We start from the raw sequence: 72,089 nt of genomic DNA on the forward strand, positions 1-72,089 counted from the left end.
TAGAGCAGCCATTATGTGCTTAGCTGTAATACACATGTAGTGTTGGACACTGGAGCCTGTTTTTATCCTTTTTAGAGAAGCATTTTTCAGCTGGAGAGCTTGAATTAGAAGTGCTCGTTAATTTTCAGCTAGACTTTGCAGACTTCTACAATTCTGTATGCTCCTAGAGCCACCTACTTTTTTATTTGGATTATAAAGGGCTAAAAAGAGTTTAAGAATATTTCAAATTTGTTTGTTCAGTTTCTTCATGGGCTTGAGATAGGCAGCTCTGACTAAACAACTGGTGTGAAATCCTGGCCCTACTGAAGTTAATGGGACTTTTGGCATCAGTATTTCACCCTGCTGCCTCCAGATTTGTGATTAACAGGTCTGCCCTCTCTCTAATCTGGATAGCAAGATGTGTACACAGTCAGTATATAAATAAGCCATGATGTGTATGTATAGTTCAGAGCTGTGTAACGCCAAGATTGTTCACGCGTCATTCACTGTATAATTAAAAATATATTGGTGTTCATTACTTCATTTTGAAACTTGCACATGTACATTACTAGTCACACATTTGGATCTAAGATTGTTGAAAGATGGTTGGAAAATAAATAGTTACTTTCAAATCATGTCCTTATTTTGATCAGAGGTCTCTGCTGCAATTAAAGGTCAAGCACTTCAGGTGTCACAGCTTCCATACTTCAGACCAACTTTCCTACTTAAAAAAAGAACAAGGCTAAATGAAAGAATCAAGTGCTACCTCCACCGCCCCCCTCATCCTGAGCAAAAGTGGAACCGAAGGGTTCTTCCAGGGAACTCCTGCAGAGAACAAGGAAACAAGTTCAAAGAGATTTGTGTGACCTTTATGTTCAGGAAAATGAGTCAACTGACAACTTGAACTTGCAGATCTCAAATTAATGCTTAAACAAAATGTGGCCAATGTGTGGTCCAAATATTGCCTACTGTGTGTTACTACAATTATTCTATATTTATACTAGTGTAAAATTACAGTAAAAATGTACACTGTAGCTTTCACAACAATGAGATTGTACTGATTTAAATGAGGGGAGAGTTTGGTCAGTGGAGTTATTCCAATAATGCATGAATGTAACTGAGAGCAGAAGTTAAGCTCTGTTGTGTTGTGTTTTTAATGCACTAAGAACAAATCAGATGATGGAAAGAGCATTTCCATTCCATGTGCAGAGCTGATGATCATGCACAGGTTCAAGAGAAATGCCAATGTCAAGTTAGAAATAAAAGAGAGACCAATAACACCCAATGAAATTAAAGCACCAAATCAAAGGCATCAAACAGGGGACAGCTCCTGATCTTGACAAAAATCCAAGATAAAATTCTAATTAAGCAGTTAACGAGAGTCTGTTGCTAAATATGGGTGAACTAAAAGGTGCCACAAGACTGGAAAGATGGTTTCATCATGGCATTTCCCAAAAAAGGGTGATCTTCCTGAATGCACCAACTGGAGAGGAATCATACTGCTCTCAATCCCTGGCAAAGTATTGGCTACTGTTATGCTGAATAGAATGAAGAGGCAGTGGATGAAATATTATGAGAAGAACAGACTGGGTTCCATCCAGGTAGATCATGTTGTGAACAGATATTCACTCTTTGACAGATCATCAAAAAACTACTGCTTGGCAAACTACTGTAATCAATGGAGGAACTGGAACTGGCCAGCTGGACTGCCCAATGTGTTAGTGGCACATTTATCCATATAACTGTTCAATCCCTTCTTGAATCTTGGTAAATTCTTCACCTTATCAGCTTCCTGTGGCAGTGAGTTCCATAGTTGAATTACAAGTTTTGTGAAAAAGTATTTCCATTGATCAGTTTTGAATTTGCCACCTTTTAATTTAATTGAGTGTCCCCATTCCCCATTTTGCCTCAATCTTCCTGTTTCTGCACCCAACCAATTATGAACTGAAATTACTGATAATGTTGATATTTTGGGGGAGGTTATATTTTAATGCTCGTGAAAGTTAAGGAATATTGAGCTAGGCACAATACCTGAAAGCTTTGTGCAAGTTTACTCATTCAGTTCTGTGAATATGTTGTATTTCAGTCTTGGTCAGCAACACTTTTGAGATTCCAGTCTGACCGCTCACCTAACCACTGAACTAAAATTTGTCAAATTTCATGGGACAATTCTGATGTAGTCAAACATCTAGAAGGAACAAGACAGGATAGGCCTGACTCTCCACTGCCTTGTACTTATTGTTGTCATTTACACATGTAACAAGGAAATGCAATGTGGGTGCACTTTGTTGGGAGAAGGAAAGTAAGTTCCACCCTTTGCAGGGCTCCAGTAAAGACTGATTTACACTAGCAACTTATGTCAGTATAACTACATCGCTCAGTGGTGTGCAAAATCCACACCCGTGAACGATGCAGTTATACTGACCTAACTCCCAGTGTACACAATGCTATGTCATTGGGAGGGCTTTTCCTGTCCACATAATCCACCTTCCCAAGAGGCAATAGCTAACTATGCCAACAGGAGAAGCCCTCCTGTTGTGATAGGCAATGTCTTCACTGAAGTGCTACAGTGGAGCAACTGCATCACTGCAGCTGCAGCATTTTAAGTGTAGATGAGCTCTGAGTAACTTCTCCTGGGAGCAAGTGGGGAGCAGGGCAGGAACTGTGAATTAGTTCCTTCCCTGACTTGCTCCTGGATCAGCACAGCTACACAGAACCTGATGTCCAGGGCTTAGAGCTAAGCTTCAACTTAGTCCAATGTAATTAAATAAACAAAATCATTATCACTTGCTTATCTAAAGCACCCTTTCTCACCAAGATGGCAAGTAACTTACGTAATAAATAAATTACAAAGCACAAAAGTATTCAGAAAGTACCCTCACAAAATGATAAAAATGCAAATATGTTTTGTTTTTTTCTAAGCTGATGGCCAGACTTCTCAGTAAACTCTTTGTTAGTCCCTGGCATGGAGTATTTAGTGACTCAGATGCAGTGTTACTATAGTTAAAAGAAGCAAGTAAGTCTTTACTGTAAATCTAGGCCAGGTTGCATGGGCAGCCAGCTGTTAGATGAAGTTTACATTAATAAAATGTTTGTCTCTTACCCCGGGGCTTTCTGAGTAGCCTGTATAAAGAACTCCGGAAAAATGAAGAGTAGATTTGTTCCTACCAGGCAGGAAGGAAGTTGTCAGGCGGAAAAAGGATATGGACCTGTTTGCATGCAAGGGTCAGTATTTGCTTGCTAGATATTTCCTCTGTGTCCACACGACAAGAAAATCCTTAGTTTCCTGCACTGGACAAATAGCAGGAAAGGGTGTGAGAGTTATTGAATGACATTATCATCTTATAGCCTCATCAGTGAGGAAGGCTGCTTATCAAGACTGATAGCAGTGAACTGAATTTTTGTAGCTGACATGAGGTGCTGAAATTTTTAAGGGATTCTTCTTTAGACTTCTTTAGCTCTGTTTAGCTATTGTAGGATATCATTCTTCCTTTAGCTTCATGAATTTCTGCCAGCTTTTTTACTTGCATCTAACTGCACAATCAGGGTAGGGAAACTTCTAAAGCCTTGTTTGATTTTGTTCTGAACAGAGCTGTGGGAGATTAGAAGAACTAAAACCTGAATAAAATAGAGAGTTTTTTGGTCATAATTTATGTATATATAACCGATGAACTACAAATGTATCCGGTATCTATTCCATTCGCCTATGTGCATAGACAATATGAAGTACTGATCATCTGCCAGTGAATTAAACAATTTCTAACTATAAGTCTGATCCTGTAAACATTTCCTTCCAAATGAAGTGCTTAGTCCTTCAGTTAATTCCACAGAAATCAAAGAGACTACTCATGCTAATAAACATTATTCCAGGATCAGGCAGCGTGGTTAAATCCTCTATCAATGTTCTTTTAAATGTGCAAATGAATTTTTATTTACTGTGTTCACAACCTTTTTTGGTTTACTTTCTGTCAAGATTTCCTGCATGCAAGTTTAATAATGTGAATATTTACCAGAAGCAACATTTTGGGTTGAGTGTTTGGATATTCACCAAAAGCAATTTTCAGATCATATATTCAGTTGTAAAATTTGCTCTCTGCAGTTTCTGCTGTGGTAGTTTGCTATGCAAGTTATCAAAACAGGGTTCCAAAACAACAGTATGTTGCGAATGTGACTAACAAACACTGGACTCATTTAGAGCTGCAAATATTCATAAATTTGCTAATGAACTGCTGGTGAGGAATTATTCAATGAAGAAATTAATAAATCTTCTGGAAAAATCTCCCAATCATGTGCAAATGGAAAAAAAGGATGAAATATGTCAAGTAAATTATTTGTCATGAATTGTTAACTCAGCACTACAAAATTCAAAATTCAAATTTTACTTCTGACTTTATAATCACTCTATGTATGCAAATGGCAGGATTATGCATTTGATTTCAAGTTGCAAGTGTCATTTAAATAGCAGTATATCATACCTTGAGTAGGCTAATAATTAATTTGTGGCAGTTAATTAGGTCAACAGATATGTACAACTCTTTGTACAACTCAGGCCTAACTTTTTCTTGTGCTTTTGGAGAGTTATTCACATTTGTTGCATACTAAATGATTGATTTTGACTGAGGTTGGCTAGGCACATAAGCACTCTATAGTTGTTGGTTTTTAAAAAAATATATTTTGCATTAATCTACATAATAGCAAACATACATACTTCAGAAAGTTGCAGGCAGAGTTATTCATTTACAACAGATGGCACAAGGCAGGAACATGATGAATTGGTAGGTGGGACCTGAACTAGCAGGCACATAAATAAAGTGTCCTCCAAGCTACTTTGGGGATCTAGTTTGTTCAAAAAGAAGAATGAATGATGGGACAAAATATTTGCATATCTTCTTTTGTGCAGTGTAATCCCCCAACATGTGCTCTTTAACTGAAGAATGTTCCTACCTAATCATAATTTTGAATGTCTTCATTCTGGTAAGCTGTTTTTAGATGTATCTTCATCATCTCCAAAACCACTGAAACTATAACAAAGTTTTCTGTAGTTATTTTTATGTTTACTGATCTAATGTCCCTGTGCATTTTACAAAAGCTTGTAGTTACATATAAAGCCAATCACCTTCATATGCTTAGCAAAATCCCACATAGGCAGTTCAGGGCCGCCCAGAGGACTCAGGGAGCCTGGGGTCTTCGGCGGCGGGGGGCCCCAGCTTCGGCGGTAATTCGGGACCCGCCGCCGAAGTGCCCCGAAGACCTGCGGCGGGGACCCCCGCCGCCGAATTACCGCCGAAGCGGGACCTGGCACTTCGGCGGCGGGTCCTGCTTCAGCGGTAATTCAGCAGCAGGGGGTCCTTCTGCCCCGGAGTGGAAGGACCCCCCGCCACTGAAGACCCAGAGCGGAAGAAGCTCCGGGGGCCCAGGCTCCGTGAGAGTTTTCCAGGACCCCTGGAGCGAGTGAAGGACCCCGCTCCATGGGCCCCAAAAAACTCTTGTGGGGGGCCCTGCAGGGCCCAGGGCCTGGAGCAAATTGCCCCACTTGCCCCTCCCCCCGGGCGGCCCTGAGGCAGTTTTAAACATTGATGCCATTTAATGTGTGATGAGATTATTTTATACAATCAGAGGGGCAGTACACAGCAAATAGATTCATTGCAACATAAAACATCCTCATAACTTCAAAGCCATTACTATTCCAGAGCTTCAAGAGAGGTGCGATGTTAGCTACAGTGCTTACTTTGAAAATTTAACATGACTTTTTCATAAGAGCCTGGTAGAAAAAAAAATCCTCTGGCTATGGGAGAGATTCCCCTTGTATTGTTTTGAAATGTCACAGCCAATCAAAATTAATGTAATTTCTGCACTAACCCTTATTCTTTAGAAAAAGACATAAATCATGAGTTTTTCTATGTTCTGAGTCATCACAGGAGGTATGCAGACTGCCTCTTTCTGATTAAGTTGCGATCACAGTGATTCTACCAACTTTTCCCTGGGATTCAGGACAATGACTGAGTCACTGGGGGAAAACAGTATGAAAACCTCTCTGAAAGCAGAAAATGATTGCGTGTCCTGGTTTGGCATGCTGGAGAGAGTAGGGCTGGCAAAACAACTGAAGGGAGAGTAAAAAGCATTACAGAACATTTTTGGCAGGGCAAAAATATGTAAACAATTAAAGCTTGCCCTCTTGAAAAAATGTGAAGCACCTGCATTGCAAATTATCCTGGATTTGTAAGGGACAACTCCTTCCCCAAATCCAAGAGTCTAAGGCCTGGTCTACAATTGGGGAGGGATCGATCTAAGTTACGCAACTTCAGCTACGTGAATAATGTAGCTGAAGTCGACGTACTTAGACCTACTCACCGCGGTGTCTTCACTGCAGTGAGTCGACTTCTGCTGCTTCCCTGTCAACTCTGCCTGTGCCTCTCTCAGCAGTGGAGTACAGGAGTTGATGGGAGAGCACTCAGGGGTTGATTTATCGCATCTAGACTAGATGCGATAAATCGACCCCCGCTAGATCGATCGCTGCCCGCCGATCCAGTGAGTAGTGTAGACATACCCTAAATATTACATCCTGGAAGTTCTGATTGAGTGGAATGTCTTTAGTAGTTTTGTGGGCCTGTTGGCAGTATCACAAAATAATCCCTGTGTTTTGTTTAACAATTTGGAATGTTAAGGAATTGCTGTTCTGGAGAAGTTCAAAGCAGAATTAATATCCTCCATGAAGGAACACAGAGTTTTTTTCCTGTCAGCATTATGCTCATTGTTCAGGGAAATAAAATGTTTTGCCCTTTATAGACCCCACATGTGCCACAAAAAATGTAGTTCTTATATATTGTGTTTTCATCTATCAGTCTCCAAGCTCTTCACAAAGTAAGATCAGAATCTCATCTTATGGATAGGGAAACTGAGAAGCAAACTAACTTGTCCAAAGTCAGATAGCAGGTTACTGGGAGAGACAGGAATAGAACCTCTGTCTCCTCATCCATTGCCCTATCCAATGGACCACGCTACCTTCCATATAGACACCAACTATGGTACAGCTGGTATACTATTTCAGATTGGGGTTTATTTTTTTTTAAACTTGCACACCATCTGTCCTCTGAGTGAAAAACAAGTGAGCTATTTTAACATTCTCCCTACTGCTCTCTTTCCTTCCTTCCTTCCCTCCCCCAGTGGACCTGGGAAAAGAAGAACAGAATGATTTTTAAATATAATGGCTTATATGTATGCATATATATCTGGTTTATATAAAACCTAGGAAGCTGTCCCCAAAATTTCTAAGACCATGTTTTGTTAAAAAACCAACCTGTATTATTCTTTGCCTTTTCATGTAAAATACTGCCATCTTTCTAAATCTACCACAACACTTCTGATCCTTCCCGGGCGGGTAAAGTGTACTGAAGTGATTAGATGCTATCCTTATACTTATCTGCTTCTAAGATGGTGATTTATCACACAAGACTCAAACTACTGCATTATCAAGTACACCCTTTAAATGTCTCTTCTTCTATCTCTCTCTTTCTCACTAATCAGAAACAGGAGAGGCAATGTAGTGAGCACAGTGTATACTGTAACCCCCTTTATCAGTAAACATATTTACTATTTAGGTTCATAGGATGTGATTATAGAAATGGAAAAGAACTATTAGATTGAAAAAGTCCGTTCTCCTCCGAGAGCAGGATATACTGTATGCCCCAGATAGTGGATATATCAGATATTGAACCAAAATTGAACTTGATCTTAGCAAAATGTCTTGTGCCTAATTTGGATGTCACTTATGCTGATTTAGACTGGAGCAACTGTGAGCAGATTCAGGTCAGATTCATTGTTGCCTTATGGCTTCTCTATGCAGTACAGCCAAAAGACAAAGGGCAGGCAGAAGGGTGTCTACCCTATCAGACCCAATGAAAAGCAATAGCTCAGGGTAGAGTAGGGTGACCAGACAGCAAATGTGAAAAATCAGGACAGGGGGTGGGGGGTAATAGGAGTCTATATAAGAAAAAGACCCACAAATCAGGACTGTCTCTATAAAATCGGGACATCTGGTCATCCTAGGGTAGAGCTGGGTGAAATGTTTCAGCCAAAACTTTTGTTTTTCAGTGAAAGATGCAGATTTGGCAACACAAAAACATTTTGCAAATTTGCATCATTTTTGCCAAATTGTAAAAAAAAAAAATTAAAAAAAAAAGTTTCCAACTCTCCAAACTTTTCATTTTGACATTTTCTAAATGAAGTGTTTTGATTTTTTCCATTCAAAATTATTTTTTTAAAAAATTTCTTTTATTATTATTTAACAGTCAAAAATATTTAAAAAGAATCAAAATCAATTTTGTCAAAATGAAACATTTTGTTTAGCCCCCATTTTTTTTGATTTGCTGAAAACTTCAAAACATTTAAGTTTTCGTTTCAACCAGAAACAATTTTAGCCGTTATTTTTCAGAATCGCAGTCCAAGTGAAAAGCACGTTATTCACCCTGTTCCATTCAGGGGGCCTCTTTGCCACTCTTGTACAAATCTCAAATGCAGAAAGTGCTCTGGGGCTGGAGTGGGGGTTGACAGGAAGAACAGCCGGTGGAGCTGAGTGCTCTCCAAGTGGAGATGGAACCTATAAAGACCTGAAAACTCTCGGGATCTGCCTATCTGAGAGAGTCTTTCTGTGTGATACTATTCTGTTCAATGGTGGCACTCAAATTGGACTCCTCTTGGTACAATAAGAGAGAGGGAGCTGCCAAAGAGGGAACTCATTGTCTATGAGAGGCCTTCACCTTTGGAACCCACTCTCCACTTTGATTGAAAATAGTCCACATCTGTGACCTTTGAATTATGCTGCAAGTCTCATCTGTTTCTCCAGGCTGTGAGGGAGAAAGGAACATAAAAAGAGCTGCTGTATATGGATAAAGATAGCTATTGTTTGGGCTTGATGTATTTTCATTTGTTATCTCCTGATTTGAGGAACTTCTGGTTTTACTTTTGATTTATAATATTTTTAATTTTTGGTAAAACCACCTTCAGCTGAACATGCTTTTTGTGCATATTTATTGTTGAAATATATAAAAGAAATAAATACACCAGGCAGTTTGCCTTCTCTTCATTTGTAATTTAAGTTGATAGATCTAATATTGAAACAACAATAAAGCAGGACATTTAGGACAAAGTTTTCTTTTTGAAAAGATAATGTTGATTCCAAAGAATCTCTCACTAGTCTTGATTTGACTCAGTGTATTCATTGGTCAATATGGCTATGTCTAATCATGGCCCATATCTAAACGCATGAGGCATTGGTTATTTATCTGAAAAGGCATCTTTTTCAGCAGGTGGAGAGCTCCTCAAAGAAAATAAGAAGAATGTTCATGGGCACACACATGTTGAACCATTATTGACTGACAGGCCTGTTTAGATATATAACTGATAAAAGATTATCTCATGTACACTGTTAATGAGTGATTTTCAGACTGCTGAGCACCTGCAGCTCATGTTGATTTCATTTTGATCTGTGAGCGCTCACAGTTTCTGAAAATCAGGCCCATAGTGTACATTAGTGCTGTATGAGCTGAAATCTGACTTCAGAGTCAACATTCATTTTTAACATGTCTTCTAATAACCGGTTAAATCTTTTTTGTATATCTTTTTCTTAATATGAGTCCTGATCTTTTCCCCTTAGCATCATATAATTCAGTTTACTATCTCTTAGAGACTTTGTACCACTAGGGATGACTCTTCTAACATCTGATTACTAAGTTTGGCTCCTTAAGGGAAAAATGACCACATTTGCTCCACACTTTATAAGTTTCCCTCAAATCATGATGTTCTGTACCTCAAATATCTCTTAGTAAAAAGAGAAATTCTGCAAAGTAATGACAGGAATATAGCTGAAAGTCCCAGATAACACTATTACAGATAATAGTATTTCACTGGTTCTGTTTAGAAGACTGTTATAAGTTGTTAGATCTTATAGAAATACCTATTGTTAGTTGTGATGCAATTCTTCTTATCGGTGTGTATCATCGATATATTTTATTCTAACTCTCTAAATCTCTCTAATTAAATAATTTCTTACTCCCTTTTTATTATATCCATGCAAGGAAACAAAGCCATACATAGTATCAGGGCGTCAGGACATTACACTGATGTCCTTCAGATCAGCTCTCACTAAGTCTAAGGCTTCTATGAACAGCTTTTAAAAACATGTTTGTGATTTCATTCTCTCTTTTGCAAACACTCTTTAATGATTTTGAGCAATAGTGCCCATTGACATTTAAGTGAAGAACAGGATCTGTAATAATATAAGCTATTGTTATCGGATTTTTTCCATGGCAGGGACTCAAACAATTCCTTGTTCACAAACTTATGTCAGCATCTGTAACCAAAGCAAAAAGCTTCTGTCTGGCTTGGGTGCTGATCTCAGAAGAGATACTGCTTTGGCTGTAAATTACAATTTAGATGCTAAAAAAAAATCATTCATCTGCAAGGCTGGACTAAGGTAAATGGAGTCCTAGCACAGGAGACCTTCTTGTCAGGGTGGACTTTCCATTCCAGGCCTCTATATGGACTGTTTTCTCCCTCCCAGTTCTGAGTCTTTAATTTTCCTGCTAAGTACTGTCTCCTGCTACTCCGCATCACCACTCTGGTCCAGATTCCCTCTGGACATGGCTGCCAAAACTCTATGCTTTAAACTATTACACTTATCTTTAAGATCTTTTAAAATTAATATATGTATGGATCACTATGTCTTCTATTCTAAGATGATATCCAGAAATGCACTCTTTCATGCTTTCTTCATCTCCATCTAGTGGCAAACATATTGCAATTGAAAGCTGCCTCTGTCAGTCATAACTGAGTCAATCAGTCTGGTTTCCAGGAACATATATGAATATCAAGATACTGATACATCTTCTCTGATAAAAAAAAAGATACAAACCGCAAGGGCCAGTGCACCCAGAGCATGCCTCACTCCTGGGGAGGAGAGAGGATGTTTCCATAGCTGTGTTTCTCTGGGGATTTACTAAAGAAGGGTATTTAGTCATCTGTAAGGGTCCCGCAGGATTCTAAAAATGAAGGTTGCATCAGGGTTGTCCTGAATCAGTGGCTCCCCCATTATGCTCCGTTTCCAGATATCACCATCCACTTCGGGGGATTACACTGTTGGATTTCTCTAGAGGATTGGTTACAAATGCTTCTTCTGCTGCATTCCCTCTTCAGGAGGTTTTCCACTGCTTCGGTCTCTTTGCCTTCTGCCAAACACCCTTAGTAGTTCTGGCGCCCTAGCTAATTAAAAGGTGCTCAGATGTTACTAATGCTGTTTGCTGTGTATCCATTTCTTGATAGTCCACTGAATTAAAATGATGGCAGAAATAATAGAGATGTGACAGGGATAATTCCCCTGATGAAGGTTTGACAGATATGTGAAGAACTTCAAAAAATGAAATAGAAAATAATTAGGCTATTGGACTAAACAAACAATCAGTCAAATTTCTCTTTTATTTTACTTTTACTTATTTAAGTCTCACTGTCAAAACAGCAAAGAATCCTGTGGCACCTTATAGACTAACAGACGTTTTGCAGCATGAGCTTTCGTGGGTGAATACCCACTTCTTCGGATGCAAGTGGTGGAAATTTCCTGGGGCAGGTATATATAAGAGCGCAAGAAGCAAGCTAGAGATAACGAGGTTAGATCAATCAGGGTGGATGAGGCCCTGTTCTAGCAGTTGAGGTGTGAAAACCAAGGGAGGAGAAACTGGTTCTGTAATTGGCAAGCCATTCACAGTCTTTGTTTAGTCCTGAGCTGATGGTGTCAAATTTGCAGATGAACTGGAGCTCAGCAGTTTCTCTTTGAAGTCTGGTCCTAAAGTTTTTTTGCTGTAGGATGGCCACCTTAAGATCTGCTATTGTGTGGCCAGGGAGGTTGAAGTGTTCTCCTACAGGTTTTTGTATATTGCCATTCCTAATGTCTGATTTGTGTCCATTTATCCTTTTCCTTAGAGACTGTCCAGTTTGGCCGATGTACATAGCAGAGGGGCATTGCTGGCATATGATGGCATATATTACATTGGTGGAAGTGCAGGTAAATGAACCGGTGATGTTGTGGCTGATCTGGTTTGGTCCTGTGATGGTGTTGCTGGTGTAGATATGTGGGCAGAGTTGGCATCGAGGTTTGTTGCATGGATTGGTTCCTAAGCTAGAGTTACTATGGTGCGGTGTGCAGTTGGTGGTGAGAATATGCTAAAGAAAACTTTAGCATGAGAATATGGTGAGAATATGCTAAAGAAAACTTTAGGACCAGACTTCAAAGAGAAACTGCTGAGCTCCAGTTCATCTGCAAATTTGACACCATCAGCTCAGGACTAAACAAAGACTGTGAATGGCTTGCCAATTACAGAACCAGTTTCTCCTCCCTTGGTTTTCACACCTCAACTGCTAGAACAGGGCCTCATCCACCCTGATTGATCTAACCTCGTTATCTCTAGCTTGCTTCTTGCGCTCTTATATATACCTGCCCCAGGAAATTTCCACCACTTGCATCCGAAGAAGTGGGTATTCACCCACGAAAGCTCATGCTGCAAAACGTCTGTTAGTCTATAAGGTGCCACAGGATTCTTTGCTGCTTCTACAGAACCAGACTAACACAGCTACCCCTCTGATATTGTCAAAACAGGTGCTGAACTGAGGTGTGGTAATGCTGCACTACTTAGCACATTAAAATGTATTTTACCTAACTAATCCTCACAACATTCCTATATTAAGTAAATATTACTAAAGAACAAAAGTAAAATCACCACAAAAAAGCAGTGTGTATGTCTCGTCTGTTACTGAATTGTTGTTGCACATGAGGCTGTTCCTAGAAGTAAAAAGCTTCAGTATATAATAAAACTTAAAAAGCATCACAATTTCATACGTACATCCAGCATAATTATCCCTGTTTCACAGGCAGGGAAAGTGAGGAAGAGAGGTTAAGTGTCATGGCCAAAGTTACAAAGGGAATTAGTATCAGAGTTAGGGTTAGCACTCACTCATGAAATCTTGGCCTTATTAAAGTCAATAAGGGCGGTGTGTGTGTGTGTGTGTGTGTGTGTGTGTGTGTGTGTGTGTGTGTGTGTGTGTGTGTGTGTGTGTGTGTGTGTGTGTGTGTGTGTGTGATCATTCACTTTAGTGAGACCAGAATTTCATCCTAGGAGTTGTTGAGTCCTGTGTTCAAACCACTACAGTCTTCCTAGGAAGCAATACCAAATCTTCCACCTCCCTGCAGCCTCGATAAGAGCCATATTCTTCCATCCACTGCATGGCACTATGGGAAACAACCACAGTAATGCTTAGGAGAGGAGTCGGAGTCCAAGCAAAAGCAAATGGTAGTTATGCAATAACATCTGACCTAGTGGAGAAGGGTGGCCTATGCCAGGAACTTTACCAATGTTGGGAGTTGGATTCAGCATGAGAAAGGGCCCAATTACAAAGTTAGATTCTGTATCTGTACTATTTTTAAAGTGTCAGGATATAGGGTTATGATTGGAGCCCATCTCTAGCATTAGGGAACAAAGGGTGTGATCATAATCTGCACGATGAAAGGTGCAGGTCACATCTCTCACACAGAGGGGGAGTACACTGTTTCTGTGGCAGTGTCCCACCACCCTTTGTCCTTTATAGAAGGTGCTCTGTGGCTCCAGAGATCCATGTGTGAGAAAGTCAGGTGGAGGGCAGCCTGGGAATGAGACTAGCATAATATACCCCCTCACTAGACTTGTGGAAAATCCCCAGAAAAATTAACAGAATCCTGTCTAAATCCCTCCCTGCTATGGTGGTGTCCCTCTCTCAGGGAGTCACTGAGGCATCTGCCAGCAGCTGAAGCTCTGTTACCATGACTCCATTGTAGCCATGCTGTTAGGAAGTTTATGGGGACCACTCTAGCACAGAGTCTCTGTATGGATAACATTGGCATCCTGCTGGTCCACTGATCAGTCAATGTGAAAAATAAATATGTTCCCACCCTAGAGACTTGGTAGATTTGTTCTAATATTTGTGGTTTAGGGAGATTAAAACCTTTCCAGATAAATGCAGCATGGCAAAGAGCCAAGCAATGACTCAGGTCCAGTGGTAAAAGAGGGACCCAATGCTTCAAATACTGTGGTGTGTAAAGTATCTCACATATTGTGTATCCACTGGCAGCTCTAATGTAGTGGCTTCTTAATTACCTCTTAATTACTGGACAAGCTTAATAGGCTGAGGTCATGTAGAGTAGGCAACAGCTTTAGCCTGCAGGGGTTGCTGTAATGCAAGGATAATTATCCTGAGATGTAGCAACAAATCAAGCAGTAAGACTAGAAGTTGTTTTGTTTTGTTTTAAGGGCTATGTTTATATCCTGATTTAGCAGACAGGCTTCCCAGCTACAAAATCTTTTTGTGGAAGGCTTGAGATTGTTTCCAGAAGAGCACGAGAACTACAGCATGTACTTTTTAGCATGTTGCGATCTCCTATCTGAAAGGATGTCCTGTTTATATTTTGCATGTTAGTTCAGTAATTACACTGCATGAGTTCTCCAGAAATGAGATGAAACACAAGAAGTGGGGAGATGGCTTGAAATGCATTTTCACGCAAGTTTGAAAAATGACACTCTCTGATGCCTGTCATCATGCCATTTGGGATTAGTCCTCCAAAGGTCTATATTTTAAAAAACTATGCACTTAGGAGGGAGAGGCTACGGTATCCATGGAATGTATTTTGGGTGGTTTGGGATTTTTTTCCTTTTTAACAAAGAAAATAGGGAGAGGCTGATATTTGGCAGACAGCCAGTCTCGTTTAATGAAATGACCTGTGTAGGTAACTGAGCCCTGCAGAATGGAATATTATCACAGAGCACCATCTAGCAATGGCAACATTAATAAAGCAAGGAGGCTAGATTCTCCATTGCCCTGAGGTTTGTACAGTCATCCACACCAGCACATGGTGTGTTTTATACTTAGTTTGCATTCACTTTGCACTGGGGCAAGTGTCTGCACAAGATGAAGGGCAACAGAAATCAAACCCAGCATATTTTAAGATCAGAGAGAAGTTTTATTTTAATGTAGTTTTTCTGAGGGGGGATGGGGAAGGAGGTAGAGGTGGCTTAATATTTTGCGATGAAATGTAGAGCCAAAGAGCTAAATTAGACACTTTGGTATCTAAGCATAAGTAAATCTAACTAAGTCTGTTTGGAGCCTAAACAGGTATAACTTATGAAAGCAATTCCTTCTGCCCCCTTGCGCTCCCCACACAGTTTACCCCAACTTAGACTCCATAGATTTACTTAGATGCAAATTTAGATCTGAGCCTAAGTGATGCTAGAGAGAGTCTAAATTGATTTAACATATATTTATTATTTATTTGTATTACTGTCGTGCCCAGGAGCCCTAATCATGGACTAGGACCCCATTGTGCTAAGTGATGTACAAAAACAGAACAAAAAATAGTCCCTGCCCCAGAAAGCTTATAATCTAAGTACAAGAGACCAAGAGATGACAGATGGATACAGACAGACTGGGGAGTATAAGGAGACAATGGGACAATATTGGTCAGCATGATAGATAGGCAGTCGTCTCAGCACATTATTTAGTTTTTTTGTGGGCATCCTGGAAAAGGGGTATTTTAGAAGGAAGGTTTGGAAGGAGGATAATGCATTAGTTTTGTACTTGTTTATGGACAGTTTTAAACTCATATCCACTTATCCACATGACACCTTCTTGCTTGCTCTCCCCACATCTCTTCTTATTGTGGTTCACTGAGTCTAATTTAGATTACAGGAATCTTCATACAGTCACCAGAGACAGGGTCTGATTCTCCTCTCACATTCCCTTCAGTGTTGTTACTCCTGACTTGCATAGATGTAACTGAGTGCCAAATCAGGCTGATTGGCCTTCAGTCAATCAGAGTAAAAGTAAGGGCAGAAAAAAGATCTCACCTAAGAATTGGCTCTGAAGAAAGAGTCATGGGATAGCTTAATAAAATAAGCTCAGTGTAGCTGTAACACATCACCTTATCTTTAGGCCAACTACATTTATGTCTAGCAACACCGTAGAAATCTAGAATCAATCAATCTATCTAAGTTCTTACACTGCACCCATCACCACTGTATCTGAGAAGGTGAAAATAGTACATTGTATATGTTATTAAGCCTGCCAATGTTATCTCTAGAATATGGGAATTGATTGGGGTAATAAAGAGCACTCCAGAGCTCTGAAAGCCCTTGATTCTATATTTACATCTCTGAACAAGCTCATTTTGACTCATAGCTCCTTAATTAGAGGCATAGTCATTTTCTTTTCTGTAGGGCATTTTTTTTACCCTCACAATACAAGCATACATTTGGTAACTAATACCAGCAATTAGCTTCATCTGCTATGTAAATGAGTGTAATTGCAATTAAATACTTTAGTGGGCCCAAAGGGAAAACATGCAATCATTACAAAGTAAGTAGGAGTACATGGTTAAGGGACATTTAGAAGTGTTAGCAGAAGTGCCTTTTCTGTAGTGACTACATTCCTTTTCATTTTTAGTTATTTCTTCAGGAGGCTAGAACATGACACAAAGGATGTTTTGTCTTCTTTTTCCACAGAGAACTCAAGAGACAGAGACTCAGTGGTACAAGGAATGACGTGCCTGAGGAAGAAAAGAGGGGTTATCTACAAGAATGTTCAAAGCATTGGGTAGCATATTTCTGGTCATCACAACGAGTATGCCAAAAACAATACTGGGTCAGATTCTCAGATGATGTCAATTGTCATAGCTCTATCAAAGTCAACTGCTATGACAATTGACACCAACTGAAGGTCTGACACACCTTGGAGGTATGTATACATTTGATCCGTGAGGTGTGATTCTAGCTTGTCTAGACATACCTGTGATAGCTCTACTTCAGCTAGAGTGCTAAAAACAGAAGTGCACCCTGGGTAACATGGGCAGGGGCTTGGGCTAGCTGCCTGAGTACTTACCCAGAGAGTCTGGGCAGGTACATATTCTAGTGGCTAGCCTGAGCCACTGCCTCTACTACCCCAACTGCACTGCCATTTTTTTTGTGTTAGCTCAAGCGGAGCTAGCACGATCATGTCGACACAAGCTGGAATCATACCTCACAGCTCAAAGGATAAGTGTACCTTTGGTGGTATACATATGACCCAGGTCTTCACTTTCAGGTCCTGGCCATACAGTTAAATGTCTAAGTTAAACAGGTATACATTTTGAAATGTGAGTATTAGTATTTATTTCACTGTTCAGGTTAGCAGAGCAGTCTGTTGAATGTGAATTGCCTTAACTCCCTTATAGGCCTGCTCCAAGGAATTTCCATGTATTGTCCTGAAAAAATTGATCAGATCTGAGGTAATTTGACCAGTACAGGAAGTTATGAAAATGCCACTTTTTCCTGAACAGAGTTTCACCCTGTTTTGCTCAGGGAGGGCACTGAGTCTAAGTGGCCTTTGTCTCTAAGAGGCCAATAAGGATGGTAAGAAATATTTACTCTTCCTCTGTAAAGACCTTCATATGCAGTTTTCCATTTGGCTCCATTTTCTCAACTTCCTTTTCCGTCTGTGTGTATTACCTCTAGAGACATAATGAAATGCTTGACCAGCCATTTTACTAATATAGGTATGACATTCTGATCTACATTTACTTTTGGTCACACCCAGATACTTCAGTTTGTGAGCTTTCTTATTGCCTGAAAGAGATGAATAGTAAGGGAGAATCTGAACTGATTTTTATTTTGAAAAATGTATATAGGCCAAACTGCCAACCAGCTATGGTTTATCTCATGCTCATTTGCACCTTCATTTATGGAATTTGAGCACCAACCAATAGTCCTTATGCAGACAAAACACCCACTAACAGTATTGGGAATTGTCCCATTGAAAGAGCTACAGAAAAAGGGTCTTTGTGGATAAGCACCAAATACCTGTTTATCCTATTTAGCATGCACTGAAATGGTTGAAATTCAGTAAAAAAGAAAAGAAAAGAAAGAAACAACAAAAACAAACACACAAAAACCAAAAACAATCCCCCACCCCATCCCTGAACATCTTTCGGTGACCTATAATGGAAAGATCAACTTTTTAATGTGGATTTTCCTCTTTTTAGGAAATAAATGACCATAATTAAATTAGCAAGTGTCAAGATTTGTGGAATATGTGTGGGAATATGGAGATTATTGGATCAGTTAGACTATATGAGTGACACAAACACATTTGTATTACACTGCACTCATGCCTTTCATTATTAATGTAAATAAATTTAGCTGTGTAAGTATCACAAGTGAGCACAGCAGTTTTCCTTTAACATTATTAGGGCTATGGCTTTTAAGCTGATAATTGTATCTGTAAAGGAAAAAATAATTTCACATGCAATAGATGATTATGTGAGGGGCCTGTTCAGCAGAGAAGATGTTTGGCATTCGGGGGGGGGAGGAGGGGGGAAACACCATGAGTCCACAGGTGGTAACTGTATCCTGATTTATCCAGGATAAAAGATTGGTTTCCTGAACAAGAGCTAAACAAAATAATGACCCATTTCTGTATCCGGGAGCAGTAAAGCTGCTCAGGGAATTGTGTAATCTTGCAAATGTGTGCCTTGCTCTGATATGCCCAATCTCTAATTCTATGATATGCCTGTTACTCTTCCCTTCAGTCCTCACATGCTAGAGACATATGGACAACATGAGTTACAACAGCCCCACAGAGGTAGAGACTGATTATTAATCATTATTAGTATAATTAACATTATATTCTGGCTCCAGGTAATAACCTCCTTGTATCGCTCTGCTAGGGTTAGCTCTGGGGACCGTTAATTTCTTTTTTGAAGTGAAAAAACAAAGCTAACTTGTATTCGGGCAATATGGGAGGAGGACTTACTGCAGTCACTACTTGTGATAAATTACCACCTTTGGTGAGACTGTGCCTCACCACTCCCTGGCTAAGCTCCATTTTAGAGTTTCCATCCAGGAAGAAGGCCTCTTTAAAATTCCTTTTGTAGTAAGATGAGGCCCTGAAACATAAACTCTTGTGTCAAAGGCCTAGTCTGAGGCCTAAAGCCTGAAGCCTGCATGAAAGTACTTCCAGGCATTGCTAAGCAAAAGCTGGGCTGTGAGCCAGAGGCAGGCCTCACTCACAGAAATTGGCGAGAAGAGGGTTGTTAGAAGCAGGTGCGTTCACACATAAGGGCTAATAAGAGGAACTTGTGCCAAGATGGCACCTGGACAGCCTGATACAAGGACACTCCATAGACATAACAAGGAACAGGCAGGTGCATCTTAAAGACAGGACAGCATGATGGATAGATCTGTATGTCTGGAACAACATGATCAAAGGGGAGACAGCACCCTAATGAGCCAAGAGGCCATACCTCAATACATCAGGAGGGATGAGTAATCTGTACTGTAACTGTGTAAAAGTAAGTCCCGGAGTGCGCGTCTTTGGCCAGCCTAGGGGGCAGTGGAAAGTCCCGCCACTGACTGAGCTGTGTCCATTGCCAGGGGGTACATATTCGTAGTATGTCCTGTAGAGACTATAGGAAACTATTATTGTGCTTTGTTTGACAATAAACCTGGCTCAGGTTCCTTTGTACCTTACTAGAGTCTATGGTCTTTGGGGGTTCTCTCGGGGTTTGCTGTGTCAGCTATCTGTGCAGAGCTGGGACAGCACGCAGAGGGAACATGCACGCAGCCGACTGTTATCATCATCGAACAAGAGCAGAGCACCACACCGGTAGCTACTAACAATACCTTTCATAGCTGATTGACATCAGTCAGTTTGAAAAGAACCTCACTATTCCAATGGCAGGGGATGCATTTGTCATGCTCAGGAATCCAATGATCACACAATATTAGTTTGCAATGTCTGGGACTCAACATCCCTGAGATTGGGCATCAGTCTTCGGTGATTCCATGAAATTGAATTCAGCTATATTCAGCCACATCCCAGAGTCAAATGCCTCCATCCAATAAGGAATAATATTTTGAAGACTCTTGCATGTCACATATTAACTTTTGAATTGCCCGTAGCTCTAAACAGGAACACCTTGGTTTAAAGATAGACTGCCTCATTGCTACTCAAACTTCAACAAATAACATGCTTATCATTTCAGATTTTAATATTAGAGATTGTTATTCTTAATTCAGCTACCTATGTATTTATTTGTATTGGAGAGTAGGGATATAGGTACCATTGTGTTAGGCACTGTATGCATATACAACGAAAAGATGGTCCCTGTGCAAAATTGCTTTCAAGCTAAGCAATGGAGTCAAGCCACAAAATTTGGATCCAGATCAAGATTGGGATTTTTGAAGACTCAGAATTCAGAAGTGATCAGGCAAGAGTTTTTGTTCCATCTATTATATAGTTGAGGGTCATTTGCAAAATTAGAATTTAGGTTCATATTTCAAATACCCTCAAAACTAAGCAGTGTTTGGATCTTAGGTTTTAGTTTCAGCTCTTCTCTGTTTAATATTGTGCTAGTTGCAGGCATGATAAATTCTGATGTTGAACTTTGCTCATAAATGTTGTTTTATTTAACAGTTATGTTGAAAATAAAAGTCAACTTTTAGCGCTGTAGGGTTGGGGATATGGTTTCCATAAAGCGGACGTAAGGCCATTGCCTAGATTTGCAAATTTTAGAGAAAACCTGGGCAGAAACGTTATCTATTACTGCTATGTTTATCGTATCTCTATTCTGTGTGAACTAACATTCACCTCAGTTCCATGGAACAGAAACCTATTCTTCCAGATGTAATATTCAGTGTGTTTGTGGCCTCCTTGCAAATGGAATTGTTTCGGTCTTTCCCTGGATGAAAGCAAAACATAAACAAGAGTCACATTAAAATGGAAACAGGATCTTGGTTCTTGCTGTTACTCAGTTTTATTTATCATTGACCTTTAACCCTCATTAAGATACTCTGGAAAGTTTGGGGCTCTTTATTTGTATAGTCCACTGTGGGAATATTTTGGTTGTGTTATTATTGTTGTTTTCCTCCTCAAAGATATTTAACTGCATTTGGGCAGTTATGTGGAAAGAAAAAGCCACCTTCAGAGAGTCTATTGTACTTGCTGTGGGACTGAGGTCAGAGCATATGCTCTGGCTATTGCAGGCATACCATAAAAAGTCATCCTTTCAGACAATGGTACCCAGATTGTAATCCTTAAAATATGAGTATGAGAACATGCAAAATGCCATTTGTCCAGGGCAAAACACACACAAAAATGGGTTACTCCATTTAAACAGATATTTGTTCACTGAACAAACGTGACACACTTGTATGGGCCAAATAATTGTGGTACAAATAGATATTTGTGTATTCAAAACATATTGTGGAATGTATCCAACAGACAGGTTGAGCATGTAAGTACCTGTGTGCACGGGTCTTGTTTCCACAAGAAAGTACTTACACTGTTGGCAGACAGCTATTTGTACCTAGGCACATGCACATATCTTGCAGGCCCATTTCAAGAACCATTGTTTGAAAATGTAGCCCAAAGTAACGAAGGATGCCCAATATCAACAATCTTCAAACTTTATCAGAATCAGAGCATTGCTCCCCTTAGGTTCAGAAAAATTAGTCATGCTTTCTCTGATTTAAATATGCGGAAGAGGAGGTGCATTAAAATGCTACCTACGCCCACTTGTGCTTCCTCCTGGAAAAGATTCTGAAAAACCAAGGGTGCATTTAGGAACAAACCTGTTCTTTTTTGATCTGCCTCATTTCTGGGTTAGTGCCACATGTAAGAATCAGCAAAAGCATAACTGTCAGTTCAGTGTTTTCAGCGATCAGCAACAGCAGGGATAAGTGAAATAAAAATCCATCAAGAAAGTAAAAATATTACTATTTTCCCTGGGTTTGCTAGAGACACCCAGGCAAGGGAACAGAGCCTTCCCAGGGAAGCCATTCTAAGAACTGGAGAAACACTGTCCTATGTTCTATGCCTTCTATTAAACAGAAGCTGGGTTCTGTCTTTGTCACACACAAAGGTCCACAGTTCTCCTGACAGCATCAACACACACACACACACACACACACACACACACACACACACACACACACACACACACACACACACACACCTCTCATTGGAAAATACTAACTGTATCCCAACAACTTGTGTTGAACTAGAGGATATCTTTTTGAAAGACACCTTGATTGAAAGACTCCAAGTGATGGAGATTTTATCACTTCCTTGGTTATCTGTTTTAATGGTTGAATGTCCTCACTGCCAAAAATTTGCCTATTTCCCATTTGAACATTGCTGAATTTAGCATCTAGCCATTGGTTCTTATATTTTTCCATTTGACTAAAAGGCTATTTTTGAACTAATAACATGTTACAATCAATATTTTTATTTGAGTCTTAAATGATTTTATTGCAGTCCCATCAGCTTCTTAACTTTTTAAAAAAACTACTGGCTAAATACATCCTTAATATAAGTTCACTGACTACGATGATAAAAGAATAGAGATATATCTGTCCCAAAAAAATTAAATTTACACAACTCTTGTCAAGTATCTTTTAAGACTCCAAGTCTTTCATTGGTCCCTGATCCATTTTTCACTAGCCACAATCTTCCGGATTTAGTGTAGATCATTATAATCCATAAATTTTATATCCATTAAAGGCAGAGTTTTCTGCTTGTAATCATTATTAATATTTGATGGCAGAGGTATTCTTCTTTGTCGCTAATTTTATAGATAATAGTTACTTCAGAAAGACTCAAAATTTCTAGGCAAAGCTACACTTTAAAAAGTGATCTTGTCAGAGCGATGTTTTTTTGCTTCAATTAAATTTCATCAGTTAGTGCCATTGGTAATGTTAGCAACTGTAAGAATAATTTACAAAAGTAGTTAAAAACACTTAAAATAATTTTATGCTATGCTAGTTTTTTAGAAAAGAATGATTTTATTTGAAAAGATCCTTATTTTAGTAGCCTTTTAGTAGATCATTTTTGGAGTTTACTGTTACAAAAAATATTGGGTCAGTAAGTGAGGCTAATGAAATTGAAGTAGGAGTAAAAATCACCAAAGGTTGTTATATTTATCCTACCTAGTCTAAAAAAAAAGATGCAATATGTCATTAATAGCCTTAAAATTGATAATTATTTCAACATGAATAGCAGTAACAATGTTGTCAGTTTAATTTAATGCCCTCTTGAGAATTCCTGAAGAATACATGATTTCTCTTTGTATTTTATGATTCCAGGAATAACATCATCGTCAACAACAACAAAAAGAAAATTCTGAAAAAGTCCCTCCTGTAGTATTTCAGAATAGAGCTTGTTGAACCATTTTTGACAAGACAGTTTTCCATTGGAAAATGCAGTTTCATCAAAATCAGAATGTTTCATGGGAACATGTAGTCTTAACAGAAAAAAGAAGTGTATAATTTCAACTTTCTCATTTTGTTTTGATAATATTGAAACATTTTGTTAAGGTAAAAATATTTCATTTTGACAAGGTACAAATGTTTTGTTTTGACAAGGTAAAAGCGTTTTGTTTCAAATTTATCATCTCAATTCATTTCAATTTGACATGTTATATTACAAAGTTTTGACATTATCTAAATGAAACATTTCAATGATACTGAATCTAAATTTTGCAGAATTTTTGATTAGAGGGAAATGTGTGTGATGGAAAATTTTCAGCTAGCTCAACACACCAAAGCATCCACACCTTTGTTCTTATAAGAGCTGCAGCAGGAAATTTCAAAATTTTGGCTTTCCATTTCAATTCAGAACTTTTTTTTTAATCCTGGAATTTCCTATTGAGCAGAAAATCTGTTTTCTGATGAGCTCTAAACCAGTTCCCCGTCACTTTTAAAAGCGACAGTGCTAGTTTACAAAAATGTCTTTGTTATATAAGGTACAGTATATAATTACATCCTGCAAACCCTAAGACCTGTGGTACAGTGAACATACAGCCTCATTTTTTTCAAATAAAACAATGATGTTTGGCTTTCCCAAAGTCCAATTATGCTGGGGAATAGGTGCTGTATCCAGTTCTGTAGTTAGCAATGGGTCTGAACTTCTCAGTGAGCTAGTATTCTGATCGTGTGTATGGATCATTTTCATATTCAGAACAACCAAGGACTCCACAACATTCAAATAACTGAACTTTCAGAAATGAACACAAGGCCGTAGACCAATCTATCTGTCTATATTTGTTTTTTGTATATCATGAGTCATCTTAGTTTCTAACCACTTTTCTAACATTTGGGCGTTTAATACCTGAAATGAGGTGTGCCACAGTGCAGTAGGCAAACAGGAAAAACTTCATTGTCCTTGCCAACAGCTAAGATTTTAAAAGTCACTTGCTTAATGGAGGTGATCTTCTGACAAAGGCAGAGCAGAATTTTACTCAAAGTGTTTGGGACAATATTTAAGATATTGCCTAGTGGAGGTTTCCCACTAAGAATGGGCCCTTGTGCTGACTTCACTTTACTTTAGGGTGTTAGGAAATCTCTCATTACATAGAGTGAGAGAATCCCACATTATTTCGCATACTAATGATTTTCTTGCATTCTCTCATTTTGGATGTTTGTTCTAGTGCTGCAACTTGTTAGATTAAGAGTTATTCTAGAAGTTGGAAGGCTTTTCTCCTCCTTTTTCTTTGTGCATGGCAGAACTTGAGTCCAGGAAGGAAGAGATCTGATGGCCTTAAAACAGGATTTCTTTCTTTTTTTTAGTTGCAAGTACAATCCTCTTAATATGACCACTTGGTTGGTGAATATAAAGGTAAGTCTTAGTTTGTGGGCCTCATTTATGTACTGCATTTGTATGTACATATGTTCACTATAAAGTGAGAGTAATCTTTTGTGCAGATCCAGCCATTTTGATACTATTCAGTTTAGACAAAGCACATTATTATAGTTTCTTGCTGCCATCTAGCCAGGATCCCATGAATATAAACATTCCTGAAACAGAGCTTCAGAAAGTCGATTCTCCTATCAAATGCCACATTGTACTTAACTAAACTCCAGAAAAGTTGAGACCCAGTCAACTCCTCCTCTGGGAAAAAATGGAATTGGCTTTAGGGTGAGGAAATCTCAGCAATATTTTCCTTGTGGAGATTTCTCCTGAATTGCTCACCAGAGATATTGGTAAGAGATACAGTGCTTGACTCCCTTTCCCCCCCACCAGATCAACCCACAGGACCAACCACCCCCAACACCGCAGATCCCAGACGATCAATGGGAGGTTAGCTTGTTTCCTCAGTGATCCCTCTCCACATATTAGGCTGGCTAATATGGCTCCTGTATCCTGCGGACCCCATCACAGGTGGTTCTTCATCACAGAGAGCAAGAGCAATTAGTACAGCATAGATTTCTTGACTTTCCTAGGGAATATCCAAGTGGCCAGTGGATAGGACAGAGTGGTCTGCAGCCCAGCCCCACACCTACCTGTCATTCCTCCCCTGGAAATTCCACTTTCCACTGCTCCCCACTTTCAGATTCCTAGACCTCTGTAGCGCACTTCATAAGCCCAGGGTATTATTACTCCTTGCTGGTCATTATTGTCACTGATGAATTCTTAATGATCTTTACTTACAGAAGGGAATTTACCATTCTGAACATTTTACAAATGACATACCAGAAGACACACACTTTAAAAATATATGTTTGTTCTCTACTACCCATGTCCCCATGTAAATTCCAGTCTAGTCTAAGGAATAAAGAGGAATATAAAACCCCAAGAGTGTTATGTCAATCTGAACTTCAGTCATCTTGAAAGACTAGACACAAGCAGTGAAGGATGAGTCAAGTTTCTATTACTCACCAAGGCCTGATCCAATGCTCATGGGAGTTAATGGAAAGATTCCCAAACCCAGACACAGGAATGGAAGTTGCTCCTTTATCAGATAGACAGATATTCTTTTCCAGATAAAAACTTTGCTAACTTTGAGATGAGGTTATAAATATATATTTTAGGATTATCTTTCGCACCCATAGTGTCTAAGGGCCAGATTTTTATAGGTATGTATGTGTCTAAAAATGCAGATAGGCACCTACTAGAATTTTCAAAAGTACCTAAGTGGGTGAGGTGCCCAAATCTCATTGACATCACTCTTCTCGTGTCACATCTACAAATGTATTGTAAGTTCCTCAGGGCACAGGCCCCTGGTTGAAATTCTGTCCCTTTTGAAGTCAATGACAAACCTTCCTTTGATTTCAATGAGCCAGAATTACACCCCCTTTCTTTATATTTCTTCTGTAAACCACCTATCATGCTCTTGGCCACCATATCAACAAGTACTTATTATAAAAGAATGAGAAAATATTACAAGATTCTATAATACATATTTAAGATTTCAGAAAATGTAATGCAATATTATGCTGTATTATTTGAGAGATTGGATGCAATCATACTATGAAAGACATATTATAATACATATGCACAAAGGGTACAGTTAGGGTTGCATGTGCAATTTAGACTTTGGCTTTTTCCTGACCAACCTAATCAGAAGGGCTAGTGCTTATAACAGAAATTGGTAGTCTATTGTAAAACAATAATAATGCTCGGCATTATGCATCTGTGATCCATGTGAGGAAGTGAACCACTGCCCCGGATGGTGTTTCTCCTGCACTGAAAGAACAGATCAGATGATTCTGTGACAGCACCTTCCCAATGTCAAATGGAGCAAGCCAGTCTATTCATTGTGTATCCTTTGTATCATTAAACCCAAAGTAGAATGAAAGTACACATTTTACTCATGTGTTTAGCAGTGGAACTTGGTATGAGCCTTAAATGCTATCTCGAGAAAATTCAGCTTATTTGGCAGTTTAAATATTATTCAGTCACAAGAAGCATGGGTGTATCATTGTCTCAAGCTATAAAGCAAACATTTGTGATGATTTCTAGGTTACTACACTGTATGAGCGAAGAGCTAATCTGGTAGCACATTTTCATGGTTGTAACGAGTGTACACCTACACTGTGGCTACGAGTGGACAGTCAATTTGTGAGTTGATGCAGAGTCTAGAAAAGTGAACGGATGCCAGGATTGCCACAGCCTCAGAGGAAACATTTTTAATTTAAGTGTGCACACTGAGATGCAGCTGTGCCAATGCATGCATATTTATTGGACCTGGCCAGGAGGCAAATGTGTAACTAATTAAAATATTGTGGTGTCAAACACACTGGCTAAGATTTTATTCTAAAGGTCTGAGCTGCTGTAGACTTAGTTCAGAAGACTGTAGTGTTTTTAGAGGCAATTTAATCAATTAATGTATCTACAGAATATTAAACACATGCATGTTATTAACACAGTAGTTTATTTTCACAGAGTTCAGCACAGGTGGCTACGCTATACATAACATTTCTCAACAAAGTCATCTCTGATCTGGTAGTTTGATACAGTAATGTTTCTATATAGCTATGGTACTTATAATTTGTGGACCTGAACTGCATTACTACACCAGATGTGTGTTTAAGAATGGGCTAAACTGAAGATTTAGTTAGTTTAATTCTTTTGTCAGTTTGATTTTTAAGTCAAGTCAGTGGTCTTGGAAGGTGTCAGGCTGACAGGTTTAGAGACTGATGTCTCCCTTTTATGTACAGAGCAGTAACTGCATGCACAAGAGCACTATGAGTTTTCCCAACCTACCCTGCTAATGTGCTCATTCCTTCTTTAGACAGGCCACCTCTAATGGCAAAAAGATACATTGACCTCTCCAGTCATTCACCTCTTTGAAGAGTATGACAATGGAGATGTATATTGTGGTGATTTTTTTGTGAAATGGACATCTGTACACTAAGAACTGTACTGAGACAACCAACTCATTTCACATAGGCCATCTATCAGATGGTACTGACTCTCAGTTTCAGAGCTGAACCAGCGACAAAGAGATGAAAAACTTAGGGTCTGATTTTCATTGCTTATTTACACTGCACTGGCCTTTATAGTCATTTTAGGGTCCCTTTACTTGGCCAGAATGGTGTAAATGTGCCTTAGCGAAAATGAAAATCACGCTTTCTACATTTATTCCATTGATTGTCCCTCAGTTTGGTGGGTTTATACATTTTTTTTAATTCTCATATAGGCAATATTGCCAACCTCAAGCATTCAAAAATCATGAGAATGACTTACAAATAATGAGATTTTATAAAATAATAAATTTGCAGTTCATATTATTTATCTTCTGGTTTTTAGCTGCTAAGGTTCATATATGCAAGTTTTTCCCCACAACCATGATGTCTAGAAATTTACTTTTCTTTTAAATGAAAACTGAGATTGGACATTCATAATCATCTGATTCTAGGAACTAGGGCTTTAAGAAATACATAGAATATTGCAAAACTCACAATAAAATTATGAGGGCCATCTTGTATGGGATATTTTGCTCCTTCTTCTTGCTGGATTCTTCCATAGAAAAAGGGTAGTAAATAGGTTCCTGAATCTTTTGATCCCTTTTTTGCAGGCTGTAAAAACTATCACTCTATAGTAAGGGTCCACTATGCTATATCCCAGCCTGTTTTTGTAGTGTAGTTGCTGCAGTGGAATTTAACTTAAAGTAAGAAAATAAAAAAGGAGAAAAAGTGAGGCATAAATTAAATCAATAATACCCACCCACCCCCATCCTCAACTTTAAGCTTAACTCTGTGTAAGATTGAACACAATTTACCTGTTACGCTTTCTCTTTAAATTCTTACATCTTACACTGTAATATGCCTCTCCAAACAGTTATTTTACATAGTAATTTATTGTAAATAAAAAAGTTGATTAATCAAGGAAAATCAAACTATGAGCCCCAGTATCATTCCTTCCTGGCTGGTCCCAGACTACCAGCTTGTTTATTTAGTGTCACCCATAGTCTATCATGGCTGACCTAAAACTATCAGAAACAGCCTCAATTGCAGCCAAGCATAAACAAAAATCTGAACTGAAGGTGCAGAGGGACTGCCATTCTAGAGATAAGATCTATTGCTGTAATAGCCCTTGATTATGAAGACCAAAGGAAAAAAACCACCAAATATACAGACACACTTCTGTTTATTTAAACATGAAGGGAGGGAAGCAAATCATTTACAAAGAGGAAGGCATATAGGGAATAAGATTTCATTATATGTCAGTATTTCTCAACAGTTTATAAAACAAGATTTTCTGATACTAGAGATTTGCTTGTGGTCTTCTTTGTTTGCTTATTGACATTTTGCAATGTGCTAAAAATCACATGCTGTAGATGGAGATAGTGGAGGGAGAGAAAGAATCTGCCAGATGGTTATCTGTAGGTAGAGTGATTTTTTTACCCTTCCATCCACCTACAGCATAGAAGGCCTAGTTTTATATTGTAGACAGACTTACATTTAGATGATACGTCACATGAAAAAAATATGATATGATATTATGTTTCATAAGCATGCAAGATGCATGAATGCTGGAGATGAGAGTAAGGAAGGTCAGGTTCATGCATGCAAAAAGCAACCCTCTGTTTGAGAAGATAAATGTACTCTCTTTATTCTCTGTGGAGTTATTTTGGGGCAGGAGATGATTTTCATTGGGATTGCTAATTTTACAGTTTTGGTAGAACAGAGAGGGAGAGAAATGGGATTTAAAGACAGGCTGAATGCTTTTGACCTATTTTGAAATGATTTTTTTTATTATTACTGCAGTTTGGTGGAATTATCTCATCCCAGTGGATAACAACTCCTGAACATCAGTGAGATGTATTGTAGATTTAAGGGATCTATAAAATAATTCAAGGAATTTGCACTATAACTGGATGGCCACAGGTAGACTGATGGAATTGAACCACACCGAATACTACAGCCAGAAGTTCTTCTTCTATCTGGACATATCCCTGTTCAGTCTCTGACAGGGCTGTGCTGGCATAAGTGACCAGCTTCTCCTGCAAAAGAGCTGCATCCAATCTTTTCTCCACTGTATCACACTGGATTCTCATTGACTATCCTGGCTCACAATACTTCGGGACAGGGACATCTGTGATCATTTGTTTCAGAATGTCAAATGCTTGCATTTGGGAACCAGCCCAATCCCATTCAACATCCTTTGGGGTTGTGGAAATTGTTACTTTTTCTTGTTTTTTCTATGTGGGCTTGCATCTCCCATGATTAGTAAAAGTTTTATGTTCAAATAATCTCAAAAAGAAGCTCAGTTGAAACCATAGGGTTACATCTGATATCATGAGAAAACCATGGGAAACTATTAATTTCATATGATTTTGAACAGACGCATCAGTCAAAATGTGTTCACTTGAAACTAGGGCCAGGCTTGCTTGAAAGATTTACAAACACTTCAACAAACCTGGCCTGAGCTCATAATGAAACTCAAAGTCAGATGAATTTTGCATGCCTTGGGCTTTTATTACAAATATTGGATGTCTTGTGGCCAATGCATTGAACTGAGAGTAAAACAATCTGCGTCCTATTCCCAGTTTTGCCAAAGAGCTAGTGTGAGGCCTTGGTCAAGTCACTGAACCTCTTTGGGCATCAGTTCCCCATCTAAAATATTAGGGTAATAATTCTTGCCTCCCTCTTAAAATGCTGTGAGGCTTAACTCATTAGTATTTGTCAGAAATGCAATTTTCAACGGTTCTGAATGGGAGAGACTGTAGAATTTGTGAGAAGAGTATGAACCATTCTTGTGTTTGGAAAATACCAAGATAGCAGTTATTCAGATGATGAGTTCTCACACTATTCTGACACACATAAGGCAAAATTTGCAATAGCACCCAAATGACTTATGTGCATGAGTCCCATTGAAAGTCACTCTGACAATGGGACTTATGCTTCTAAGTCACTTGAGGTTTTGAAAATGCCAAAGGCTAAGAGTAATATTTTCAGAAGTGTCAAAGTCATTTAAGATGCTAAGTTTAATTTTTCCATCTTTCATTGATTTTCAATAGGAGCTAGGCTCCTAAATCACTTTGTCAGTTTTGAAGATACTCCTTAGTAACCAGCATTTTCATAACCTCTTCCAAAAGTATTTGTGTGCTTTGCAGATATTGTCACATTCCCTATTTAGAAATGCCATGACCCCTCTCTTCTACTGTCCCTATAGACACTTCATCTCTCTTCTCATGTGCTACTTGTTATCTAATGAGATGATGCAGCAAATGCACCAACTCCTAAATATCTAGAAAAGCCCCTAAAGTAGCAGAGGGTTGGTCATGAGATATAAACACAACAAGATAGTGGTGTTTACAAGTAAAAGTGCTACTTTTTCAGTGAGTTCTCTATTCAATAATCATAATCTCTCAATGTTGATCAAAGGTAAAAATACATGTCAATAAAAGATGGCATCCTTACAAACTCTTCTATGGCTAAATTATGCTGAGCACCATCTCCTCTTTGACCCCCTCCATTTGACTAGAAAGCATGGCTAATTAAGAACAAAGAAGTTTTGTATTTGCTGCTTGGCTATGAGAAGTACACAGATTTCTAGAAGGACTGGTGCTACCAAAAATAAACACATTTTAAAGGAGCTCTTTTGGTCTGAAATCCATGAATCTGTGACTCAGAAATAATATAGGTATGTATGTTCTATCTGCTTTCTGGGACTTAACCCATTTCTTGAAAATTGCATGGCTGTGGCTTGGTAAGTGAGTGTCTTGAGCCCAGGGTATTTTAAAATAGGCTGGGTGGGGGGGGAAGAGAAAGCCTGAGTAAGCAGCTTCTGATGAAATTTTCAGACTCCCATATGCTAATTTCCTGGCCAATCAGGGCTTCCTGGAAATGCCCACTAGGGTACCATCAGCATATGCTAATGATGTATGCATGCCCAGAGGCATTTATTTCAAAAGGGAGCCATTTTCAGAGTGCGTTGAGATCCTCGGATGGGAAGCATTATGGAAGCATAGAGTATTACATCCTATGGGAAGATATTCAGAAAAAACCCCAAACATATGGAATTTGTCAGTTACCGGTATATTTCAGACACAAAGTATGAAAAAGGAGAACATGTTCTCTCCAACAGACGCTGTTATTTTGAGCTGCTGCATACTGTTTTATATTGTCAGTTGCTAGGACAAATTGTTGCATGCAGTTCACCCCAATCAATTTTTTACAGCCAACATAGTGCCACATTTTACACCAAATACTTAGGGCTAGATCCTATCTGGTGTTGGACTGATGAAGTGAGGAGACAGGGGCACAAGGATCATTTCACTCCCGCACTGGCTATACAAGCAGCAGGGCAGGATTTCCCAGGAAAGCCCTAGGAGGAAACCAGTTCCAAAATAGGTATGGTCTGCCATTTTGGGGTGAGTCTAGCTCCCTAGCCATCTAGTGTGCATACTGCAGTTGGCAACATGTGCTTGCTGGGGAACACACTGCTTTTTCAGAGAAGCCCTACAATACAACTGGCGGTGATTTTCATGGTTTATCCCATAGAAACTTGCCCTTGCTAGCAGAATTTCTGGAGCAAAGGATACGACTTCCCACATTGTTGGCCAGGGTAGGGTTTGGCCTTACACTCCGGTGCTTCATTGCATACAATATTTCAGAAGGAATTTAGCTGGCAAAAGTTCTTAACACGAATGCGTCATTTTAGTATACTGAAACTGTCTGAGAGAGAACATACATGTTTAAACAAATCACAGGCATACTTCCAGGAAATCTGGGACTCACTCACTTCTTCACTGTTAGAAAGAGTAGGTTTTATCCACAGGAGGCAATTCCTAGAACATTCCCACAAGTGAGGAGGTGACTAAGTTACTCTAGCTTCCAACTCTGGCAAAGGTGTCTCCTCATGGACATTTGTGCAGCCAAAAAAGGTCCTAGAAAAAGTAGAAATTAGAAACAGTGTCAAGGAAGAATATCTGTATAGAAGGCATTTTAAGGGATACAGCTATGGGATACAGAGCCTTTCACTTCTAGGTAGTGAATGAAAGTCATTACCATCTGAAGGTTCTTTGGTAGTAAGTCAGAAATGAGTTGGTGTCTCAATCAGTCCCTAAAGGACAGACTTATACATCCTAAAATGTTTTGCATTCATCACCCTTCTTAGCTGTCTTAGTAGATAGAAGGACTAGGATTGAATGGAAAAGAAGACTAACTCCTCACTCTTATAGATTTATAGATTCTATGGCCAGCAGGGGCCTTTGTGCTCAGCTAATCTGACCTACTGTATAATACAGGCCATAGAACTTTCTCAGAATAATTCCTTTTAAACTAGAGCATTTTTTTTTAAATCTTGATTTATAAATTTCCAGTGATGGGGAATCCACAACGACTCTTGGTAAACTGTTGCAATGATTAATTACCCATTGGAACCCATTCTTACAGCCACACTGTGGGGAATACTCCAATATTGCTGTATGTGTTGAAACTGTTCTGTGAATAAAGAACTTTGCTGTGAGGTGAGCTTTAAAATGTTAGTCATTCTTCCACAAACTGAGTTTCATGGAATAGGAATCCATCTCACTTACTGATGTTTTTGGTCCTCTGATCTATTCAATGTAATTGCTGTTCTGTTTTTCTTGGGTGATGATCACATTCCCTTTACTTACCACAAAGATCCCTTTAAAGATATTAGCTGTTCAATGAATGCACCCTTCCTTTGAACTATGCAGGTGTAGCTATTATCGCACGTTGTTTATGGAAAGGAGCTGCCATGTTTCTCCATCTTTTCACACTTGTGGCTCTGTAAAATGTCATATCTCAAATAGGGTTTCCAGCCCTCCAGGATTGTCCTGGAGTCTCCAGGAATTAAAGATTAATTGTTAGTTAAAGATTATGTCATGTGATGAAACCACCAGGAATATGTCCAACCAAAATTGGCAACCCTAATCTCAAAAGACATATTTTTATGGTAAAAAAAATCTATATAGTTCTTATAAGCTACTTAAAAATAAATTTCTGCTTGTGGAGCAAGTAGGGTGACCAGATGTTCTGATTTCATAGGGACAGTCCCAATAGTCAGGATTTTGTCTTATATAGGTCTTTATTATCCCCTATCTCCAATTTTTCACATTTTCTATCTGGTCACCCTAGGAGCAAGCCATGGTGTAACAGCAGGCCCATGCCATCCTTAAGTGATAAAGAAATTCCAAATATGGATAAGTGCTACTATTTTTATCTAATTAATCCAATACTGCACAATGCTCCTGCCAGGGTAACTGAAACTCAGTCTCTATTACTTTGGAGGGACTGAGGGTCCAGAGAGGAACACAATCTGTTGTTGCCCCACGGCAGTTTTGCCAGGGATTTTACATCCTGCGAGTAGAATTTCCTGTGATTTCTTTTGCAGCCGTGTACCCTATTCTTGGTGTTTTAAAGTACTTAATATACTTTTGCACTATCCACATTATAGGGAGCTGGTTGACACTAGGGATTTTAACGGAGTCCCGAAAGAACATAATTGACTTTGCAACATGGCTGTCAATTCTGTTGGACTACCAAACTTGTCACCTGGTTCCATAGCACCTGAAGAGAATGGATTTCTCAGTTTGTTGGCAATTTGGAAAAGTCAAAAACAATTGTTTCATGTCACTCTGAAAAAAACATTTTTGAAAAAAATGTAGCTTCCGGTCAAAGGAAACCTGGTGTTTCAACAAAATCAAAATGTGTCATTTTGATTTTGACCACTTTTACATATTTTTGAAATGTTTAAAATAAAATGAAAGGAAATTTATGAAACATTTTGTTATGACAATGTCCAAATGAAACATTTTGATTGGGGGGGGGATTTCTTTTTTTAAACAAACAATTTGGTGAAATTCTGAATTCATGAAATATTCTGATGTAATCAAAGCTGCATTTTTCATCAAAAAAATGTCAGCCAAAGCATTTCACCAGTAAATCCCCCTATACAAGGGGAATCCTCCAATAGTTGGATCCACTGGTGTTATGGCTGCTTTATGTCACCTGAGTGGTTCTAAGCAGCCAGAGGACACTGGAGAATTGGGATCTATATATTTAAATCATGTATAGTTCAGGTATATACACTTTGATACGCATTCATCATAAAGGAACATCCATCATAAAAGAACAAAGTCATCATTTGGGTATAAAGAAATATATATAAATGTCTGTTATTTATCAAATGAAACTGGTGAGTGGATATGTTCTCCAGTTTAGCTTGAAAATTGACAATGGCTGGTTCATTGAGATTGGTGGAAACTTTGTTCAGTTCAAGGTACTTTAATTCAGAATTGCATTACCGCTGTTTCCTTTAATCAATAATGATGTTGTTTTCCCAGAGGAATTACAAATAAAGAGAATTAGAAAGATGTATATCTGTGATAAGTCTTTCTTGTTACTGGTAAGAGGAGTCTGCTGTGGCATCTGAAGGCAACAGTTCTTGACATCTCTTCCAGCTGTTTTTTGCTTGTAGGATGCTATCTACTTTCTTTTATTCAGTTTTTAATGGGTGATCCATTGGGTGATTCTCTTTTAAAAATCAGATGTAGACCAATCAGAATATGTTCCTTGCTTTGTACAAAGAACAAAGACTGTCCAATCAGAAAATGAGTTGTGCTTCATGCATCACCTTTTCATAGTCCAATGAGAAAACAGGGTCTCTTTTGCAGCTTTAACTACACACCATTACTGTAGGTTTTATTCCAAGAATTCAAGGTCCATAACTCTCTGTGCAAATAACTTGAGACAATAAGCAACCAATGAATACCTGCTTTTCGAGTCTCCTCTGTAGCTATACAGAGGCCTGCAGCCTTTGTAAAGCTTCTGTAGGACCGCTCTGTTAACTGTGGTGAAAACTCCTTGGCTCACTTTTACACTCTCAGTTCCTTCTGGCAGAGCAGTGTCTCTGTTTTACAAAGTTTTGTTATTTTATGTTCTCTATATAAAGTGTCTAGTCTACCCATTCTCTGGTGATTTTATAAAGTCACTAAAGTCAGTGAATCTCAAACTGTGGTCTATAGAGAACTTGCTGGCTGATGAAGAGTTGGTTGGTCAAAGGATGTTGGCTCTCATTCTTGTTTTCAGCTGCTAAATGACAACAAAAGACAGCTAAAATATCTTGTGTACTTTCTCAATATATATTTTTGAAGGTAAGTAATTATTGTAGTTGTCACGGGCATCTAATATAATTGTGAGTGCGAGGAGAAGTGGTCCATAGAAAAATATCTTGTTTAAGGTGCAGTCCACAGCATGCTATGGAAAATTTTAGAATGTCTGATTTAAGTAATCCAGTCTTTAACAGACTACATTTCTTTCAGCACCACTATGATGAAACAACTGTGTAATCCTTAATCTTGGGATCAGTATCTGTTTATTATCTTTACTTATTCTTATTTGATTTATGTGCTGGCTTCAGCTCCAAATTCTGTACCCACAATCTCAGAGTAGATTCTAAATTCAGCAAAACAAGCTCTCCTGCTCCTCATTGCTTTTGGCACACCTATAGTTGCAAAAGCGATAAACATATGGTTACATTTCTCATATGTGGTTTGTGGTTCCTCTGATCAAACTGGAAGAAAAGAATCATTGCCTGTTTTTTTAAAAAACTTGTATTTTCCATTATAACTCTCTATTTTCAGGGGTTTATAACTTGCCAGTAAAAAAAAAATGCTTCGGGCTGAAATTGTAGACAAGCTTTCAGCTTGGGAGCAAATATTTTGTATCAAATTTCAGAACACATAGATAGCAGTGTCATATTTGAATAGTGTCATAAATCACAATAAAATCTAGTTAGAATGAACTCCTTTTCACACTGATATGTTACAACAAGAATTTAGCACAGTTTAACTCTAATGGGTAAAGTACATCAAATGAAGGAGTTGGTTCTGTCTGGTTAAAGAACAGGACTTTAGTCATTTAAAACTGAATCATACATATATTGAAGTTAATAAAAATCTCATTGACTTCAACTGGTGCATGAGTAGTCTCAAAAACAGTCTTATTCCTTTATTTGCAGTAGGATTTCTCTAAGTGGTTTTACTTTGAAAATAATAAAAGTATTGTTGTAATTTATCAAATAGGTAATAAGTATGAGTCATACTAAAATTTCCCCTTCTGTTTTGAAGGAGGACTTTGCCATGAAAAATTCTGACACTAAAACCAAAGACCACTTGCATCATTTAATATGCTGTAAGTTAATATGCCATCATCATGGTACCTGAGCTCTCCAGATACTTATCTCAAGAGCACATACTTTTCCAAAGAAGACAAAATATCAACTCTGATTCCCAATCCTCCCAATAAATAATTTTTAAACCCAGGATCTTAGTTGCCTATATCTCCTGTGTATAACTAGGGAATAATGTGACCATCTCTATGTCATCTCAGTGGTGTACATATTAATTAGAGCAAAGTTCTTTCTCACTTGCCATTGCTCTCCAGGAAAAAAAAAATGTTTCCTATGAAAAGTTGATCAAAACTTAAACATAAATTTTAAGAACATAAGAACAGCCATACTGGGTCAGACCAAAGATCCATCTAGATCAATATCCTGTCTTCCGACAGTGGCCAATGCCAGGTGCCCCAGAGGGAATGAACAGAACGGGTAATCATCAAGTAATCCATCCTGTCTCACCCATTCCCAACCTTTGGCAAACAGAGGCTAGGGACACCATCCCTGTCCATCCTGGCTAATAGCCATGGATTGACCTATCCTCCATAAATTTATCTAGTTCTTTTTTGAATCCTGTTATAGTCTTGGCCTTCACAACATCCTCTGGTAAGGAGTTTCACAGGCTGACTGTGTATTGTATGAAAAAAATACTTCCTTTTGTTTTAAACCTGCTGCCTATTAATTTCATGTGGTGACCCCTAGTTCTTGTGTTATGAGAAGGAGTAAATAACACTTCCTTATTTACTTTCTCCACACCAGTCATAATTTTAGACCTCTATCATATCCCACCTTAATCATCTCTTTTCCAAGCTGAAAAGTCCCAGTCTAATTAATCTCACCTCATATGGCAGCCATTGCATACCCCTAATCATTTTTGTTGCACTTTTCTGAACCTTTTCCAATTCCAATATATCTTTTTCTGAAATGGGGCAACCACATCTGCACACAGTATTCAAGATGTGGGTGTACCATGGATTCATATAGAGGCAATATGATATTTTCTGTCTCATTTTCTTATTTTTAAAACAAGGTCTACTCACTTGGTGCCTAGTACAACATATCACTCCACAACACTGCACAGTAACAATTCAGTCTAATATCCTGGTTATCTTTTAACTGTAGCTATCCATCAGGGAGATGACTTCAAGGATTCTTGTACAGAACTCCCTAAAAATTATTTTCCTGGACAATAGACTTCCAAAAGGTTTCCTTTATATGTAATCACTACTTTGTCTTATTGTCTGCACCCTTATTATTTTACATCTTTTTAAACTTAAGGTCATTTTAGCTAGTAACTGGAGATATTTAAAAGCTTAAGATCTTTCTCACTCTGGTTCTGCTGTCCTTACTATTTGCAGTATTTCCAGTACTGGCACTGGATCATTAAAAAGTGTTGATAGTTTTCTATCCAAATAATGTACATATATATAATGTTATAAATGCAAGATATTTCTTCTCAAACCAATCCCAGAGTTACCCCTTTAAGAACCTCTTTCCGCTTGTGGAAATCCCCTCTTACAAGTGTATTGTTGGTTTCACTGTTAGATTATGTCACTCCATCCTAAAAGCTTTCCCTCTGGCCCCCCACAACTCTGCAATTGCTAGTTAGTGCCAATTGTTGCATCTTATCTTAAATTAGATAGTAAACTGCTTTGGACATGTCTGACAGGGCCTTTGGAGCTTATTGTTAATTTTATATAAATATTACAAGACTAATAAAAGTAATGACAATATTAAGTAATCATCCCAAACACTGAAACATCACTACTGTAAGATGAAGAGCCAAGTTCTGCCCTCACATAAGTCCCAGTTTAGCAAGGTATTTACCCACATGCCTAATCTGAATCGTGTGATAAAGTCATGCATGAGATTTAGTAGCTTGCTGAATTGGGACCATATAGAACTGTAATTCCAGAAGAAATTCATGGTCTTCAGAGGATTTCCACCAAATCTGATTGACGTAAAGGCAGAATTTGGCTCATCATCTTTCAACAGTAACACCATTTTGGTTTGGATCAATATTGTAATTCTTTAAGGAAGGGATTTTCGCCACTTTGACATAATTCCTTCTGCTCCTTGATGGTGATATATAATTGAATTCTTAACAATAATAATAATCATAATCATAATGATACAACACTCACTGCATTCTCTTGTCTACGGTGGCCTCTATTAGTAAAGCGAGACTATCACCTCATAAATCCACAACTTTTCTCAAATGATGTTTTCCAAAGTAAACACTTCCCTAAAACTTTCAAAATAATATTTTTTTTAAAATATAAAATTACTTGGTTTATGACTTATTCCCATTCCTCATGCTCCATTAAATTTTGTATAGTTGCAACTTCAGAGCTCCTTAGGAGCCAAAGATTTGAAAAATTTTTTGTAAGTGTCTTAAATATTTTTATACTTTGAAACCAAATGCTGAGCCCAGCCATAAGAGAAAGCTGAATAATCAGGTTGGTTTAAGTTGGCTAAACACACCAAATTCTGGTATGAGTGTAATGATCACTCAACCATATATTCAGTCTCAATTATTTAGAAATAAATTGCTTAATTTCATTTGCTCCTTTAATAAATAATAATCTTAAAAGAGTAAATGCTTTGTGTATCTTGCTAATTTTCTCTTTTTTAGCATAGGATGTAATTTAATTGGAAATCATATATTGTAGCCTACTTGGTGTAAAGAGGCAGATTAGAATACCAAACCCTTTCCATGAATATCACTATGACATATGAATATCACTAAAATCAGCTTAATCAATTCACACATTTCCTGGATGGTTCTGAAATGTGTCAGATTTAAAATCTTGACTATTCAGCCAGAACTCTGGATGATGAAATTTCTGATCTCAGATGCTGATCTGAGCTTGTTTTATAAATTGTAGCATGCTGGAGCCTAGTGACAGGAAAGCCTAGAGCTGTTTAATTCTGCACACCTCTCAGCAAAGTTGTTGCACCAATAAACAGCTACAGTACGTTTCAGGAGTTTGGGAAATAAAAGGAACCAACACCTTCCCCAATTTCTCCCCGAAACTCTCCATACAAAGACATCTGGAAAAAATGAAAGCAGAATAAAAAACCAAAAACCATTCAGCATCATCTGAAGCTGTTTTTTTTCCCCTGGTATGAAAAATGTGTCCAAATTTCATGCTGCAGGCTGCTATTGTGATAAATGTTTTTTTCCACAAATGTTATGTTTTCTATGATTCTGTGTCATCATGAGGTAAAATGTCAATATGTGTAATGACACAGCACAGTGAAAATACATATTTTAATATTTAAAGGACTCACGTAATTGTAAATTAGGCTGTGCCACCCGATATCATAACATACTTCATGCGAAAAGATGCTAAATTTACTTGACCTACTTTCATCTTCATGTTTAGGAAACAGTGTATAAGAAGTAAACAAAGAAGTTGTGCCTCATGTAGGAGATGATTATTGTTTGAATTTATGATTCATGCCTTGAGCAAAATTTTGTTTGTAGCCTCATTTGCAACCATAATTTACAATTTTACTAGGGATATATTGTGTATTTGGAAGACTATATATTAGGCATGCTTTGTACTGGAACAGTTCTCTAGCTTTGGGTATAGTATTTTCTATGTTTCTGTTAGCTATAAAATTTCTTGGCATAACATTTATTGTAGTAAATATGGATTTAAAAAAAAACTTGTATTCCCTTTAGGAATGTCCTATTGTATTTACATCAATATGCGTATTACAGTTAAATCTAACTAGTATTTAAAGGAGTTGTTAATAATACAAATATCTAGTCATTAAGGCAATAAAATTAACCTTTTCAACATTTCCCAATTGCTGTTCCTCATTTTAGTTAATCTGAATCTTTAACATACACCAACCCCATCAAGGGCTGTATATTCTTTGGAATTTAGAAAAATCACTTTCTCTGTTAGAGATGGAAATCAAAGAATTATAATGTTAACTAGTAAATTAGGTTAAATTATCTTAGCACTATTAGTGTAAAATCTAAAAGATATGATAGAAGATCCTTTACTGAGGCACTTAAAATAAGATTAGACAAAATACTAGGTTGTTCAATATATGCAGTGAACAGTCCTGCACTGGCAGAGAAATGGTCATTACCTAATGGCCCTTTCCCTCTCTAACATTTATGAATCCATGATTGTCTTTGAATTGTTGATATATTGTGAGGTTCCTATGAGTGCCCAGTTAATGTCATAACTAATAGAATCACAAGTGATATGCTTGATCTTTGTTCTCTTTGTAATGCACTTTTCTTTCCAAATCCATATACTTTATAGGTAAGATTTATTTTTAAATTACAGAAATATTGTACTAATCCTTAAATGACATGGGTATAATAATTCACGGTTCTATTTTAGCTTTCAAGGGGATAAGTTTCTAATATAACATTGGGGCAGAGGTTTTGGGGCAGAGGTTTTAAATTGGATGTGAAAAACTAGGCTGCAAAACCACAGATTCTGCTGGTTGAAGCACAGAGACTCAGACTCTGCCTGATACTTTTTGGGCCCACCATCTGAGCCAAGCAGCATGACTTCTGAAGGAGCAGTAGTTATCAATGATTCCTTCTCCTTGCCAATTCATTTAAAACTGTTTGGAACGGCTTATGGACATATTTCCATTCAGAAATCTGCCAGTCCCAACCCCACCCACTCCTATACCTGACAACTCTAGTCCTAGCTCCATGGACATCCAACTTTACATTATGGCTGTGAAAGGGCTAACATGGGCTTGGGGCAAAGGGGGAAGTATGCAGCAGAGGTCCCTCTTTCTGTTGTCCATGGTCCAGGCCACTGGCTTTAGCTCTTCTTCATCCAACTAAGTGTTGGGGAGCATCCAGTTCATAATAAAGACTAAGATATAGCAGGACAAATTCTGTATCCACTTACCTCCATGCAAACTCATTGTAGTCAAAAGGCACTGATGTAAGTGCAGAATTTGTCTAAGTTTAAAGGAGAATGGCAAAATATTTTAAAAAATGAGAATCATTTCACCTACTTGTTAAATGTGTAAATCCAAAATTCAAGATATAACAAAGGGGAGAAATTACTAAACACAAGGAAGCTGCCATCATAACTACCTGCTGCTCAGCATCCTTCATAGTGATTGTAAGATCAATTATATGATGTCTGTATCTTAATTTGGAAAGGGTGGTTGATTTAATATTGTGTAATATTAACAATACTCACATATTGAATAGAAATTTTGTGTTTAATATAAGGCCACAGTTCAGCAAAAGACTTCAGAATGTATGTAACTTTAATGGGGCTTCAATGGGACAGCTCGTATGCTTAAAGTTGTGTAAGTGCATACTAATAATAATTCATAATAATAACAACCAAGCACCTTGTTGAATCAGGGCCCAATAAAATTTACTGTAAAACAAACATGAACATCCTCTATCCTTTCTAATACATTATTTGTTGAACGCTACAGTGTCAGTCTCAAACTGTGGGGCTGATTCTGCTGCCCTTACACAGGCAAAACGCCTATTGAAGTCTGCTCTCAGCTACATTTGTGCCATCCCACTGACAGGTGGATGGCATAAAAGTAAATGAGAGCTGAATTTGGCTCAGTAAAAGTTTTGTTTCAGTCACTGAGGGCCAAATCATGCCATGGGACGGTTAGCTCATTAGTGTTGAAAAGTGACGTAAGTTATGATGGAAAAGAGATAAAAACTGTGAAATTGCAGGACAAGCCATTCCATAGAATCATGCCAGGGATCTTCAAGGTGTTCTGTGGAAGCTAGTCAAAGATATACAGACCAGTATTTAAATATGAGGGCACAGATATGGAGAAAGGGGGAGCTGAAAAAGTAGAATGATGCCATTGCTAATGTGTGGAAAAAGCATGCACACAGAAATTCCTAAAGTAATATAGAAATAGCCAACATTAAGTAGTGTTCTCCAATAGCAGATATTCAGGCATGGTCCGCAGGGGAGGTTATATTAGGCATGCACAGCACACACATGCTCCCAAATAAGTTTCCAGGCCTGAGAGACACAAAGTATCATGCTATCATGTTATAGATCTCATTGTGCTACATCATAGCCCTAGGACAGTAGTGCTTTCCAGGTTGTCATCTACAAAAGTATTTAAGCATATAATTAAAGGTAAGTACAGCTTGGCCTAGTGTGTATTCCATCAGTTTGCAAGAGTAACAGCCAAGTAAGATTGGCTATAGTAACAGTTCTTATGCAGATACCCCTGTCACATACTATAGCCAAGAACAGTTTGAACTCTCCTCCTGCTTCTGGTCCTTCCTCTTTCATCTATAGTCTCTGTCCTGGTTTCTGTTCTAGCTTCTTCATCAGCCTTGAGTGTTGAGGGATAATAATAAAAGACACTTAGACCACACTTTGTATTGTAAAGCTTTTCACAAATGTGAACTAATTAAGCACTCTACCAAATGACTATTTACACACAGATAGACAACGTTTATTTATCAGCCGTCATTGTTGTTTGCTTTTGTTTTTTTAATCTGTGATGGGTATGCAGACTGGGTGTAGTTAGGCATTACATGTTACCCTAGAGATTTTAATCTCTACCCTGAACACTTTATTCTCCTTACACTTTTTTTTGCCACATAACAACCCCATAGGTGGCTTCTTCAGTGATTTGGCCTCTCTATAAGGATTGTAGGACTTACGGGGGAAGTTAGCAGAGTGAACTTTCTGCTTGAAGTAACAGTAAAAGAGCAATGTTTATATTCCTAGATGGAAACACCACAGTCAACTGCAGTCATAAATAGGGACAAGTATTTCTAAACATGTTTGAAAAATTCAGTTTCTAGGCTATTTTAGTAGTAAGTGCTAATATTAGGAAACAGTCATATAGCTAAAGCATTAGATGTAATCACCTCTGTTTCCCCATTAACAAAGGAAATGACAAGCTTAAATGCTCAAGGTCGCAGTGTAAAATTTGGTAAGTATTTTGAATTTTGCTGCCTTTATATAATTATCCTAATGTGAAGAAAAGGCACTTTAATTCCATTGCTCCTTGTGTGCACAGTAAAGAGAAAAAAAAACCTTTCTATAAAAACATGGTCTAGCTTTAATTGAGCAAAAGGATTCATATGTTGTCTGGACTTGCCTCTCATAATTTCTATAGACATCTTGGGTTGCTGTGTGATGATCCTAGTTAAATTATATGAGCGCATTGAACTGTCTAAACTAAAGTAGCTGCTTCATCAGTTCATCTGGTGAATTAAATGTTTGCAAAGGTCTGAATCCGTGCATTCAATCCTGCTCCTCTTTCACTATGCTTTTTACTGTTAAGTGTGTAGCAATGAATAACAAACTTGATGTTTTAATTTTTGGTCTATAGGTGGCAGCATTGTAAGGTTTTGCAGTCTAAGAAAATTGTCTGGCAATTTTTCTGATCTCTTCAAACCTCCCCCACTCGCCCATTCTACATCATCAGGACTGAGTTAACATCATTACATACTCATGTCAGGTAAAATAAAATACAGTGAAATGTCATGGCCAAAAAATTAGACTTTGTTCACTTTAGCTTGTATTTCATATTATTTTTGATAATATGATACGTTTGTAATTATGACCTGTGAATCTGGCAATTTGGTTTCACTATGGATTAGATGTTAACCCAATGGAAACCATGTCTCATCATAAAGGAAAGAAAGATATGATATAAAATTACATGTTGGGGTCATTCAAGTTCTGCCTGCACTGGTCATGTTCTATATGTCTTGTACTATAGAGGAGAATGGCAAATAAAACTACTCTGTAAAATTATTCTCTCTTTTTAGAGAAGCATATGCCACCTGGTATGTTTGCCAACCACAGGGATGAAATCCACACTGTTTACGCATATATCATACTTGTAATTAGTTTGCTGTGGACAGAGATTTCCAGCGCCTGTGGTGCTTTGATTCATTAGATCACTCTTATATTAATTGGACAGTTGACAAACTATCAAAAAGCCACAAATATTGTATGGTTTATTTATTCATAATGGTATCCAAAACCAAGCTTTTTTGTATAACTGGCTCAATTTTTAAAAAACTGGAGGGGGGAAGCAGTTAATGTTACAGTATTTGAGGATTTAAAGCAGTCTCTTATAATGCTGTTCTTTTCAATAATTTAGGATTATGGACCCAATCCAGCAAACATTATTTCAGTGACTAGTCTGTATTTTAGTGTGACTACTTAGTCCTTGAAGTCAACAGGATTACCCATGCAAGTAAGAATTACTAACGGAAAGGATTGGGCTCTGTCTGGTCATGCATATTTTCCTAGGACTTATATTCTCATTCTTTATGATACTGTGAATTTTATATCCCCTTTTGTGATGTCATAAATAAAGACATCATGAGGTCATGCATTTCCAGGCCCCTCCGGGAAGCAGATTCTGAAGTAAAGATTGACAAAATTGTTTAAGTATTATTGAAAATATAAACCAAAATTGTTTCCTCAATAAATATAATTAGCTGTATATACTGCATTTTCAAAAGCAAATACTGATGTTGGGACCAGCTCTTTAAATAAAATAGGACCTCTGTGGTCTCTGGAGAGAACATGCATAAAGCAAAGTAAATGATTTTCTGTCAACACTAAGTAGACAGGTGCTTACATTGAACAGCATTCTAATATGTCTCTGAATATTTATGTCTTCTTTTTCAAATGCATTGCCCATGAATGTCACAGCTGTCAAACGTCTGTATACAAGAAGATAAAAAATGAAATTAATAAAAGATCAACATTTTGTTTGTTTAGAACACCTTTTCCTACTGCTTTTTACAGAGGTTAGCAATGTTGTGGTGCCTGGCATCTACTAAAAGGCTGAGTGAAATCTGAGGTGATTAGTTGTATTTTGCATTTAACAGGGGAACTTCTCATTGTGTAACCCAGAAGTAATCAATAGAAATAATGATGGAAAGTACTATGGAGTCTTCCTTTGTCCTCTGCCCATTTGTTTGGCAGATGGGTATCCTGCAAAGGGACCAATAGCAGGTCATTGCTGCCCTAACTTGAAACCATCCCAGGATTTGTTAAGCGAGAAGGACTTTTTAACATTGTTGTAGCTGTGTTGGTCCCAGGTTATGACAGCTAAGGTGGGTAAGGTAATATCTTTTATTGGACTAGAAGTGTCAAACTTCTGACTTACACAGACCTCTTCTTCATGTCTGGAAAAGAGGCATCAGAGTGTAACAATTAAATACAAGGTGGGAAAGATTGTTAATCGTAAGGGACATGTGTTGCAAGAGCCCAGTTAAAGTGAAATGGGCAATTTTCACTTGTTTGATCATAGATTTGCAAACTCATGTCTGCATATTCTGAACCAAAATAGGCTGTTGTAGCTGGGACAGGTGAGCCACCACCATTATCTAAAGCTGAAGCCTCCATGAAATATATTTATTTAATTTTAAGACTTTTCTTTCACCGCTCTCTTCCAAAAAGACCTTCTGCATTAACAGAACATAGCAGGGTTTAGGATGAACTTAGTTGTAAGGTCTTGTTAGCACTCTGCTGTGCAGCACTGAACAATTGAGAGAAATGGATATTCCATAAAAAAGCTCCCAAAATCAGAAGGGAAGGAATGGAGCCAAATTGGCATTGTTCATTCTTCCGCTAAGGGTACTTCTTCATTGCAGAATTAGCCTGGGATCTTACATCGGTGTTGCCCTTAGTTCTCTTCCAATCCATACATAAAAATCTCTCACCCAAGTTTAATGGTGCTTTCAACTCTGGTTGCCTGCCTTGGCTGGGGGAGTGGGTTAGATCCTGGTGCTGATAGTCCTCCAACGCCTTCCCACAATTCCATCCATGTGCCCAAAAGGACAGATAAGTCCACTCACAATTTATTGGAAAAGAACCATAGAGCAGCTCAGTTTACTGCAGCACAAAGAGCCATGGGCTATGCCCTGGAAAGTCTTACTTACACACACAGGTGAGTGCAGCACCAGTGAGGACACAGTAACTTGAGTGTGGCTTTGCAGTGTGGTTGTTCACATCTATGCTGGTTAAACAGAGTTCTGATTACCCAGGCTGACTCTGCAGTGAAGACACACCCTAACCTTTCAGAAGTCTCTGTACATGGGGAACTCCAAGTGGTGGGGTCACTGCAAATTGCAGATGTGGATGTTGTGTTAGAAGTGTGGGATGGAGACAGGGACCAGCCACTGTGAAAGCTAGTCTTTTACTCTGAATGCTACTCAAAGCCGTATTAACTTGAGGACTTGGAACTGACATGGACGGACTAATATGTGGATACCCAGGAATTTCCATGTGGAATATTCATGCATTAGAGATCCACAATTCCTTCTCCCCACTTCAGACACCAGCCCTTTCCCCTGGAGAAAGTGATGCATTTGGAAAGTACACATACTGAACTACACAGTTTTCCAAATTAAATCTTATCTCTTATCATTTTGTTTCCACAAGATGGAGTGGTAGAGTCCTAGGATTTTCAGTATAAATTGCCCAAGATGAAAGATCGGATGTTAATGATTGGATGTTGGCTATGATTACTATTGGCTGAGCATTGAAAGGTTCAGAAGTTCACTTTGATCCATATATCCATATGTTTACTTGGATACTTAGAAGAGGCCACACCTCTTTGATATGTAAGTATGTCTGAAAATGTAGCACACCTTGGTACAGTTCAGGTCAGTAACTCTATAAGTACATTGCTGCTTCTGCTTCTGTTGAATTAAGCAGCAAAGAATCCTGTGGCACCTTATAGACTAACAGACGTTTTGGAGTATGAGCTTTCATCCGATGAAGTGGGTATTCACCCACGAAAGCTCATGCTCCAAAACGTCTGTTAGTCTATAAGGTGCCACAGGATTCTTTGCTGCTTTTACAGATCCAGACTAACATGGCTACACCCCTCTGATACTTGATGTTGAATTAAGGTGGATATTATATAAATGTGCAAAAACGGAAGGGAGGACTTTTCTGAAAGGGCCATTTGAGCTTTCCTGTGATCCCAAATGTTCCTAGGGTTTGTAAAATGAAAGGGAGATAATGTTGGCCGTATTTGGGAATGGAAATACAGAGATCATGGGAATAAAGGTCCCATTCCTGCAGTCTATATGCCATAAATGATCCCTCACCATTAGAGTGTAGAAGTAATACTGTGTTATGTTTTTATTAACATCATCCAACAAACATGGCTTCTCCAAGACTTTTGAACAACTCTTCCATTCATTCATGATGTTCTCTAGGAAATGGTGCTAAGCTGACGGTGTTAAATGTGTTTATGTTATTTACATCCTATACATTTGTTTATTGTGCCCAAACACATAACATATTTTGGATCAGTCAAAATTACATACAGTATAACAATAAGTTACCTTTGGAGAATAATGTTTTTCAAATCCATTGAGTGTGTTTGTTATTGATGCAAGAGATTTCAGAAATACAATATGGCTCATTCTTTTTGTTAAAACCATCCAGTTTTACTTAGGAATTGCAGCAAATATAGGGCCAATTGCACAGATATAACTGTGGGCGTACTTGGTTCATGGGGTATAAGATACAGGCTCTGCTGCATTTCTAAGGAGCAAACAGTAAGAACAGAATGTATGGTCTTTCAAATATTTACTCTGATGAGTAGCCTTTAATCAAGCACATAGTTCTGTGAAGTCTGTGGGAATACTCACATAAGTAAGGGTTTGCAAGATTAGACCCAAAGTTTCCTCCTTATCTTAGAATGTCTTTGGTTTGGTGAGTGTAAGTCAGATCATTATCACTTGAACTTAGATTATTTTGTTTTCAGTAGAATAGACAAATCACACTAATTTAATGCTATCAAATTGACTCTTTTCCAATACCTTTCAGATAATACATTTCAGTTCTGGAATTCAACTATCTTTACAGATATCCATATTAATGCATGCATTTTGCAGGACGCCAGATGAATCTGTTATGTTTGTTTCTTTGGGAATTACTGTGGAACGGAGCTGCAAATCTGTATAGACAGTCCTGGACTACTGAACTCAGACTCACAGACATAACTAAGCAAGATGTGTCACAGCACTGACCGATCAGCCCAGCAATTCAAACTGAAAAAAAAAATTGCTTTCAATGAAAACACTGCTTGCTTTCAAAGAAAACATTCCAAGCCTGATCTTAAGGTATTTACTAAAGATAAAACTCCAGAACCTGACCGTCTCTCTTTAACTTATGCAATTATAGCTACATATTGTAAAGAACACAGAACAAAGCATACATATAATATAGTATCACATTGTGCTCAATGATGGCATAAATTAAGGCAAGAGGGCGAGCCTCAAATTGTATATCCGAATTTCCTTGCTTTTATCAGTACATTGAGGATGGGCCTCACCAGGTTTTTTTTAAATAAATATTTTTCTGATTTATAAATTGCCTCCACACCCTCCCATTAGAATTTAAAAGACAAAAATCTTTTTGGACATGTAAATATGTAATTATATATTTTTCATACATTTTGCATGAATCTGGTAGAATGCAGAGAATTATTCTTCAAGCTTGTCAGTGCAGAAGGCTTGTCAACACAGTGCCATTGTTAGTTCGGTCCTGAGTTTCTCTTGATTGGAGTCTCCAAATTGTACCCTAAGCAGACTTGCATTTTCACTTCTGACCTGAAATAGGATTTAAATGCAGCCCTCCAGAAGTGAAAGGCTAGACATTAGCCCACTTCATCACATAACCCTCTAAGAAAATATCTTGCAAACCACATATTACAATGCATACCCTATGGTCTGTACTTTGAAGTATACAGAGTGTTATCCCTTAATGTAATGGATGAACTCCTGGCCACATTGAAGTCAATGGAAATTTTGCCATTGACTTTAAAGGAGTCAGGATATCACAAAATAAGTTTAGGGCCAGAACTCAATGGAGGTATGCCAGTTTACATTAGCTGAGAATCTGATTCTGATACTATATCTCTTGTCCCAAATTATATGCAAAAATTACTTCATCAATCACTAAAATGCAGTCATTTCTGGGTTGGAACATAGCACCTGTTAAGAAGGTTACAGAAACACTATTCAGTAGTTCAGGCCAGCATATGAAGAAGGATAATTAAAGTCATTGGAACTGCAGGGGGGATTAGAATAGCAGAACATAATTACCCAAACTGGAATTTGTCCAGAGTACCAGGACTAGAAACTGTTAAACTGGATAGCTATATTAAAAATGTTGTGAAAGTTGCTGTGCTTATACAGCAGCCAATTTTCAGTCTTGAATATCCACTCTGACCCTTTATTCCCTATTGGGGTCTGTAACTTCCTCCTCTTTTCAAAGGAGCTCTTTAAGCTGCTCTAGTCCCGAAAGAGAACAATACCTCTTTTTGGAAGCCTTCAGCCTCCTTTCCCAGTAGATTGCCTTTCTTGTTTAGCAAGCAGCTCCCCAGTGAGTACAAATTCCCCCATAAAAGGCCAAAGAATTTTGTTTGCAGATTCCAATACATATCTACAAATGTAATATATTGTCTATGTATAATATATATATGAAAACATAATGCACCATCTACACATACTCTAGATCAGTGGTTTTCAAACATTTTTCTGGTGACCCAGTTAAAGAAAATTGTTGATGTCTGCGACTCAACGGAGCTGGGGATGAGGGGTTTGGGGTGTGGGAGAGGCTCAGAGCTGGGGAAGAGGGTTGGGGTGCAGGGGTGAGGACTGTGAGGTGGGGCCAGGAATGAGGGTTTCAGGATGTGAGAGGGGGATCTGGCTGGGGCAAGGGGTTGGGGTGGGGGATCAGGGCTCTGGGCTGGGGGTGTAGGCTCTGGGGTGGGGTAGGGGATGAGGGGTTTGGGGTGCAGGAAGGGGGTCTGGGTTTGTGGGGACTCAGGGCTGGGGCAGGGGATTGGAGTGCAGGGTTGGGGTGCAGGCTTACCTCAAGTGGCTCCTTGTCAGCAACGCAGCGGGGGGTGCTAAGGCAGGCTTCTTGCCTCTCCTGGCACCACCGACCGTGCTGCGCCACGGAAGTGGCCAGCAGCAGGTCCGGCTCCTAGGCGGAGGTGCGCAAGTGGCTTGGTGCAACTCTCGCCCGCAGGCATCCCCCCCCAGCTCCCATTGGCCAGGAACTGGCCAATGGGAGTGCGGGGCCAGTGCTCAGGGCAGGGGCAATGTGTGGAGCCCCGTGGTGCCCCTGCCTAGGAGCCAGACCTGCTGCTGGCCGCTGCCAGGGTGCAGCACGGTGTCAGATCATGTAGGGACTAGCCTGCCTTAGCCAGGCAGCACCGCCAATGGGACTTTTAATGGCTCGGTCGGTGGTGCTGACCAGAACTGCCATGACCCAGTGCCTTCAATTCTGCGACCCAGTACTGGGTTGTGACCCGCAGTTTGAAAGCCACAGCTCTAGATCAATTACAATGAACCATTATACTTTACATGTTGTAGGATGATGTCTTATAGATATACAGTATATGGTACATATATCGCTTTCTGTTGATGCAAACTCATACCTGATGAATTTTCTGCCACAGAGAGTCTTTGCTAAGGTCTAAAAGCGCAGAAAATATTGTAAATTCTGAGCTGAATCTGTCTCATGATATTTATACAATGTGTTTAAAGTATATTAAATTATATATACCACATGTATTATTATTTCACTGCATAGATCTAGAGTGATGCATTATACATATTATTCAGGGTTGATATAATTAATTTTTTTAATATACTTGTGAAGGATAATATAGATTTTTAAAACAAAATTTCTATTTTTATTGATCTACATTTTCACAGTTGTATGAAATTATGGGGGGGAGGGTAATATCATATGTAAAAATACAAAAATGCAAAGTAAATATGCTTAAATCAAACTTTAATAAGTTCTCAAGCTGAATTTTTCTTACTTTGTCTATTTGTAAATTTTAATTATCATCAGTAGAAATATTTTTTATCGCTTTGTGTGTGTACTGTGAAATCAACATTTACTGATAAATTTCTAATCCTTGCAAGCCAACATACAGTATAAAATTATTCTGCAGTTTTATTCAGGGCCCAGTCCTGAAAGGTGATGAGTGCCTATTGACCTACATGCTGCAGGTACTGAATATCTAACGGGATTGGACAGAATAAGATGCATCATTGATTTGATGCAACAAAATCCTGCATGTATATTGGAGTGCAAAATTTATATAATTTAGGAACATAGTCAAGAGCAGGTATATGAGCAATGTTTAAGAAATCATGAATACATGCAAATGAACATCTGTATATAGGATGTTCATTTACTTCTCTTAAGTAGCTGACAATGAGTTAATTATATATATATATATATATATATATAATTATATAATAATAATAATGACCATAAGGCCATCATATAAGAAAAAGAACCCTAAGTCCCCTAGGGTTCTTTTTCTTATATGATGGCCTTATGGTCATTATTATATATATATATATATATATATATATATATATATATATAATATATATATATATATATATATATATATATATATAAATTATTGTTATAATAGTAGATGAGGTCTTAAGGTTTTTTAGCAGAAAAAACGAGGATGAATCTTTTGTTTTTTCCATTATCCAGTACCATCTTTGATTTTATATTCAGTCCCAACTATGTGCTGAGTCTCCACATTCTTTGCTAAAACCTGTGCTTGACAGTAAACCGGACAGGCTACTTTATTTCCTACTAGCAGCAATTTAGTATGTAGTTGCGTCAGTTATTTAACTAAATAAATTGTTTAATGTCAACTATATCTGTAAGGCCAGAAGGTGTTTTTAAAATCTGATGCCCTTTTTATATCATAAACTTGGATTAGTTTTACAACCCTATTCCCCTTTAGCAGTTTGTAAATCAAACAAAGGATGTAGAACAATGCATAACAATCCCTGTGAAACTATCCTCAGAGTTTTTGTTAATGACAAAAGCATTTCAAGTCTGCTGGTGGGTCCCAAACAATGCTGGATGGGTTATTTTATATTGCATTTACCCTAAGACATTGGAGGCTACCACATTTGTGTGTAGTACATGGAGATTTTAAATGTAACTTGAGTGTCAATCTTGTTAAAATGAAAATCCAACCTTTGCCTGTATAATCTAGGGATGGAATTCTAAGGTTCCTGTCACAGGCTGGCTGGCTGGCTGGCTCTTTAAGTCAAGCTAGCTTCAGCCTTGACTGTGACCTACTAGCTAGCCCCCTGCTGATGGTGATATGGCATCTTAATGACAATTGGTGACTTAAGCTCCAGGGAAACAGGAAGGACTACTTAAATAGAGCTGGACATTCAGTCTAAAGGGAGATAGATTACAGAGAAGATTGGTAGACAGAGAAACACACAGGAAGCAGGGTCAGGCTCTTGTAGGGGATGTCCTGAGGTAGGGTCAGTAAAAAGCACTTTAGTGGAGCTTGAGAAGGGTAGAAGACATATTAGTTCAGCTGAGAAGCCAGAGGCCTGAGAACCAAAGGGAGGCTGTGTTAAGCACAGGGTGTGAGGATGCAGCATCAGGGGACATAGAGGCAGGAAGTAGCTCAGGGAAACATCAGCACATCAGAAGAAGCAGACTGGCTGCTTTATACAGGGTCCCTGGGCTGGAACCCAGAGTAGAAGGTGGGCCTGGGTATCCCCTACCAGCCCCTGAGCATGAAAGCCCAACCATAGGAAATAGATTAGACACCTGGAAGGGATGTGTGGGAAGGCCAGTAAAGGATATTTCAGCAAACAACAGAGGAGGAACTGTGCAGTAGCAGGTTAGGCTCCTGCGTGGGAGGTCAGTAAGAACATGTCAGTGGAGCCTGAGTGGGGTGGAAAAATTGTTATTCTGCTGTTTAGCTTGGACTTTCAGTTGGACTGTTTGTTACCATGGAAGGGGACTGAACTTTGTTACTTAGCTTGAGGGCTGAGACTTATCTTAAGATTTCAAATTAGATGTGTAGAACAGCATCTTCAGACTTCAAATTAGATGCGTAGAACAGCAAAACCATTGTCTCTAAAAAGAGAGACAGTGATTAATCTGCATTAAAGTCTAATGTCTTGGAATCTGAAAAACAAAGAGTGGGTTTTAAACTACAGAACTAAAGAAAAGGGTGTTAAAGTATCAAGGTGAAGTTCATTTTTGCTCTGCTCTCACTCAAATACCTAGAGGGATGTCTTTTTTCCAAAATCTGTAACATAATTAGCTTGTTTCCCAAGTTCCAGCTAAGTCATTGCTATAATTCAGCTCTGTACTTTCTAGAATGCCTCCCTTCCTCCCTTCAAATCATCTTTTCTTTAAAAAAAAAGACATGCTATATGTTTCCTTCGTTTCAGCTCTGTAATATGTCAGCAAAGCTATTTTGTTCTTAATTGATTTATTGGAAGCAATTTTGTTCTTATGTTGTTGGGGTTTTTATAAAAATTGTTATATAAAGGAGTTTTGTGTTGAGTTTTTTTTTTGTAACTGTCTTCTCACATCCTACATTTTAAGTGTTTACAAACCATTTCAGACCCTTGGTTATCCATGTCTGGGTCTGGGACTTTCACAATCTCATTTCTAAATTATAGGATTCTATAGGGTTTTCTTGTATCACTTCAAAACAAGAAACCAGATTAATCCTTGATGACATGGAAAAATTGTAATTCGATGCTCCAGTTCCACCTATTGTGACCCACCTCGGCCTATTGTGTTATCATCCCTGTGTGTCCTCCTTAAAGATTTCTGCTGGCAGAGGTTTAAATTGGTGCTGTGGGCTTCATAGGAACTCCATCAGCAGAAGCTGCCTTGGAGGATATGCTGCCAACTTTTGAGGCAGGACTGGATGGTTTCTCTGCAGAAGCACTCTACAGAAGAGAGGGTGTCACCTCAATTCCTGGGCAGAAATTCAACTGTCAGAGGCCCTGCACTAGAGTCTGAGTAAACTTGATATTAACTCCTAAGGTCAGATTCTTTCTTACACATTGTCCCCTCTGTGCAAAGTGGGGCCCAGAATGCAGCTGGTTCAGACCAGCTGAGAATTTCATTTCCTTGGAAGAGCTCTCAGCTGTCATAGATCTGGTGTCCCTGGCTTTTGTGCCACACCCTTATGTGGCCCTTTTGTAGAAGGAGTATTGGAGGGGGCAGAGAGGAGTAGAGGAGTGGCTTGCACATGGGTTTGCACTGATAATCTCCTTCTGGTGCTAGTTGTTCTAGTCTATGCTGCAATGATACAGTTTGGTCCAGAGGATCAGAAAAACATGACTGGCTCCCTATCACTCTTTGGCCAGGCAGAACTCAGTGCAAGATTTCTTGGGGACTTAGGGTTCTTTTTCTTATATGATGGCCTTATGGTCATTATTATTATTATTTTAAAATTAAGTGCGTCAAAGAAGGGATAATAATGTTGTGGTTGTTTACACTTTTTGAACCAGGAGAATTAATGTTAATAGTATTGGAAAATTGGCATGATTATATACCTGATTGGACTCTATGGGCCGGATCCAAAGTGCATTGAAGCCCATGGAAAGACTCCTGTTGGCTTCAATGGGTTTTGGATCAGGTTGTATATGACTAACTGCCACAAAATAAATACTGTAAAAAGCATTACAATTATTTATAAGCAGCACAAAAATACTGTAGTACATTTTTAGGGCAGGTAGTGTGGAGTGGCTGATAAGGGATGAGTTACTTTGGTTAAAATAATTAGTTTTTTATTCATCCTCTCATAATTAAAAACAAATATAGTATGACATGGTATGAATTTAAACAAACATTTTACAAGAGTCGGTGTTTTTCTGACAAAGAATTAAAAAGTGAGTGAGAACAGAAGGAATCTCTCTAGGATAGACTTGTGCAGTTAAGAGAAATGTTTTGTTGCATAGTTCTACTTCAAATCACAAGCCTTTCCAGCATTTTGCAGAAATGAAGGGCCATCTGGACCATTTTAATGATACCACAATTTTGATGGAGAGAGTGACTTCTGTTTAATAATAGATGCATCTTTATAGGTAAGGAAAACTCTTTTGTTCAGACTTAACAAAAATAGCAAGATTTTTTGTAATTGCCCTACTTATGATAAAAGATTCAAAAACCTTTTTTTCATAATAATTAAAACATTGCATGTGTTAGTTTTTTGTGACAGCAAACATCCATCTGGCTGCCTACTTGAGTAACCTAAGTGATGGTCTTTATGAAAAGTTGTGCATTGCATTTGCAGAAACAGACTGAAAAAAATAGTACTGTAAATGAAATGAATCTTTGTAGTTTCTCTCTTTACATTTTTTGGGGGGGGAGGAGGGAATAGTGATCCATAGGCTGAAGTCTTTCAGTTATTTATTAAGCAAATATAAAAGTAATACCCATTAATTATACAAAATTATACAATTATACAAAAACAGGAAACAAAAGAAGAGAAGTTCATTAGTTATGTAACAAAGGGTCTGATCCAAAGTCCAATTAGTTAGTGGAAAGACAACTATTGCCGACAAGCCCTAAATTCATATAATATGGATGCCTTCTTGCATTCAAAACCACTGAGAGAATTGCTTTTTAAAGAAAGAGAAGTTACCCTAAGTAAGTTTGAAGGCTGTAGTGAGATAAGGTTGTTAAGCTTTTTCTCAATAACATTAGAAATGGAAAAATGCTGAGTCAGAATGTTCAGTAAATATTACTAAAAATAAATAAATAAATTATAGTATTCCCATAAAACCTATAATGAAAAACTTCTATACTTGTTTTCCATCTATTCTATTGTTTCTTTTCCAAGTGATGTCTCTAGTCTCTCTGAATCCATAAGCTTAATGACACTCATTCTATAAGTATATTTAGGACTACACTTCTATCTCTTACTTTCAATGTTCCTACAGTATTATTTATGACACTTTCGCTTTCTTTCCTATAAAGTCTGTTTCCCCTCAATTCAGCCTCAACATTACTACCCTCTCTCCAGCTATCATGACCTGTCAGGAACCTTCCCACCCCATTCTTCCAGATTCCTGTTGATCAGTTTTGATTGAAAGATGAAATTTTCTTATAAACCCCAGCTCCCTGCTAATTCCCCATTTAAGATCGACTTGTGTAGTGGAGACTTTTAAGTGTGTAGTCATCCCGTTCCTCTACTAGTGTCTACCTGATAAGTGGGGTAGCCATTATGTGGATAATAACCCATTTGGACATTAAAGTAATAAGACTACTTATGACAAGTTGACCAAAACTGAGCATCATATATTAGATGTAGTCTAGTGCCTTGTGCAGTTGAAGTATCAATTGTTATAATTTTAGTTCCATATCCCTTTTCCAATGCACCCCAATCTCAGGTTTATCTTTGTTACTGCATTTCCTGAAGTCAAACACTAGGAATATAATTTCAAGGATTTTTTCTGGTAACCCCTGAATCTTTTTCTTAGCCAGCAATTAAATTTTATCGTTGTTCAGCATTTACTGCCTAGATTGTTACTCCTAAAAGCATTCTTTTATATTTCTATATCTTAAATTAGGTTTTCCAGTGTGTGGTTAATACAAGCCATTCAATTCACACAGTATCTTACTGAATTGTTATTTATTTTCATACTAAAGATATCAGTGTCATCAATGATCTTTATTACATCCATGGTTTTATTTATTTTTATATTTTATTACATTGAAGGGCCTCCTTAAACAACCTCTCTGGTTCTACAACTGTAATTTCTATACAACTACAAAAGCTAGTATCCTCATAGGGCCAAATCTGATATTGACTACATCTGTACAAGTCCAGTGAAGTCCAGTGTATAACACCTTGTAATTAGGCCAGTTCTTGCTTATTCTATTTTTTAAACCATATATATATATGGTTTAAAAAAAAACAATTTGTTACTGTTATCATATATTGTTTGAAAATCTAACTAGATAATACCCACAGAATTTGAAACTTATTAATATTCATATCTTCAAAGAAATCCAATGAATTATTTAAGCAAGAGTCATCTTCTAAAACTTAAATTAAGAGAGCCAGCATATGATTTTGAAGTGATTACTTTTAAAAAATCTGTATATCTCCCCTTTGTACAACAAGATTAAGCACTAGAAAGGACTATCCCAAAACTCAGCCCAACCATTGCCGTTTGGAGAGTCCAAAATTCACTTCCAAGCTTTGTGACTTGATTCCATCACTACTAAGCTCTTATTGACATAGGACTAAATTCCTGAGTTAGTATCTCATTTTCTACTTTGTTAAGACTCATGCAAAAGTAAAAGCTGAATAAGTACCTGTTGTAGAAACTGAGTAAGACTCTCAAGACTGAGCCCACAGACCTAAAGTGAACTCTACAAAGTGTTGAACAAACATCAGTTCAGCCCCACATCATCTGTGGTAGGTGAATACTTGTAAGTACTTAGAAGTGTTGCCTCCATTTTAGGGATAACAAACTGGGAAGAGGTAAATTCAGCAAAATGCACTAGTAAAGCTATTCAGAGTAAGTAGCAGAGCAGCAATTAGAATTCAGGAAATTCTCACTCTTCATCTTCTAATTAGTCTACTAGCCCATGATAACATTCTATGCAAATGAACTGATATTTGTGAAAAATTAAAATAAATTATAATATGTTTGCCACTCTCTGATTTGGAAAGGACCTATCCATTAAAAACTTCCAACAGGCTCTCTGTTAAGTCTTGGTATTTTGACTCTTTAAACTGGCCTTAATTTACAATGGTGAAAATGAGATCAGAATCAGGCCCTATATTTTTCTAGACAGAGTCTTTTCTCTATTTTAGATGTTTAGCTCTCTTTCCATGTAATCTGATTCCAGTCTTGGGCTGCTTTCCATCCTCCTTATTAGGAAGGATAATGATAAAATAAATGTGTCATTCTCTCTTTACGTCTTTTCTGAGGTTGCAGTGGTTGGTGAAGTTACCATTATAGATGACCCTGTCACCATTTAGTTTTAGTCCTCTGGGTTCTTTGTTTCTATAGACCTGATTTTCAGAGGTCCTTAATGCCAACTGATTTCAGTGGGATCTGTGGGTCCTCTGAAAATCTGGCCTTATCTCTCTAACTTCTAGCTACTAACTACATTGTGCTAAAAACTGCTAAATATAGAACCATACACAAATATCCCAAACCATATGTTGTCTTTCATTTTTAATGGTGTCCACACAGCATGAAACCAGGAAAAAATTAAATGCACTTCATGTTCTGGACTGAAAAGATAAGCTCCATTGCAAAGCATAGTACAATGGAAAGAGCAGATTATATAAGGGCAATCCAATTTCAAATAAACTTGTGTAGTTAGATAAAAACATTACATTTGAAAATCAATCCCTGTCCTATATTTGTAAGTACTGATGGTGGTATCTATAGATGGCATTGAAAACACTGGAGTATAAAAAAAACATTCAAGTAAGATAACTGTCTGACTAAACTCTATACTTTACACTCTATAAAAAGTGCTAATGTCATAAAGACAAGGTCTTTCACTAAATAAGTTAATGAAATCATTTTTTTCTTCGGTTTGTTTAACCCAAATGGTCATAAAGTTTCAGCTGAGCAGTTCAATACTGCTCAGAGAAGTAGAAGTGCTTTGAATTTCAGTCTACTTTGACAAGATACAGTTCTGGAGAAATTGGACTCTGTACCTTTAAGAACTTAAAACATCACTTCCCCACAGACAAATGGTTGGAGGCTAAAAGACAAAAGGAGGATTTCCTGTGTAAACAATGGGAACATCAGCAAGATGGAGGGCATGTTGGAGAAGCAAGACTATGGCTTTTATTTTGAGACTCCGCAAGAAACAAAGGACTGCCCTCTTAGCGCTAGAGATCCTATATCTATTTAGTATTAAGAATTAAGATGCCTCGGTGCCTCTCAGAGTTATTTCAACTTGATTTGGGATTTCATTTGGCTAGACTGTTTCCTCTTTAGACATCCTCTTTCCCTAATAGGTTCCCAGACTTGCATCCTAATTTCTTCTGTCTTCTCTGGAGAAGCTCAGGTGGTCTGCAATTTCCCCTCTCCCCCTCTCAGGCTTTATAAGAGGCAGCCAACTGTTCCACTTTCTCATCTGCAGTTATAGAGGGTCCCCAAACTTTCTGGCCAGTAAAACTCTTCATGGGTTGAGCTGCTTATCTGTTCCCCATTCTGATACCACAGGGATCTTAAAGACTGCTATTGCTACACTGAACCTTTACCTCAGTCTGGGATTGAGATGCATGAATCCAGATTAGCAGGAAAACCTCTCTTGGGTTCAGGCCCTGTGAGTTGGTGGGAGATCTTGAAGAATTTCTTTGGTTTTGCTGGCATTCGTAAGGGTTCATAGTGTCACTGAATTTTCTTTTCATTTTGAGGTTTACATGAAACTCTTGCAATTCAAAACAGCATATTTTACACAGCTCTAGCTGCTTGTCCTTTTTAAAACATGAGTCCTTGTAGTTTTCCTTTAACCGGTGCATAGTAACTAGGATACTCATGTGGCAAGGAAATGACATCATTTGATGCTTTAATATTATTCTAAGTAATATTCTGTATGGGTTCTTATGCCATCGTCATCACTGTAGCATCTTCCAATAATGCATTAAGTGATGTAACTAACATTTGTCACATCGGCTTGTTCTCTCTCTCATCCTCTCACCAGGGTGTATTTTTATGTGAATTGTGGTGTTTTGTTTTGGAAGGGTTTTTCTTGCTGTTTTTGTTTTCTAATATGTACATCTGGTGTGTGTTTACAGCATGGCTGAAGATGTGCACCTTGCACTTGTGGTATCCTGAAAAGTTGCCATCTTGCATACTAGCTTTAGAAAGTCTGGACATGCCGGGGAAGCAGCTGGAGTCTCCCTCCCCTTGCACTTAGAAACAGAAACAAAAGTCAGGGAGGAGTCATGATTGTCTTTATTTTATACTAAAGTGCCCTTGACCTCTGACCACTAGAGTACATTAGAGTATCGTGAACATTCATTTTTAATGTGAGGTCCATCATATCAACCATGCAGGATGTAGCGTTAAAGTTACTATATCTCAGGGGAATAATTCATGAATATTTTTAAATGACATAGACATGTACAGGTAATTCAAATCCAGCTCTCTACTTCAATGTTCTAATAGTTGAAAAAATAGACCCAGGTGAAAAATCTTACTATGCTATACTTAGCTGCATGAATAGGGTGATACAGGTGGGCATAGGTGATGTAAGGCAGTCTTTTCTCATGGTTGTCTTTCAGTATATCCTGCACTCAATCTCCATTTCCAATTCCTCTTCTCATTTACTGTGCACTCTTTTTAGGGACTAGGGATGGAGGACATTCAGGTATCCAAAATATTGCTTTCACTTACCTCCCTAAACAGGGTTGAGTATCTGACCTGTTCTGGGCATTGTGATTCAAGATATTATATTCATTTGAATTGGCCCACAGACTTTGTAATCTTTCCATTAGAATAAACCCTCCAAAGACAGAGTGAGTTCAAACTCTTAAATCAATCTACGATACTCTCTAAAAATAGTGCTTCTCTACCACATGTGGCTAAAAGTCCTGCTGATTTCAGTGGAGCTACTTGTGGTGTAATGCCCCAGTACAGATGCAATGATGGTGCGGTTATAAAGGTTTTATTGGCATGAGATTGGATGGCCCAAAGGCCACATTACTCTTGAGAGACAAAGCCACAAGTGAGTTATACAGGTCATCCCAACTGCCAGTAAAACCACTATAGCACACCACACCATCAAGTGTTCTGTATGTGACCCACATCCACAACACTCTACCCCACTATTCTACACAAGATCTGCAACCTTAACTCAGGCCACATACATCAACTATTCAAAAAATAAACATAGCAATGTATTTCCTGGCATTTTAATGTTTGGTTTTGGTGATATATACACATGGGCAATTTTAGCTGTTTTTTATCAACATATTTTATTCACTAATATATCTTGTGTGTACTTACATTTTTTAAAAAAATATTCTTTGGATTGGAAAAAAATAATCCCACCAGTAAAGCCTACATATTTTTCATTATCTAGTAAGATAGCTGACCAAATAATATATTTTTCTCCTGGATTTATATTCATTCACCCTGCTGTGAATACAAATCATGGGATATGACATTAAGATAATAAGACAAAAAAGAAAAAAAGTGCAAAAATTTCTTTGTTTGCAAATCTGGAGCATTAATTGCATTCCTGTGAGGCAATATGGACAGAGCTTCTGCTAAGCAAATTAGATATAAACTGAAGGTGAGGGCAACAGGGTCACCACAGCAAGGAAGCGACGAGTGACAGGCTCTGGGACCTCCGATGCATGGCTTGCAGAGCAGATGTTCGCAAGGATGCAGTGATTATTGAACTGGTAATAAAAAAGCATCAGCTTACAGGCAGCCACGATGGATGCTGGTAATTATAAAGCATCCCCTGGGAGGAAAATGACACAAGTCAGCCGCATCTCTGCAATCACAAGGGCATAATTAAAGCTCCAGTAACAGTTGTTAATAGGGTGCAAATAAAACAGGGAAAAAATTTGAACACAGTCTTTTTTTTTTTTTAAAGAGATGGCAAAGGACAATGTAATTGCGGAGACTGATGTTTTATAATTTTACTATATGCAGTAAAACAAAGAATTTTCATGTATATAGTATGTGTAACTATACACACATGCATGTACAATATAAACAAAGACAAAAATGTTTTACTCTTTGATGATGTAGTTAGGGTGGGGAGAACACATTTTTAACAGAATATTTATCTTTTAATTTTAGGTCAGTGTAACGTACGTTGCTCACCTCTGAGTGACATAAGTTATATTGACATCCTCTGTAGTGTAGACAAGCCCTCAAGCCATGATTTTTAGTGTCTAGCAAAGTTATGAATTTAAGCAGGTAGGCTCTTCTTTTGAAGGTGTTGTGCAGGTTTCCTTTGAGGATGAGGAGTGAGGTCAGATTTGGAGTGATTTCTTTGTGACATGTTTGCCCATAGGTGACATTTAAAAAAAAATCATTTTACTGTGTGAGTTCATCTGAGAGCATAGTGATTGTCTGATTTCACCCACATTGTTGTTACTGGGGTATTTAGTGCACTGGAGGAGATACCTAACCAAATCTGTTATGCTAAACAATGTGTTTCACTTTTTATTTAGCTGGACACTCTGAGTACCTTTCTAAGACCTGAAGAAGAGCTCTTCACAGCTCGAAAGCTTGTCCCCAGAAGTTGGCATAATAAGAGATATTACCTCACCAACGTTGTTGCTCAAATATCATGGGGCCAACATGGCTGCAACAACACTGCTTCATAATAACAATACGTAAAAATAAAAACACATGAATCAAGATTTTGAAAAGGCCTTTGATCCATGGATAGTTACCAAAAGGTGCTTAATCTAGAATAAACCAATTCATCACTTATTGAACCACAAAAGGAACAGTCATGGTAAAGAAGGCCCAGCATACATATCTCAGTATAATCTGGGTTACAAGAAATAGGACTGTTTATGTTTTGATGTTAAACCATGTTATATAAATGTAAACCATAGCCATGATTTTTCAGTGTTCTTCATTTCCCCATACATGTACATACTACCCACATTCCATCATTTTGCAATATACACTACATAAGTCCCACTTCCTAAAGGGTCAATATCTAGGAAGCAGAGCCACTTTACTTGTTATGAGCATGTTCAAAACTGCTGGAATGGTACTTTAAAACTGATAGACTTAATTGAAGACATACTTATATAAGTGTAAATTTGTAGTAACACTATTCAACTCAGTGAAGTTTTACCTGTGTGTAAATGAAACCAAGTGAGATTAGAATTCGACCTGATAACCAGCATATAACAAAACTCCATCCTCACAAAGTCCAATGTATGTACATTACATTTACTTTTAGGTATACTACTAGACACTAAAAATGCTTTGTCCATGTAGTACTATTACTTGCAAACAGCAGAAATACCTACTTGTAGAAATCTGCCAAATTACTAACAGTGAAATAATGGATTTTAAGTTATACAGGAAATTGAATCACTGGATAAAAACTTGAATAAAATAAAAGTACAACCTAAAGACTTAGAAAAAATTGGTTGCCTTACATTGAAATCAAAGAAAACCAACAGATCTAGGAATTAGAATTATTACTTAGTAATAAACAGGTTAAAAAAACATGGACTGTTGATTGCACAGACAGCTCAACAAATAATAATGCTAACAACAACTTTAGGCTCACATACTGCAGCAGCACAACCAACATGATGCTTTCACCATATATTTCAAATGGATTGCATTATTTTCTTTTTTCTATTTAATAGTTGCTTTTACTAATGTTTGCTTTGTTTTATATAGCAAAATTTCAAATTTAAGTTGTAAAAATTTTCAGAATAACTTTTGCATTTAGTAATGTATCTCATATGAGGAATAGTCAAAGGGTCCCCATAAATGAGTAATGATTATTCAAATTGGTCAATACAACTGGGACAGCATATTTCAATTTTTAAAAAATGTTTGAAATACAGGATGTTTTAATAACCCTAAGTGCACAAAACACATACCTGAAGAGAAAGGTGCTACTCCTTCCACATATGGGCAAACTATACTCATAAATTTCAAGAGGTTTCCATTAACAGTCTTCAAATATGTTAAGGGCTGTTATAGAGAGGATGGTGATCGGGTTTTTCTCCATGTCCACTAAAGATAGGACAAGGAATAAATAGTGTAATCTGCAGCAAGGAAGATTTAGGCTAGATAGTAGGAAAAACGTTATAAGGATAATTAAGTAGTGGATTAGGTTACCAAGGAAGGTTGTTGAATCCCCATCAGTGAAGGATTTTAAGAACAAGTTATACGAACACCTATCATGGATGGTCTAGGTATATATACTTGGTCCTGCCTAAGTGCAGGGGGATGGACTAGATGACCTCTTGGGGTCCTTCTAGCCCTACATTTCTACAATTCTATGGCCAAGTTTCTGCTGCTGTTTCTGCTCAATGAAAGACAATAGAAACCTCATGGAAGAAGAGGCTAGGTCAGGATATACACCAACTGGATTTTCAGGTTCATCCAGACCCTTTGGAACAAATACAATTCCTGTATATTTTCCAGGCAGAACAGTGCTAGCGCAGGTGTCAACTGCTATTGGCTCGCCAATCATAGCTATGCATTTCTGCTTTCACAAGGAGTTAATGCCAGTGGAAGTGGGAGGGCTGGTCTAACTCATCTCCTCGAATTTTTCTGGAGTTTGAATCTCATTTTGTTAGTAAGGTGGGCCTTCTTTGGAGTTTTTATTGGGAGAAGAAGCAGGAAGAACAGTCACATTTTTCCCATTTCAGGATTTTCAAAGCCTTTTTTCCCAGATTTTCATTTCATCCTAGTAGAGAGGATCACATGACCCAAAGATTTTAGCTCCTATTGTCTACTTTAGCAGTAATCCAGCATGTTTAGGACTTTTGCCAAGAAAGCCAGCCAAGTTTGTCTAAGATTTCTGATAGGACTTCTTCACAGTATATTTACTTTAAATTTTTCTTGTAGGAGCTTATGATTTATTTGATCTAAATTATCAATATATTATAGAAATTTCACCCATATCAAGGCAGCTCATCTCAAAAGTGGGGCAAGTTGCATGGGAAAAGGCTTAGCTTATTTTTTGTACAGTGTCCACCCAGCACACAGATGTAGGAATGTGAATGTTGACTTTTAATAGTTTAGTATATTTTGGGGTGCATTGTTTGAGCATGCACATGAAGTTTTATAGTACCTTAAATTACTCTTTTTACTTTATCTTGTAGGTTTAAGCACTTGTTTTCTATCTCCTTGGGTGTTAAAAATCCCACATCTGTAAAAATCCCCAACTATTCAGTTCTGCTTGTGCTGTTCCTTGCCTATTGGAACTTCTTTAGTAGTTGAATGGGAGTTGACTCAGATTCAAACAGTTGGGCACTTTCACGGTGGCAAGACCCTGAAGCATTATTGCTCAGTTTATAGCTCTTTATAATTGTGGCCTGTGTGTGGCTCTCTTTTATGGTTTTGAATGCTTGAGCTGAGGACCTGGCCCCATAACACGTAATCACCTCATCATCCCACATACTGCAGGAGGCGTTCAAATATCAGGAGTAATCACTGTGATCATGCAGTCTGATCTCTTGCATAACAGGCCATAGGTTTTTCCTGAATCAATTCCTGCTTCAAATCTCATAGCCATGGTTGAACTAGAGCATATATTTTAGAAAAATCCAATCTTGATAAAAGTTATTTCCAGTGATGGAGAATTCATCACAACTTTTGAAAATGGTAGTGATGGTAGGTAGCTATATACATGCCATTTGGGTAGCAGTGACATCAAAAGAACCAAACTTCTCAAAACTAGTGATAGTGACAGACTTCAAATGCTAGGTTTCTCAAGGAGTTCTATAACACCACTTGGATTGTAAACTTTATATAGTTGAATTGATGAATACAGAAACTAGGACTAGATGACCTTTTGAGGTCCCTTCCAGTCCTATGTTTCTATTAGTTAGAATAAAGGTGTAACTATCCTAATGGTTGCACTGTGATCCTACCTCTCAGCATTAGGAACAAGGTACTGCTGAGCATACTCCTTATTTTACTTTTCCTAATCCCATAATAGCATATCTGCTGGCGAGACAAAATTTTCAGCCCCTGCTATGGTAAAACTACTTCCAATATCCAGGAGCTTAATGCCCAGCTCTTTCTACTGTAGGTGAAGAGGATGCTAATGAAGGATAGGCTAGAGGGTGTTCCTTCCTACAGGAGAAAAGACAACCTAGCCAGATAATATCTGAATTTGCTCAATGACATCTAATTTCACCATCCTTTTGATTTAGCTTTTAATGTGTTGTTCTGAATTAATGGCACTTTATGCATTTTTGGCAGCATAATGTGTATCTGTATTAATGTGATGTATTATACCCACAATGCATCCCAACTCATTAAAAAAATCACCAAAATCTTCAAGAACATCTTTTCTGTTCAGTAGACAAGTTACATATTTATCTGATGATTTGCAGATTTCTTTTCAACGCAAGCAAACTTGGAAATTGCTCTTCCATTATTTCAAACTCTACTGAGTGGTATATGTCCTTATGCAGGCATGCCAACGTAGCTATGCTCATTTTGTATCTACTATATGAAAGAAGTATAGGTTATGGTTTTACCATCAGGAAATTATTAATCTTTCTGAATTCACTTGCTCTGATTACATTGTACTGAGATATGGTATCGGCTCTGGAATTCATTTTTTGTTCATTTATTTCCAGTGTCACAAAACAATCACTTGTATAGCCTTTATAAAGCTTTGTAAGTTTACCGAGACCCAATAAAGAAGTATGTTTTTGCATAATAATCATCATTATCCTCCAGCTGTATGTTCTGCAATTTATTTTGCTTTTGTAGTTGTACTAACAGCAACTAACTTTCGCAAAGTGGTTGCTTTTATTGAAATCATGATGACACAGCACACCTTGTACTTGATACCTTTGCTTTGTGCTGTAACTGCTTCCATTCCATGTTTACTGCAAACAAATCTGGTCTCTGCCATTTATTTTCACCTTGTACATATGCTTTTGGATGTGTATATAATTAGATGTATTTAATTTTTTGTTCTCATTAAGAATTTCAATTGTGAAGTACAAGTTTCCACTTGTCCTGTACTACTGTCATTGGCAAAGTCTATTTCTCACAGTAACCTTGCTTTGATCCTGGTTATCAATTATACAAAAAATATTTTAGTCTTTATTAGTCCATGTATTAGCTGGTCAAGTTCACAATGAGCTTTATGAATAGTAACACTAATGGTTGTCGCAATCCGATTCATAGTTATGGCTATGTATGGCCACTTGTCGGTCCATGGCCATCTTGTCCTGTTAAAAGGACAAGGCAGCCTCCATTTTGGACCAGGTTCCTGTTGTATAAGAGAGGGCAGAGACTCAATCCTGCCCAGCAACACTAGCTGTGTATGCTCTCCTGTGTTTTTGTTTTTTTTCTCTCCTGCTGGGCCATCTAAAGGTCAGGCTAGTTCTGTGTGTGGAGGCCTGATTCTGCCCAGCAACCTGTTTTTTTTGGGTCGGTCGTCTGGAGGTCAGGTTAATTCTGCCCAGAGACTCATTTTCCTGCTCTTTTTTGGACCCAGTCATCTAAGGGTCAGGTTTGTTTACTCGTCAACTCCAGTGTGCCGTGTGCAAAGCCTTCCGACGTGGGGTGGCAACAGCTCGAAACCTGAAGGGAGGAGGGACCAGGGAGCCAATCAGATGCTGACACGAGGGAGTGAGACCCTTCTATAAAACTAGGTTTCCCCCCAAAATTTGTGTGGAGCATCCGCGTGTTAGCTGAAGGACCTGATCACTCGTTCGGCCAGGGTCTCCTCCCGGTAAAGTGCACTCGTGTCGTATCGTTTGGATTCGTTGTCGTTTGGACCCGATCCCTGTCTGCTCGTCATGCTTCTGGTGTCTGTTCTGCTGGTCAGCTGCGCCTGGAGTGCGGTATTTGCTTTTTGATATCTGACAGTTAGCTTATCTAGCCTTTTATTTGTTCCCCTCCCTAACTTGGTACCAAATATCTACTCAGGATATCAGGATTGTATTAGTGAGCTCAGAATTGCACAATTGCTTAGCTAGCTTGTATAATAGTTCTAGCTGTTATTAAATTGTTAATTGCCAACTGCTTTATGTGTTTGAATCACTGCTCTGTCTGTGTCCAGTGTGTGTGTGTGTTTAACTTGGGAGCTGCCTCTACTTAGAGGGTAGCTGACCAAGGGGGTCCAGTCCCCGCGGTCTGAGTGAGTGGAATCTGCCCAGCTGCAGCCGCACCACACTCTGGGTTTACCCTCTGTGTGAAAGCAAGGGTGGCCGAGGCAGTGGCCCGTGGGTCTCTTTTCTGTGTTTGCACCGGGCATCGCCCTGACGAACCCGATTCCTATCTGTGTGATTGGTGTGTCTGCCTATTTGGTGTGGTGTGGTGAGCAGTATAAAGTGTATTATTACTGTGTTTTGGGGTGTGTTTGTACTTTTGATACCATCCCAGCCAAAGTTGCCTACTCCCCCAGCCCAAGTTGTAATTATCCCCTAAATAAACGCAGCCACTTGGCTTTTTAGTGTTACCCTGGTCCTGCCTGTCTTTTCCTCACTCAATACCAAGCTTGACGAACCCCCAGCTAATTCAGACATGGCGTCACGAACAGGATTGAGTGAGGAAAATCCTTCCCGGTTGTCTGTACAGTTTGCTTGTCCGTGGCGAACCAGGGTCACCGACAAAACCCCAGAGGACGAACTTAATCATTTTCAACACCATGTTTTACTTGATCGGGGGGAGGCAGAGGCCATTGGCTGGAATTGTATTATTGGGGAGGGCCACCTGAGCCGAACCTATGCTGCTAGCTTGACTGTTGGTGCTGCAGGCTGTCTCCTGACATGCCACATGGGTCTGCGGTTAACCCCCACGGAGGCCAGTGACCGGCCAACGTGCATTAAGGCAGGGGAAGCCGGCGCTGGGACTGATCCAGTCCAGCTGTGGAAAGGTGCCCGAAGGATTTTAAAAGCAGCCGGGGGCACTTGTCCATCAACTGTTACTCCCCCGAGACTCCCAAGTGGGGGCCCTGCACATGAATTGGTAGTCCAGCTAGTGCAGGAGTTAGAGGAAGGGAAAAAGTCCAGAAAGCTCCTCCCTGACCAGTACAAATCTAAGATCGTTGCCAGTACCTATCACAAGATTTTAGGTCTGGCTCTGGACAAATTGACCGTTGTTATGGGGGCTCTGGCGTCCACTGCTCGGGAGATGGCTGATACCCCTGAGGATCCCGGTACAACCCAATCCCTACCTGCAACCCCATCTCCTCCCTCTCTGCCAACTCCTAAAACCCCCGAACCCTTCCCTCCACCATATCCAACAGCGCCTAGTTTGTACCCGACCCTGCCATCATTGACCCCCGAAAAGGTAGCTCTTAATCCTGCCGAAGCTATGCCAGTACAAATCACTCGGACTAAGGTGGACCCCACAGGGGCACAGAATGTCGTTTTTGAGTGGCGTACACGCAGCAAGGCTGAGATGAAGGAGTTTATCAAGGACACAGGGCGGGGACCAAACGAACCTGTATTCACCTGGTTAGGACGGCTTATTTTAGAATATAGTCAGGAACTTATTGATCAGGAGGAGGCAACCCTTATTTCCCGGAGTGCTGCCTGGTCAAGGGGAACGGGCCGAGGGGTACTGTTAGCTGCTCCTGTCTGGCCAATCTCCGTGCCAGCAGCTGCTTTCCTTCAGATTCAAAATAGTGCTGTAGCTTTTCAGCTACCTCCCAGCGGGATCACTACCCCACGCGATCTCATTTTTACCATCGCAGGGGCATCTCTTATTTGGTGGGAGCCTGCACAAAACCCCCTAGGCTTAACACTGGCACAGCAACAGCTTCGGTCATTTGAAGCTTATTGCTATGTTACTGATCCAGCTGCTATTCCCATCCAAGAGCAGGGGATAGACGTGGCCCTTGATAGCAGCCCTCTGGGGGACACTAGCACGCTGCTGTGGATGCGGGGGTTCCAGGGGCGGCCGGTAACCGCGTTGTTTCAGGCTATGGATCGCCTGAAGTGGCCGGCCCCTCAACCACCTGCCGTAGCTGCGGGCAATGTACCCCCCGCGCCCAAGTCTAAATTCCCTGAGCGCTCCTATATAGAGAGGAAAATCTTTGGGTTTTTGCTTAATAAGGGAGCACTCAGTAAAGACATTATCCGCAAATTAAGCCCTGCACAGCAGAAAGAGCTAGCAATAGCTCTAGGGTGGAAGGAACAGTCAAGGGACTCGAACCAGGGAAATGTGATAGGACCGAGTGTGTAATGACGGCCAACACCCGGTCCGACGATGCCAGGCCGTATTTTCCTTTAGTCACTCCTGATGGTGAAAAGATTCAGTTTTTGTTAGATACTGGGGCCCAGGTATCTATTATTCCCCCATCTGTCCCCCATAAACGCACAGGCCGCATTATTTACGTCCAGGGGCTCAATAGTATTGAACCGCGGCCTGAAGTTAGGGTTAAGGCCACCCTTCGGGGCGTTCCCATTCAGTTTACAGCCCTCCTGGGAGGCCAGGCACTCCTTGGAGTCCGTGAACTAAAAGCTTTTAAATTGGCCTCTGTTATTGCTTCAGTTTTGCCAGTTATTCTGAATAAAAAACCCCATGAGCCCCAAGCGAGTAATCCTACCCCCTGGAGGTACCAACCGATCCCTACTCCTCCCCAGGGAAAAGCTTCAATCAGCCAGCTCATAAAGCAGCTTGAAATAGCCCAGCGAATTTGTCGTGTGGCTACCAGTAAATACCTGTCCAGTGCATGGGGCATCCCAAAGCCTCACAAGCCTAACGAATACCGTATGGTAATTGACTATAGATCAGCTAATAAGCATATTGAAGCAGTTGTCTTTGCCAGCCAGTGGGACCTACCCACAATTGAACGCCTTTTACTTAACAAACAGGCCAAGTGGGCATGTACCCTTGACCTTAAGGACATGTTTTTCCAAATACCCCTTCATGACCCACAGGGGCTCTTAAACTTTGCATATGAGGGTGCCCAATATCAGTGGCGGGTATGTCCCCAAGGGTACCGAAATTCACCTGCTTGTGCCACTGAAGCCTTGACTCGAACCCTGCAAGTTGTTACACCCCACTCGGAGGCTAAGGTTGTTCACTATGTAGATGATATCCTTATCTGTGGTCCCGATCCTGACTCTGTCCAAACCCTTACTGATCAGGTCCTTCAAACCCTAGACAAAGATGGGTGGGAAGTCAATAAGGCAAAAAGCGGTTTGTCCCCATCCACCTCATTTCAGTTTCTGGGGTTTGATGTTGAGGAGGGAGTTCTCCAGCACTCCTCATACCATTCCCTGCAGCTTCAGTTTAAGGTGGGAGTGTGTCCCCCCCGTAAACAAATCCAAAGGGTACTTGGGATTGTTAACTATCATCGAGCTTTCCTTCCAGCTAGTTTGCTTGATGCTTTGTCCACAGTCCAGCAGTTTGCAAAAAGCAAGAAACTGCTTTGGACTGAGGACGCTGATCAAGCTGCAAATAGTTTAGCAGCATGGCTCCATTCCAACCCTGTTCTCTATCGGTGGGATCCCAGTAATCCCATCCTTATTGTGTTATCTGTCATGGCTCATAGTGTAAGTATTTCTGTTAGTCAGGCAGATCACCCAGTGTACCACAGTGCCCACACCTTTAATGGTCCAGAATACAGGTATGGATCAGTGGGACACATGCTCCTTGGAGTTAAGCTAGCTTCCCCTTGGGCTCGGTT

This window comes from Mauremys mutica, chromosome 4 (assembly GCF_020497125.1).
Source record: "Mauremys mutica isolate MM-2020 ecotype Southern chromosome 4, ASM2049712v1, whole genome shotgun sequence".
NCBI classification, from domain to species: Eukaryota; Metazoa; Chordata; order Testudines; family Geoemydidae; genus Mauremys; species Mauremys mutica.